This window comes from Impatiens glandulifera, chromosome 9 (genome assembly GCF_907164915.1).
Source record: "Impatiens glandulifera chromosome 9, dImpGla2.1, whole genome shotgun sequence".
NCBI classification, from domain to species: Eukaryota; Viridiplantae; Streptophyta; class Magnoliopsida; order Ericales; family Balsaminaceae; genus Impatiens; species Impatiens glandulifera.
The window spans coordinates 18,735,025-18,807,113 of NC_061870.1; the positions used below are offsets into that span (position 1 = coordinate 18,735,025).

General features: G+C 32.2%; 1 protein-coding gene, 1 long non-coding RNA gene and 1 pseudogene across 3 annotated transcripts; 2 read left to right on the forward strand and 1 right to left on the reverse strand.

The window, feature by feature from the left end:
• The first annotated feature begins 4,564 nt into the window (after positions 1-4,564).
• On the forward strand, positions 4,565-6,223 carry LOC124913969. Its single transcript, XR_007096794.1, has 3 exons — positions 4,565-4,963; positions 5,868-5,939; positions 6,014-6,223. It is a non-coding gene; the product is annotated as an uncharacterized LOC124913969 (long non-coding RNA).
• A 10,631-nt stretch (positions 6,224-16,854) lies between these two features.
• Positions 16,855-25,683, forward strand: LOC124915936 (annotated as a pseudogene).
• Positions 25,684-50,888: 25,205 nt separating this feature from the next.
• On the reverse strand, positions 50,889-63,624 carry LOC124914224 (probable leucine-rich repeat receptor-like serine/threonine-protein kinase At3g14840). 2 transcript variants are annotated; one of them, XM_047454731.1, is made up of 23 exons: positions 63,481-63,624; positions 63,243-63,405; positions 61,291-61,362; positions 61,105-61,176; positions 60,959-61,030; positions 60,800-60,871; positions 60,321-60,392; positions 60,171-60,242; positions 60,018-60,089; positions 59,858-59,929; positions 59,671-59,739; positions 59,504-59,575; positions 55,171-55,236; positions 54,916-54,990; positions 54,786-54,821; positions 54,648-54,688; positions 53,971-54,573; positions 53,750-53,875; positions 52,811-52,929; positions 52,521-52,731; positions 52,170-52,407; positions 51,630-51,780; positions 50,889-51,533 (listed from the first exon to the last, which is right to left on the reverse strand). In XM_047454731.1, exons 1-23 carry the CDS (start codon positions 63,572-63,574, stop codon positions 51,141-51,143), a joined length of 3,033 nt encoding a protein of 1,010 aa, XP_047310687.1. In that variant the 5' UTR covers positions 63,575-63,624; the 3' UTR covers positions 50,889-51,140. The 2 variants fall into 2 exon arrangements, with proteins under 2 accessions (XP_047310687.1, XP_047310688.1); XM_047454732.1 differs by lacking the exons at positions 63,243-63,405; positions 63,481-63,624 and adding an exon at positions 61,942-62,173.
• Positions 63,625-72,089: the final 8,465 nt, after the last annotated feature.

Here is a 72,089-nt window from a genome sequence, read left to right on the forward strand (position 1 = left end):
GCATAAACCATGGCGTTCCATTCTCGAATTCTTCTACCATCCGAGTAGCCTATGACTGTGAAGCACTGTTCCTTAGTGTTGTCTTTCATCTTATAGTGATTACAAACTACCTTATTGTTTTTTTTTATTTTGCATCACCAACATGCTTTTTTTTTTTTAATTTTTTATTTGAATTTTCAACAAACAATGCAGAATGTAGTTCCATATTTTGAAGGTCGATTTGTCTTTCTTTTTCAACATTCTAAAGCATGGTAAAAGTTTTATAGACAGTTGGCAAAGGATCAATCACCAATTCAATGTTTTCAAAAAAGTCATATAGACCTAACATAAAGATGTATAGATTATTCTTTTCATGATCTTCCCTCCTTTTTTCAACCTACATCCAACACATTTTTCATTATTCCTATCGCAATCACATTTTCTGTTTTGTTCTAGATGTAATAGTTCATCCCAATAGAGTTTAGTTTTAGAGTAGTATTTTCCCATATCTAGGTTACATTGTTGTATCATATAGATATTTTTTTGGCCTGATATTCCTTCATAAAGAGCCTTATTTTCATCTCATAGTTCTTGAGCGGTAAGAGTGCTTTGAAAGTGTACTTTGTTTCTTGTGTCGATCGAGAATCATAATCCATGTTTTGAAAGTAGCATCCACCATTCTCTAGAGTGCTTCTTTTGGATCAATATATATCTTTAAAAAATCATCAATGAAATCTTTCTTCATCTTAGCTAGAAGTTCGAGACAGATGCTAGTACTCCACTCGAAGTAATTGATTCTAGTGAGAATCGTAGTGGTCAGAATGATCGAGGATACTTCTCCTCCATACAAATAGGGAGGATCTATACAATCACGCTTCTCTTCATCCATCCTCCATCTGAAGAACAATCGTTGAAGAATCATATAAGTGATTTCTTCTTGGATAAAATTATGGTTTTGATCCACCGATTGTTGAGTAACTTCCCTTATTGAGTGATTGGTAAATGTGAAGTGTGTCAACCATAGGCTCTGATACCATGTAGAAATTGATTATAGAATATCGATTAATCGAGCAACTTAACAAATCTCAATGGATATGTTATAATATAAAACTAATATATTTATGAAATATTATTAAAATATGATAAATTGTGATAATATTAATATTATATTATTATATTATACTAATTTCTTTATAAGTCTAATATAATGTCTATATATTAGACATAACTTATGTAACTCTAAATGTATATTATTTTATACAATCTCCTTTTCCTATATTGTAACATGGTAATAGACTCAAAATTTTGTTCTTGAGCTAGAAAAATTAGTCTTTCGCTGTATCCATCAATAAATACTTTATTTATTGATGGAGAACTCTAATAATGTTCTATTAATTATTATTATTTTACTAATATTTTGTTTTCAAATTATTCTGTTGGTGTTCTTACTTTAATTGACAATCATATTTCATTAATCTTAATCTTAGTAGTCAATGTCTATATTTTTATTAATCTTAATCTAATCATATTTGTCACTTTACTAGTTATTTACTCAACACACTATCATCCTTTCTCTAGGATGTGTTTTTTCATTGTTTCATCCCAAACATTCTATGCCCATGGAATTCTACCTTCTTTGCTAGTTTTATTTTATGCAACACACTGACATTCCATTGTTGGATGAATTTTAGAACTCACGGGTAAGAGTTAATTTAATTGTTGTTTCACCTCAACATTCAATGCCCATGGGATTCTATATACCTCTCAACATTTAACCATCTCGTCTTCAACTTTAAGTTGTTCAAGTTCTTTCCATCTTGAGTTTGAGAAGTAATGTTATAATATAAAGATAGTATATTTATAAGATATTATCACAATATGATAAATTGTGATATAATTAATATTATATTAGTTTTTATAAGTCTAATCTAATGTATAAATATTAGACATAAACTATATAACTCTAAATATAACATTCAATACAATATTTTCCTATATATTCTAACAGGATCGAAGAAGAAAGTAACATCGTGTTATATTATTAATGGCTTAACATCCCATCAATTTATAGTATCTATTAATTGGTTTGTTTGATTAAATACCTAAGAAACATACTTATCTCAATCGAGACTATATAAATTGTCTAAAAACAAAACAAAAAAATTCGATTCCGCTTCTAAGTTAACCGACATCTCTTATCAAACACCTTAGTTAGCACTCCTTATCCGATAATAAAAAAATCTTCCCCAGGTTCAACTCAAATTACCGTGATTGTGAGAAGGCATAGAATTCAGAGGTGACCAGTCGACCTCAGTTGATTTCTTCTTGTTCGGCCCAAGGAAATTGATAAAAAAAAAAAATATGGGAAAGGGCAAATGTCACGATGGGTAAAATTGATTTTTAGGAAGAAGTGGAAAATTTATTTGTTAGTTTCTTTAATCATAATATTTATTCTATAATTTTTTAACCAACCAAGGTAGCCCAGTAGTAATAGTTGGCTTAAAAAACCAAAATATCACGAGTTTGATTCTATCTAAAATCGCGTTTTGAGTTTAAGAGGGGGCCATGATTTTGGGGTGTTATTCTAGTTCTCATTTATTCAAAAAAATAATAATTCTTAATTCTATATTATTATTAAACTTAACTAGCATAAATCATGTGCATTTGCACGGATAAGAATATATATATATATATATATATATATATATATATAATATTATTTATCTATAAATGTTTTAGATAAAATAAATATTATTCAAATCTAATTAATTTAAAATTAGTTTTAATTTGTAAAAAATAAGTGTAATCTTAAACTTAATATTAACACATATTTTATCTCAATGTCACCCACTTAACCTCTCAATTGACCATGACTCACACATTTTCAAATGCATTTTTATCCCCTCGGTAAACCACCGACCAATCTTAGTCGACCTCAATTGATGACACACCTCGCATATCTCGTCAAACTCAACCACTGATCCTCAAATTGAACATTCATCTTATGACTCACACTTTTTTATATGCCTTTTTATCCCTTCGACAAACCACCCATTGAACATAATCTTGTGACTCACACTTTTTCATATGCCTCTATCCCTCAACAAATCACTCACAATTTCTTAGTCAACCTCTCTTTTACTTTCACTTCAATAAATTAACAACCAATCCCAATTGATCACATACCTTTTATTCAACGTCAAACCAACCACTAACCACCACCCAACATCCATCTTGTGACCTCACACTTTCAAATGCTCGTCAAACTAACCATTAATTCCAACCTCACACTCGATAAACCACCCACCATCTGACATACATTTCGTGACCTCATACTTTCAAATGTTTGCCAAACCAACCACAAATTCCAACCTTACACTCGATAAACCACCCACCACCCGACCTCCATCTCGTGATCTCACACTTTTAAATACTCGTCATACCAACCACTAGTTCCGACCTCACACTCGACAAAACACCCACCACCCGACCTCCATCTCGTGACCTCACACTTTCAAATTCTCGTCAAACTAACCATTAATTCCGACCTCACACTCGGCAAATCACCCACCACCCGACCTACATCTCGTGACTTTCAAATGCTCGCCAAATCAACCACTAATTCTGACCTCACACTCGACAAACCACCAACTACCTAACCTCCATCTCGTGGTCTCACACTTTCAAATACTCGTCATACATACCACTAATTCCGACCTCACACTCGAAATACCACTTACCACCCAACATCCATCTTGTGACCTCACACTTTCAAATGTTCGCCAAACCAACCACTAATTTCGACCTCACACTTTCAGATGTCTATCATTTGATTAAAATTTACGCCACCATATATTATAGGGATTTGAACCCTTGTCTTAAGTATGAAATGTGAACACTTAAACCGCTAGACAATTATGATTGTTAAAATAATTTTATTATTTTGTATATGTATATATATTTTGTATTAATATATAATAAATGATTGGGAGAGGGAATTTGAGTGAGGGAATGGAGAGATAATGATGTGTTAAAATAATTTTATTATTTTGTATATGTATATATATTTTGTATTTAATATATGAGAAATGATTGAGAAAGGGAATTTGAGTGAGGGAATGGGGAGATAATGATGTTGCGCAATTTGATTAGCCAAAAAAATAACAAAATTTCTCTCTCTTCTCTCTCGTCACCTTTTATCTTTTTACAACCAGTAGTGACACATCATTCCCTCCACATTCCCTTACCTTTTATCTTTTTACAACCAGTAGTGACACATGATCTTGGATAATTTCCATCTACTAAGTTGCGCACCTCTCATTCTATTGACTTGGTACATTTTTCATCATTGGTTTTCTTATGTGAAGGGATGGATTGTAAATTAAATGAGTTTTTATGCATTTACATTGTGCTATAAACTAATCTTCAATAGATACCTGCAGCTTACTTAAAAGTCTAAATCTAGCGGGCAGTCTCCCAGCCGAAATTGCCAACCTACCCTTCCTTCAGGAGATGTGAGTATCATTCTTTTAATTATTGAATGTTTGTTTGAGATAATAACTTAATGTTTTCAAAAAAAATTAATTTTTCTATATCTTTTCATTGAAGTGACCTTACTCTCAACTATCTTAATGGAACCATCCCAATAGAATGGGGCACCACCCAATTACTTGTAAACATGTAAGTAGCTCTCTCTATATATATACTCCTTCATTGATCAAAATGGAGTGATACTAATGTTAATTGTAATGCAGTTCGTTATATGGAAATCGAATAAGTGGAGGAATCCCAAAAGAATTGGGAAACATTAGCACACTAAAAAATCTGTTTGTATTCATTACCCCATTTTCTCTATGCATATCAAACTCATGGTTCAGTTTTTGTCTTAATGTGGTTTGAGATATGGTTATAGGTGTTTGGAGTTCAACCAGCTATCAGGGATCATCCCTTCAGAACTCGGTAACCTCGCTAGTATAGAAAGCATGTAAGATTTTGTATTTATGCAATATGATATAAATAAGACTAGTTAACAATAAAAAATAATAAGAAAAACATAAGAGCCCAAATTAAGTGTCACGAAACATACCCGAAAAACACAACATGATTAACAAATTGAAAATCAACTTTTTATCAAGTAACATTAATCATTTGGCAAAATGTGAATAATAGTAATATATAGGACCACCATAAAGATGTATCTTCAAACAAAAATAAATCTCTTAATAAATCCTCCCATAAAAACTATGTGAGACTTTTCAAATCTCCACTTAAATTATAAATATCTTGAATTACCTCTTAAACCTTAAAGTCAATGTTCGGTCAGGTTTAGCATGTTTAAAATAAAATAAATAAATTTATTCTTTTTTTTATTAGATATATTTTATGTTGATTAAATATAATTTTATTTATTTATTATTATTAACAAAAATAATCTAATCTAGTAACTAAAAGAATTTTTTTTATAAACTATTATAAACATAAATGGAGTGGCACAGATGAACAATTCATACTTTAAGGAGGCAACACAAGATATTCATATTTGAAAATCAAATTTTAAAGTAAATCTATATATTACTCCACTAATTTGAAATTACATTTTCTATTTCTTAAGTTTAAAGTTTTGTCTTTAATATAATTTTTTAACAAGATAACTTCTAATAGTACTTCATCAATTATCAAGTTATGTTAAATTGTTAATCTAAATTTACTTATTTACTGCAAAAACATACATAAGAACTTGTAGCATATATATATATATATATATATATATATATATATATTGTATGAAGGAGGTTTGTTTTGTCAATCAAACAAAAATTCAGATATTTGTTAATTTTAAATAAACCTAAGGACAAAAAGATTTGACAATGTTTATTTGATTAATTAAGGTACTTCACCTCGAATAATTTATCTGGTCAACTGCCACTAGACCTTGGTAAATTGATCACAATGAAGGACTTGTAAGTATTGAATTTTACATTATTATTTTTTCTTGGTTTATGTCATGTTTATATTAGTCAAATTGTTGATACAGTAGGATTGGTGATAACAATTTCACTGGAAAGATACCCAATTTCATCAAGAACTGGTTGAATCTCACAACACTGTGAGATGCTAAATCTCAAATTTATTCATTTATATTTCTTCCATCTAAGTATGTTTTTGAACAAAAACTAAAAAAATGCAGAGTAATTCAAGGTAGTGGCCTCGAGGGCCCGATCCCTAATGAGGTCTTTGCATTGACAAAGATGACAGACTTGTAATTTCTATGAAGCTCATCAATTATATTCTTATTATAGTGTTGCGACGAATAGTTATTCACGAGTGTTAAATATAATTTGCAGACGAATAAGTGACCTAAATGGAATTGAATCGCCATTTCCATCCATTAGTAAATTGAAAAATCTAGAAACATTGTAAGTTGAATTTTGTATGTCGTATGGTAATTTTTTTCTTTTCTATGTTCAAACCTCATATATTTTTCAATGTTATAGGGTTCTTAGGAGTTGCAATCTTATTGGACTATTACCAGACATCAACACAATGCCGGAGTTGGAAATATTGTTAGTTAATGATGTTAAATTTTTTCTTGATTTTCTTAAATGTTGTGTTTAAATTCCTATATGGAAAATGATACATTCAGATTTATATGTTTCTTGCAGAGATCTTAGCTTCAACAAATTAAGTGGAGAAATTCCGACGAGTTATACTCATCAACCAAAGACAAATTACATGTATGTATCTTCCACTTTGATTACATAAAACATTTTATAGAGGGGAGAATCAAAAGGTAGTCATGACAAACTAGTATCTTTTTTCTTTGAATATAATATGAATATGGTAAGTATAACAATGCAAGAATATAGGGAGACATAAAGGAAAGTGGAGAGACATAATAGATGCAATATCTAAAACCATACATTGTGTTAGAGTTTTAGGTTAAAATATATAGTAAATAAAATAGAAAACAAAAGGTTTGGGCCAAAACAACATAGACCTAAACACATTTATTCAATTTATTCTCACTTTTCCATAAACAATAATGATCATTGAGAGATTGCTCGGAAAAAATTGAAAGCGCCAACGTTTCTATGTAAACATATTATCAATGTGCAAAGACAAAATAAAAAGTAATGATGTCTATGCTTGGTGCACTCATAAAAGACAAGTTACACACAATTTGAATTTTATTCTGATTGTCACAAGATAACAAATTAAGATTACAAAGAGAAACACCCATGTATGTAAGCAACCAAGGCAACCAAAAACAAGTAGTAAATAGTCAAGGTCATAGTAGGATACTTAGTTTATGTCAAATATCGAGACAACATTTTGTTTTATAATTTTTCATTAAATAAACAAGTCACCAAAGATGCAAAATCCAGTAGTCGACTAAGTATGAGTAGGATCCCGCCCAATCAACAACAGAATAAGCCCACACTTCAAGATGATGTGGAAAAAAATAAGAGAATCTTAAACAATGTGCCTCGAATATCCAAAGAGTTCTAGTAGAAGAACTCATAAACTATCTAACCACTTGATCAATAATCCTTGTGTCCATAAGATGTGCACGATGAAGCAAGTGAGTTATATATTTTGAATGTGATTAGAGATAACTTTTAAGTTAAAATGCTACCTCAATATCCAAAAGATAATGTAGTATGTTCAAGTCTTTCATAGTTAAAAACCAAAGAAGTTAAGATTAATATATTCAATTATGTCACGATTATCTGAGTGATAATCATGTTTTTAACATACAAAGATAACATGCTACAATATACACTATGTTTGCAAATAATGAAAATCATCATGGCTAAGTGAGATGATTACCATATGGAGAACTTCTCAAACCAAGTTAGAGGTGTTGTTTAAAACTATAAGGGGGCTTTATGAAGCTTACAAACTTCACCGGGCACGGTGTTGGTGTTGATAAAAAGAACCTAATGCATGAAAAATTAACTTTTGTTATAGTGATATTATTTATAGTCTATCAATATTCATTCAATCCAGAAAACATTGAAAACAACAGAAAAAAGAAACACGAGCTTTAGCATTGAAACCCTTCGACAAGAGTAAAAAACCATGGTACTATAATATTATCGTTTATAATGAGTAATACAAAATTCTTACAAAATAAGGTTTACCATCTAAAAATTTTTTATAAATCTTTAAGAACTAATTAGAGAGAAGAGTTTTTCTTCCTGACATTGATATTTGACTTCATCTCATCCTTACTTTCTACTATAGTATATATATAATAATATAGAATAAATGATAATATATAATATATTATTAAAATATGTAATAATATATAATATATTATAAGTCCAAGTCCAACTCATGCTTGACCACATTGAGGGAGGTGACAATAAACTTCATCATGAATGTCACCGTTCAAGCTCAAGCTGGTATAATTAATATCCATTTGAAATATTTTTTTATTGAATCCATTGGACTTAAAACCATTTTATTAAAATTCCAAAAGTGGAAGGATCAGAAATTAAAGCCAGACAAACTCCAGCTATGATTAAAGATGACAATCAAAATACCCTAAAAAATTGATTAGTATTATTCATACATTTTAAAAATACAGATATTACAAACAGAAAATACTACATTCAAACCTAACCATTCCAGCATGAGATTTTCGCATGCCATCTATCTTCATTAAGAGGTATTCTTTCTCTCCTCTAACGATAAAAGGAGATTGTATTGAACAAAATGATGAGTATTGTTGTTTCTCATTTTGAATTCTCTCCTTGTACGAGCCTGTTCTGATTTGATAGAAATATTGTTTCTGAGAATTTTAGGGCTTTTACCTTTGTTATCTTAAACTTGAATTTCGATATTCTTGTTTTCCTTATCTTCAGCTTCAACTTCAGACTCCACATCGGTTTTGAAATCTTTTTTATCGGCTTTAGAATTCTCTGTTACAACGTTGAAATTTTGGGTGTTTTCATCTTGACTTTCCTCAACAACAACTTGAGGTTCATCTTCCATTTTAGGCCTAATCCTTTGCATTGCCAAAAATTTTCTTTTTCTCTACACCTTAATTCTCTTTACTTTCTTTCTTTCGTTGCTTTCTTTTTTCTCAGAATCCTTCTTGCTTTCTTCTACAAATGTTTGATCTTTGAGTTTAGCCTCCCCTGTTTCCTTCTTTTTCTTTTCTGTTTCCTGACTTTTCTGCTCTTCTTTTTTAGCTTTATCACATTTATTGTGCAGAAAAGTGTTACATAAAGCACACATTTTTGGTTTCCATTCATAAGAGATCTCAAAGACATTGCGCTTTATTTTTCTATCAACATCTGTCATTTTCATTGGCAGGACACTTCTAGGATGCACTTCAATGCTAATTCTAGCAAAGGACAAGTGTTCTCCTCCTTCAGTTATTGGGTCCATATATAATGGTTTCCCAATTGTACCTGCAAAGTGACTAATCGCTTCAACATTGTACATGTGGGATGGAATGTTCCAGAACTTGAACCAAATTTGGGCAGTTTCCTTTGGTCTATTCTGTACATTCATCTCTTTTGACCACTTTTCTAGCAATATGCAATTTGATCATATGTAAGTATGTTCATTCTCCAAGATTTCTTTCAGATTTGAGCTCATTTTGAACTGCAGAAAGTAGATGTCATGTATGTTTGTAGAAACCTTTTCAAGCCCTTTTCTCCCCACTATTTAATTAGAGTCTCTTTCGTAGTTCGGAATGATGCTTTGTTTTTCCCAATGAAGTTTCCAACCACCACAAACTCTCAGTATTCAATAAAATTCTTCTCTACTTTAGAAGGTATTTTAAATTCAAAAGGATAGTTGGGTATCTCTACCTTTGTTTGGATATTCCCCCAAGTAGATTTTTCCTTTGTAGGCATGATCTTCAGATTTCTTTTCTGCTTTATTCTTTCATACCTCGTTGACTTTCCATATTGAATTACTCATGATAGTGTAGGTCTTGGTTTTAGGAGCCTTCATCAACTCATTCATTGCATCAACTGACCATTTAACCATCTCCTCATATTCTGTTTTCTTCAGTAAATTTCAGTCTCATCAAACTTAGTTTTACTCTTATCTACCAGAGCTAATTGTACATTAACCAGGTTACAACGGCACCAAATAACAATAAATTATTTATCCATAACATCTTGATAAAGCGGATCATAAGAAAGACGATGAATAGAGTCTATAGAGACAACACACGAAGTAAAAGAACTAGTGTAAGAAGAATAAGAAAAATATGGGAGTCTAGTGGACATATAAGCACAAGTGTTATAAATTAAAGTAATAATGATAATAAATGTGTCTTTTTGTTATTCAAAAGACTCTTGAATTATCCAAGTCTCTTAGAATTATTTCTAGTTAATGAGACTCTTGAAGTCTCTTATTTTAATGTTTAAATTTTGTTTAACTATATAAGTTGTAATTGTGTTCTTATTTCAATAAGTTCAATAAACAGAATTTCATTCAAGTTTGTTTCATTCTTTAAAGTCTTTATTTACTTTCTAATAAGCTTCTTCACGATTCAATCATCGAAGTCCTGATTGTGACTTTTTTAAATGATATTAGAGCTTTGGTTACATTCGTGAAAAAAGTATCATTGTTATTCGATATGGAAAGTAGTGATCATGTAGCTAGACTCTATTTGGAGTTGTTAAACCAATCAAACTACTATATGAAAGACCTATATGTTGTACCTCGTTGGGGAAGACTTGTGGGACATCGTCGTAGAGAACGATGATGTAGTTCCTAAGGATGTCACTGAAAATGTGGAAGCATCGAAGAAGTAGAAGAAACTCAACGCAAAGGCAGAATTTGTGTTGAAGAGGTCAATCTCCCACAACCAGTTCGAGCACATCATCGACTATGGATCTGCTCGTGAGATTTGGGAAACGCTTGATCGTCTTTTCAACAAGAAGAACGAGGCTCGTCTCCAGATGCTTGAAAACGAGTTGGCAGTTACGAAGCAAATCAGATTTCTCTTGGAGTTCTTTCTTAAGGTAAAGAACATATGCTTACAAATTTCTTTATTAAACCCATATGAGAAAATTTCAGAGGCTCGAACTAAGAGGCATATTGTTCAAGGACTTCGACCCGAATATACGCCATTCATCACATCGATTCATGGTTAGGCTTAAAAACCTTCACTCGAGGAGTTCGAAAATCTCTTGTCATCTCAAGAATTGTTTGTCGCACAAATGGATAGAGAGAGTATAAAGGAGGAGTCAAAAAGTGCGTTATTCGTGAAAAAATTGAGCTGGAAAAAAGGAAAGTTGATGAATGAAGAAACAGGTCAGGATTCTTCAAATATTTCTAAAAGTCCCTTAAGTGTTTCAGGTGCGACAAGAATGGACATTCAAGAAAAAATTTCGAGTAAATTTGGATGGAAATTTTTCTAATTCAAATCTCAAAGAAAAGTCTAATCAGCGTGTTGAGAAGGACTGAGACAAGAGTTTTTATGTCGATGTAATGACTTCGAAGGAAAAGAAAATATAGGCATCTCATGCTAAACATGAGATCGATCAAAGGTGGATCGTTGATTTAGGGTGCAAACATCATATTACTAGAGATGGTTATGTGTTCTCATCAAGTCAAATTCATAATTGGGGAGGTATCATTGTCATGGAAGATAACTCGATTCATGAAGTTAAAAATGAAGGATCGATTGTCATTAATAGTGGAAAGGGTAAACCTATTACTCTGAAGAATGTCTACCACGTTCCAGGAATTTAGAAGAACATTTTCTTGGTCGCAAATACTATAGACGTCGAAAATCTTGTGTTTTTTGGTTCCCTTGATGTGAAGTTATGAAGGAACGTGAAAGAAATCAAGGTGGATGTGGTTCACACTAGAATTCGGGTAAATGATCTCTTTGTCCTTTCAGCTTCAAATTCGTACATCGAAAAGGTGAACGACAAATGCACCTCCTTTTTGTGGTATACAAGGCTTGGTCATCTGAATATGACTAAACTTAGTGTTATGTCTCGAAAGAAATTTGTCAAAGGTTTACAAAAAGATCTAAGGATCGAGGAGGGCAGTGTGTGTGAAGGATGTCAATATGGGAAGGCTCATCGACCTCAATTCGACAACTCTATATCGAAAAGCAAGGCTCATTTAGATCGAGTTCATAGTGACTTGATGGGACCAACTCACACTATCTCGTACTCAAGAAGTAAATATATGTTGTTGTTTGTTGATGAATTTTCTCGGTTCACTTGGGTGTACTTCGTGAAATAGAAGTCTGAAGTGTTCTCTAAATTTCTCGAGTTTATGGAGACGATAGAAGGAGAACAAGATAAGAAAATTCGAATACTGCGGATATAAAATTGTGGGGATTTTTTCTTAAAAGAGTTTGAATTGTTTTGTAGGTAAAATGAAATAAAAAGAGAACTCTCATGTCCAGAGACCCCACAATAGAATGGAATTGCCGAAAGGAAGATTCGACACCTTGTATGGACTTGTAAGTCGTGGTTGCATATGAAGAATATACCAAAGTAGTTATGGGAAGAAAGCATGAGTTGTGCTTCCCATGTCATCAATTGAGTTGCTCTTAGCCCAAATAAGTTCAAATATCCATTCAAGACGTTTTTTGGTGTAAGCCAAGTGTTAAGTATTTTTATATTTTTGGTTATACTTATTATGTCCATATTCCAGACTCGAGAAGGAACAAATTGGATGCGAAGGCAATCAAATGTGTGTTCTTCAGCTATAACGAGAGAAGAAAATGGTGGCGGTGTATGGATCCATCAACTCACAAATGCACTATGTCGAGAGATGTGGTTTTTAAAAAAATCTCTTCGTATTATATCAAGGATATTGAGGAAACTGTTCAGACTAACATTCTTATACCCACGTCTACGGGAAGCTCCCCTAGTAGTGATAATAGTGATAGGGGAATCTCTAACTTAGCTCAAGATACTTCAGTCGATGAAAGAGCTGAAAGTAAAAGTTTAGCAGGCAGTCCACATCAGGAAAAATCTAGTCAATAATAGAATGGAAAATATCGACCAAAAAGGAACATTGTAAGGTTCTGTCGACTTAGGGATGATAATTTTGTAACAACCTTCTTTTGTTTCTTGGAAAACGCAATAGACGATGAGGAACCCGCTTTTTATAATGAAGCAAAGAATGTCAATGAATTAGTGACAGCAATGGAGGAGGAAATGCACACTCTCAAGAAGAATGAGACATGAAACGTCGTTTCGAAGCCTCCTAGTACTCAAGTAGTCACATGTAAGTGGGTGTATCAAATCAAGCGAAATGCTGATGGAAACATAGATCAATACAAAGCTAGATCGGTCGCTCGAGGATTCTCGCAGAAGTATGGAGAAGATTATGAGCATACATTCAGTCTAGTTGCGAAGATGACGTCAATTCGCACTATATTGTCCATATCAGCAAGTTCTCGATGGAAGTTGTGGCAATTGGACGTTAAAAATACATTTCCCTACAGAGAACTTGATCGCCCAATATATATGAAACAACCACCTAGATTAAAGAAAAATGATGGTCACTAGTTGGTTTGTAGACTTAAGAAGGCACTTTATGGATTAAAGCTAGTCCAACGTGCTTGGTATGGAAAGATTGCAGAATGTCTTTAGTTTTGTGAGTACAAAGCTTTAGAATCTGACTCAAGTCTATTTATAAAAAAGCATGAATGACATATAGTGGTGGTACTTCTATATATGGATGACATAATCTTGATGGACAGTAACTATGATGAGGTTGATTGCCTACAAGATGAGCTCTCCCTTTGTTAAATAGACATAATTTCATTCAAATTTGTTTCATTCTCAAAAGTCTTTATTCACTTTCTAATAAGTTTTTTCATGATTCGATCATCGAAGTACTGATTGTGACTTCTTTATAACAAGTGGAATAAAAAAGAAAACAAAGAGTGACATGATAGAGTATATTTAAAATATAGTCAATCGGTATGGCCGCCTTGACAAATAGTTTTGACTTTTCTTACAAGAAGGAGGTAGAGGAAAATGAAGAGTAAAAGAAAAAAAAGGAGAAAGGGAGAGAAAAAAATAATATATATATATATATATATATATATATATATATATATATATATATATATATATTAAATATGACACGAGGGCCCTAAAGTTAATATTTAGATTGTGTTCAAATGTAAATAGAATAGGTCGTGGGATTCTTGAACTGATCATTTCAACTAATCAAATTTATTTTATTAAGGGTCGACAAACTTTTTACGGAATACTTATGGCAAATAATAGAAAATTAATGAATTGAGAAAATTAAAAGGGAATAAGTGTGCCTTTATTAAATTGGATGTTTGAATACATATAATCACGTGAAATGTGAATTTTATTTGATGTGATGGGTTAATAAAATGTGGAATAAGTGGATTAGATGGATAAGATTCTATATTTGGAAAGTCAAGTTCTCTTTGAATTTGAATAGAAGTCCTAAATGTTTTTGAAAACTCAAGGGATATTAGACAAGGTAATTCGTTGTCTTTATTTTTTTGTCATTAACATTAAAGCACTTTCTAGAATATTGGCGTTCCTAGAACAAGTTCATCAAATTGGATGAGTAGATTGTGGGGTAAAGATGTCTCATTTTGTCATTTCTCATATGCGCTTTGCTTACTATAATTGTGCATTATACACGCCACACGCACACACGCATTAATATCAAGCATCTTCGTGATAATTTTTTTATTGTTTAGAGCATGCTCTAGACTGCGGATACTTCTCAGTAAATCTAATGTTTTTTTTTGTAGACTCTGTTTTCGCTAGAAGAAAGATGACTCTAGCAAATATTTTAGGCTTCATGATTTAAACATTTATGACTACTTATCTTGGTATACCTCTAAATGTGAAAGTTGCTCCAAACCTCTTGGGACCCGATTATCTTTAACATAGAGAGAAAATTACATATCTCAAAAAATAATATCATTTCAAAAGGGGACCGCTCGGTCCTCATCAATAATTCAATGATCTTTATTTCCTCTTTTATGATGTCTTTGTTTATTATTTCTAAGAGTACAACCATAAAGATTAAATAATTATGTGCAATTTTTTGTGCGTTCCTCTGAGTCCTCCTTTAGTCATTTGGTTAATTGAGTTAAAGTATAGATATTCGAGGATCAATGGGCTTGAGAATCAAAGATTTTGTTTCATTTAAAAAACACTCTTGTCAAAACGGGGTTGTATATTCTCTTTAGAGCCTACCTTAATATGGGTTGATAAGATCAAATATAAGTCTGGACAATTTTCATAGTAGTTGGTTCACAAATACTATGTTGCAACTCGCTGATTGTAGTATTTGGGGATGAATCTCTACTATGTAGAATTCTTTATGTGGCTAGTGCATGTTTTTGAAGGCGATGAGTCATCGATCATCGATCAGCTTCTGTGACGATATTTGTTGGAGTGTCAGAAGTTTTACCTTGTCATTTATGATCCTCATTTTGGTTGCGATCTGTAAAAATATTTTGATCAAGGACATGTTCGATGAACGTTCAAGTAATTTCACAAGTAGAATCAGATATAAGAGATAACTTAATGTTAGAAAGTCAATCTTACTTAAAAGGGTGTCATTTTTCTTTTCTTGTTTTTGAGAAAAGATTATTGTTTTTAGTGGGGTGCGAGATGGTGATTCCTTGTTAGTGTGATATCAACGCTGCGTTTATTCGTTTGTTATAATTTTTTTATTATGTTCTCATTGTTATTTCTCAAATAGTTAATCTCATTGTGTTTTGAATGTGTTTAGTGGAACTTTAGACACTCGTATCTTTGTATTATTTTTATCGTTAAGCTTAAACTGCGTTCATCTCTATCAACTCTATCATATTTGATGTTATTTTTTTAAAATAAGTCAAAATTAAATGTGCTCTAAAAGGTGTTGAAAAACTTAAATTAAGAAGTTTTATTTTTTGATGTTTGGTATTCTTATAATAATATTAATGGTTTTAAGGATGAGTGGGATAACCAAGAGGGTGGAGTTTGGCCTAGGGTTTTGAGGCCCAATTTGATTAGCCTCAATGTTAGGTACAAAAGGGGGAAGGAAGATATGTGTGATTATTTGTTTGATTATAAAACGCATGAAATCACATAATGATGAAGATGTCAATCAAATCGTATTATTATGGAAATGTCAACTAAATTACCACGAGATCAAATCATGGCGGAGATATAAAAAATATCACATGATCTTTAACCTAATTATGACTTCTAAAAGCCTATATATATAGTGTAAACGAGAAGAGTAGTGTGAGAATAAAACCTAGAACAAACATAGAGAGTTAGAGTTTATAATCCCTATTATAACTTTATTGAATCGAAATTGTTCATCCACTTATGTAATATTCTTGTGTCGTTATTTCATTGTTTCTTACTTTTATGTTATTGTTCCGCATTCTACTACAGTTGTTATTATTCCTCTTTCATTCTTAGGGTGATAGTATTCACCAAAAACTAGTATCAGAGCCAAGTTAGACAAAGGCGGTCGCAGTTCAATTTTTTGGTGAGTTTTTTCCTTCATTCGGCCAATTATTTTGAAGATTTGAGATGAGATCGACTTCTAGGGTATATATCGAGAAGTTAGATGGGGAAAAAGACTTTGGGTTGTGTAAGATGAAGATGAGGGCACACTTAGATAATATGGGAGTTGTTAAAGCACTTGTGGGGAGAATCACAATTACCGGCCTCGATGGACGTAGAGAAAAAAGAGGGAGGTGTTGGAAAGGACCTAAACACCTTGATTCATAGACTTAGTGATAAGGTGATGCGAGAGGTTGGTTGTTTCACGACGATAACATAGGTGTGGCTCCAGTTAGAGTCTTTGTATATGACTAAGACACTTTCGTCTCGTATATACATAAAGTAGAGATTCTTTAAATTTAGAATGGCTGAGGGGAATGACTTGCAGATGTATCTCGATAATTATGTCAAGATTCTCCTTGATTTGAAAAACATCGGGGAGGATAAAAGGATGAGGATAAGGCGTTGATGCTTTTGAATTCTTTACCAAAATCGTATGAGATGTTTGTAGACATACTCGAGCATGGGAGGGAGCAGTTTACACTCGATGATGTGATGAATGCGTTAAAATCGAAGGGACAAAGGAAGAAGAATAAAGAGAGTAATGTAAGTGGAGATGGACTCTTAGTTCGAGGGAGAATTGAGAGGAGAGACAATAAGAGCAAGAAAAAGAGGCGTTCAAAGTCTCTCGGGAAGATATCTACTAAAGTACTACAATTGTGGCAAGGAGGAACTTTAAGCGAAATTTCCATATTTGAGTAATGACGGAAGAAGAGAGGAGAAGTGACCGTTGTTCAAAAGGTCAAGAATGTGTACAAAAGTGCGGACGTTCTTGTTGTCTCCACAAATTAGTCCCACAAGCGTTAGATTATGGATTTTGGGTGTTCATTTCATATGAAACCTAACGAGAGTTAGTTCGAGATATATGAGAAGACTTTAGTGGGTGAGGTTTTGTTAGATAGCAACAAATCTTGCAGGGTGATGGGGATATGTTTAGTGTATTTGAAGACGAATGATGGAATCGAGAGGGTATTAATGGATGTATGACACGTCCCGGACCTTCAGAGGAATTTAATATCTCTCGGCTGATTAGACCAACTTGGTTTTGTATGAAAGGGTGAGAAGAAAGTATTGTGGGTCACAAAGTGGTCACTAGTGGTAATGAAAGGTGTGCGAGAGAAGAGTCTTTATGTTCTACAAGTCATCATCCTATTTGATGATATGGATGTAGTAGCGGAGCCTCGATATGTATCACCTACAAGTCTATGGCATAAGAGATGGCACGTGAGTGAGAGGATTTTGAATGAGTCTAGTAAGAGAGGCTTTTTTGGGAAGGAGAAACTTGATGTGACTCGAGAGACGTTCAGTTATGTTCACTCAGACTTGTGAAGGCCAACGAGAACTGCAACTCCAGGTGAAGGTCGTTACTTTATTACCTTTATTGATGATTGTTCAAGCAAGATTTGGGTATACAATTTAAAGCACAAGAATTAGACATTTGCTTAGTTCAAGGATTGGAAGAATTTGTCCTATGGTTTTGAGGCCCAATTTGGAAAGCCTCAATTTTAGGTATAAAAAGGGGAAGAAAGATATGTGCGATTATTTTTTGGATTAAAAAATGCATGAATCATATAATAGTGAAGATGTCAATCAAATTGTATTATTATAGAAATGTCAACTAAATCGCCACGTGATCATATCATGGTGGAGATGTCAATGATATCACATGATCTTTACCCTAATTATGAATTCTAAAATCCTATATATATACATTGTAAACGAGAAGAGTAGTGTAAGAATAAAACCTAGAACAAACAGAGAGAGTTAGAGTTTGTAATCCCTATTATAACTCTATTGAATCGATTCTATGAAAGCAAGATGTAGGACATTGTTGGTCCGAACATGGGTAAGATTTTGTGTCGTTATTTCATTCTTTCTTACTTTTACGCTATTGTTATGCATTCCACTACTATTTCTAGTATTCCGCTTTCATTCTTAGTGTGATAGTTTCACCATAAAGAGATATGGATTATTTTTGGCATTTGAAGAGGCAAGCATTTGAAGGGGAAATATTTTCCTATAAAAACTTGTAACAATCCATTTGATATGAATAAGAAGAAATAAAGTGAGTTAAAGAGAACATATCACTTCCAACTTTTATAGTTTTTCCCTCTTATTACCATCAAATTGGTATTAGAGTCGTTGAGTGTGAGGTGAGCGTGAGAAAACATGTCATCCTCAAAAGCGAATTGCATGGTATGCGCTGGCCGAGAGAAAAATAGGAGCGATCGAGAGATTTGTGAGTTGTGCGTGTTAAGTGTAAACACTTGAGAAAAATAACAGGTATAACTAATGAAATCCCACTATCCAAGTTGACCAAAGGTGCCAATTGGAAGGTGCAGATGAATACCCTTTTAGACTCCCAAGATAACTGGGATGTGGTCGAGACTATGTATGTGGAACTAGTGAACACATATGGGTATTCAAATGCCCAGTTGAAGGCATTAAAAGCCATTCGAGATAAAGACAATGCGACTTTGTATCGACTATATTGAGTTTTCGACGAATTTGTGTTTGAGAAGATAGCTAACACAAAATCTTCTAAAGTAGCATGGGGTACTTCGAAATTGCAAACAAAAGAGACGAATATGTGAAGCAAGTGTGGCTTCAAACCCTTAGGGGAGACCTGGAAAACATGAGGATGAATGAGTCTGAAATCATATTTGAGTTCATTACTCGAGTGGAGAGTGTGGTGAACAAGCTGAATAGGAATGATGAGAGACTTTCATCAAACCGAGTTGTTAAAAAGATTCTGAGCTGAAAATAGTTCAAGATAAATTTGAAAAGAGGTTGTTTGAAGAATGTGTGATTAGGAAGCAAGCAATGACTTTTTTCCCAAGTAGTTCTGAATACCGAGCAAAGGAGCAACTCAGACTGATCCATATCTATTTGTGTGGGCCGATAACTATAGAATTATTTAGTGGTAAGAGATACTTCATCTCTTTAATTGATGATTTCTCGAGGAAGAAGTGAGTTTATTTTCTGAAGGAGAAGTGAAAAGTGTTTGAAACCTTTAAAAATTCAAAGTGATAGTGGAGAAAGAAACAAACAAAGTCATCAAAGTAGTATGATCTGATAAAGGAGGTGAGTTTCTACTGAGTTCCACAAACATTGTGAGGAATATGGAATTAAGCATTTCTTGAATGCTCCATATTCTTCGTAGTAAAGCGGTGTAGCGGAACGAAAGAATCAAATTATTCTCGATATGGTTTGATCTATGTTGAAAAGAAAAATATGCCGAAAATATTTTGATAGAGGCGGTGCAATGCGTAGTCTATGTGCAAAATAAATGTCCATGTAAAAAGCTATGAGAGAATACGTCTCATGAGATTTGGAGTGGTATGAAGCCGAGTGTATTTAATCTGAAGGTATTCGGTAGCGTGGCCTATGGGCAAGTACCAAGTCAGCACATGATAAAATTATAAGATTGGAGAAAAAGTACATATTTATTGGGAATGATGAAAATTTTAAGGCATATAAATTGTTTGATCATGTTAAAAAGTGTAGTAAGCCGAGATATTCACATGGAGGAATCAAAGGCATAGAACTTGAGTAACTCGATTAAGGAATAAATAAGTTCGGAGGTTATTATGCCTCCGATATCAACAACCATCGAGCTTTCAGAAGATCAATATGAGCCTTAGAAGCCCATAATGAGAAGTCTACGGGATATATGACACTAAAAATGAAGTTCGCGTTATATGTCTCTTGTCTGACTTGAAAGATTTGAATTTTGAGAAAATTGTAGAAGACGCGAAATAAAGATAAACTATGGATGAAGAAATTGGGGCAATTGAACACAACAAAACCTAGGAGTTGACCGACATTCTTAAAGGAGCTCGACCCATTGAAGCACAATGGTGTACAAAAAAAGATGAATGTTGAGGGAGAGGTTGAGTGTGATAAGGCTCGAATTATGGTGAAGAGCTATTTGTTTAAGGGAAATATTTGTTGAAAAACTTAAATTAAAAACTTTATATTTTTATGTTTAGTATTCCTATAATAATATTAATAGTTTTAGGGTGAGTGGAATAACCAAGAGATATAGGTTATTTTGATATTTGAAGAGGAGAGGATTTAAAGAGACAACTATTTCCTATAAAGACTTGTAACAATCCTTTTGATATAACAAGAAGAAATATGGTGAGTTAAAGAAATCGAAACAAGGTCAACTTTTATAGTTTTGTATAGCAGTTGCACTTCAACTTGAGTTGGGCAATTGGGCTGTATTCTCGTGTAGGCACAATAACGACACAATCGGCTTGATTACGGCACACAGCGGTAGATCGGGAACAACCGCATAAACGTTTGATTTATATATAGAGAGAGAAAATCTATAAAAACAATTATATTTAATTTAAAATGTATTAAGATTTTCAGGTTTATGGTATAGTTTAAAATGTATTTAGTAAATATAATTTTTCCAAAATATATAATTTAAAATGAATTTAGCAGTTATATTAAATTATAAGAAGAAAAAACTTCAAAGAAATTTGAAAAAATATATATATCTTTCTTATTGTGGTAAAAGGCAGCGGGGTCTCACATGGCGGGGCAAAACCTCCATGATCATATTTTAAGGTGGCAAGATGGTTAGTATAAAAAGTTGTAAGAGCATCCTTATCCATGACCAACAAAATCTTAATTATTAATTAAAAAATATTATTATTATTTTTAAATTAAAAAAATAATAAATAATTTTTAAATATAATAATAATATTTATTCATAATAATTTAGTATTAATTATGGATAATTATAAACAAAGGAGGATAATTAGTAAAAATGGAGAAAATGATGATTTTTTTGTGCTCTGAAATATAGCAAGAGTGGTCTCTATTTATAGATCTCGAAAAATTATGAATTTATATATATTTTATTTATTTTTTAAAATTATAAATAATACTAAAATCGGGTTTTAAAGATAAGAGATAAAGAAAATTTGGGCAACCAATCAGATGCTCTGACAAATGACATCATTTTATTGGATGAGTTTGGTTGTGATTTTTGTCAAAATTTGACAAAAATCAAGACCCAATGACTTGATTGTGGTTCTGGTCATGGAATGACCAACCATTTGGTCATGATAAATTCACAAAATCAACTATAACCGGCATCATGACCCATTTTTGGGTCATGGATAAGAATGCTCTAAATGTTCACACATGAATAATTCATGTGGTGTCTTATGCGGTTTTAAGATATATACCACTTCTCTTAAGAACTCTTTTTAACCCACTAGTTATTCAATCAAATTGATAAAGAGAAAAATAAGAGGTCTAACATTTTGAAGTTCTTCTATATACTCTTATAACTTATAGACTTGTTAATTGTGTTCTACATTTTGATTTGTAAATTTCATAACATACATTTGACATTGATGTATCCATGCAGATATTTTACGCGAAACTTTTTTAATGGAACCGTGCCGGATTGGATTCTAAATTCCAATAATAAAGTGTAAGTCATCTTCCAAAATTATTATCATATTTTTATATTAGGGTTAAGAGTAATAGTGATAATGTTAATATTGTAGTTTATTGTGACACTTACAATTTTATAATGTATTGAAATACTCCATGGCATAAACCCTATTCTATCTTAATCTCTTCTCCAAATCTTTTTTTTTTCTTCTTTTGAGAAAAAACTGTCTAAATCTCTTCTAATGGCCAATATTTCCTATGCAGTGATCTGTCCTACAATAATTTTAGTTTTAATACCTCCTCCTTGGAATGTCAAGAAAATAACAAGTAAGAAACCTCACTTTTCTTGGCACTATTGGAACAAGTTGGCATAAAAAAATCTAATGAAGTCCTTTCTTTTCTCTTGATTCCTACAGAAACTTGTTTGCAAGCAATTCAGAAAATTTAACTTAGTAAGTTTGAATACATCAACTATATGTCAATCATAACATTGTTCTATTAAGGAATTAGAATCCATTAAAAACACTAAACAACTTATCATGACTTCGTTGTTATAGTGAAACTGCTTCATGCTTGAGAAACCCTGATTGTTCACCAGGTATGTTGGAATGCTCGAAAATCCATTTTTTCACTCTTATGAACCGCAATGATCTTCTGTACTTTCTTCCAGAGTTGGACTCTTTGTATATAAATTGCGGAGGTGATAAAGTAAAAGTTGGAAGCACCGTGTATGAAGGTGATACAGATTCAGCCGGGCCTGCAAATTTCTACCGAGGAAGAAACTGGGCCTTTAGTAGCACCGGACGTTTCCTTGATGATAAACGTCATACTAAGAGTTTTTTGGTTGAAAATACATCTACGCTGTCCCAAAATAGTTCTGAGTTGAGTATGAATGCACGAATCACTCCCATATCATTGACATATTATGGATTCTGTCTGAAGAATGGGAAGTATGATGTAAAGCTTCACTTTGCTGAAATTATATTTACCAATGACAAAACCTTTAGTAGCCTTGGAAGGCGAATATTTGATGTTTACATTCAAGGGAAGAATGTGCTTAAAGAGTTTAACATTGAGAAAGAAGCTGGTGGGGTTGGCATTGAAATTGTGAAAGATTTTCAAGCAGTTGTGACCAATAGGACTTTGGAAATTCGATTCCATTGGTCTGGGAAAGGAACTACCGCTATCCCTACAAGAGGAGTATATGGTCCTCTCATTTCAGCTATTTCTGTGCAACTCCATGGTATTTATTTTTAATAGATGTGATTTGAATCTCCTTTATAACATTTTTAACTATGAAAAATCTCATTCAATTATTTCTCTCAATGCAGGAAAAAGAGGAAACTTTGTTGCTGCTAGAATTTTTGTTGGTGCCATTGTTTTTTCTGTAGTGTTTGTAATAATCCTGGTTCTTGCCATTCTTTGGAGAAAAGGATGTATAGGACATAAAGTCAATATGTATCGAGGTACCTTCTTTCTAAAAATATCTTGTTTAATCGAGCTTACTTATAAATAAAATAAAACTCATTAAAATAACACAAGTGATAAGAGTGGTTCGAGATCAAAGGTCACAAGTTTATTTCATACTTAAATTTAAGTTGAAATGAAAGTCATAATTGTAGAAGTAATGCTAACTTTTTATTTTAAACAACGTAAATAAAATAAAAACATTTATACACATATTGAACTATATATATAATTTGTCTCAAAACAACCATATTGATGTGTCCCTTATGCTATGTGTTATTTTCTTCAAATGTTAATATTTTCCTTTTTTGATTTTTCTTTTCACTTTTGTGATCAACGTAAATGGTTGTATTTATTTTTGTTAAAAAGATTGACAAGGTAAATGTAAGATTTTGAAAGGTTCTATCATTTATCGTGAGAGTTTAGCCTAATGTTGGCCAAACTCCATTATGACTTGCTTTATTTGGAAGATCAACAAAATTGGAATTGGCTGAAATGTTTTTAAATATTTTTCCAGTATGATATGATTTGATATATTTTTTATCCTTAGAACATGTTTCAACATTTGACTTCCAATGTTAGTTTCTTCAATAAAATGATTTTTAATTTTTCTTCTTCATTCCACAGATCTAAAGGAGATGAAACTTCGGACTGGTTCATTCTCCTTGAGGCAAATTAAAGCTGCTACAAACAATTTTGATCCTGCTAACAAGATTGGAGAAGGTGGTTTTGGTCCTGTTTACAAGGTATAAATCAAATATTTTTATGCCATTCTAGTATGGAAGATCTCACTATTTATATTCTAATTTTCAGGGAGTGCTTTCGGACAGAACTACGATTGCGGTCAAGCAGCTCTCTTCCAAGTCGAAGCAAGGGAACCGAGAATTCGTTAACGAAATTGGAATGATCTCAGCTTTACAAAATCCATATCTTGTGAAGCTTTATGGATGTTGCATTGAAGGAAATCAACTATTACTTGTGTATGAGTACATGGAGAATAACAGTCTTGCTCGTGCATTATATGGTAAGTGAAAAGTGCAACATATATTTAAAAATACAATTATCTAACTGTTTTATGTATTTGTTGATCTTATAATATATGTGTAGGTCCTGAAGAATTCCAAATAAAGTTGGATTGGTTCACAAGGTATAAAATCTGCATTGGTATAGCTCGTGGTCTGGCTTATCTCCATGAAGAATCTAGGCTTAAGATAGTTCATCGAGACATTAAAACTACAAATGTGTTACTTGATAAGGATCTTAATCCAAAGATATCTGATTTTGGTCTAGCCAAACTTCATGAAGAAGACAACACTCATATAAGCACAAGAATTGCTGGAACTTAGTGAGTATATTATAGAGCCTTAACATAACCAGCCTAAAGTAATTTCTTGTACAACGTATTCTAATCCTTTTATACGATTCTGTCTAGTGGCTATATGGCTCCAGAATACGCAATGCATGGGTACCTAACTGACAAAGCCGATGTGTTTAGTTTTGGAGTTGTTGCTCTTGAAATTGCTTGTGGGAGAAGTAACACGATATATGGTCCGAAGGAGAATGGTATATGCCTTCTCGATTATGTAAGTCAAGAACACTCAATTTTTGTTCTTTCCATATATATAGAGATGCTTACCCAAAAAAACTAAGGATGTGAATAATGTTGGAGCAATTTTCAGGATTAAATGATAGTAGTAACATTAATTTCTTCTCATATCTCAATATATAGGCTCGTATCTTCAAAAAGAATGGGACTCTTATGAACCTTGTGGATAGGAGGCTAGGCCTAGAGTTCTACCAAGATGAGGCAATGGTGATGATCAATATAGCTTTGGTTTGCACTAATGTCACGGCTGCTGCAAGACCTGCAATGTCTTATGTCGTGAGCATGCTTGAGGACAGGATGGTTCCTGAGGACCAGGTATTGGTCTTGGACTCAAGACTCTCGACTCACGAGGCAAACAATAAACATAGGATGTCTCGAATGCAAGAAGATGTCGGAAACATAAAAACATCTCAAAGCTCAATGTTAGAGAAATGGACAGCTTCTTCAACATCGGCTGGAGATCTTTATCCGATGTCTGAAGTTTCTGAGTTACTTGGCAAAGAGGACAATTAAGGATGAAAGTAGTTGAGATTATTACGGAAACAGAAATACTGAAGTTCACATAACAACATCAAATGTGGCCACTTTATCATGTTTTGTGTTTGTTTATGAATATATATGATCATATTTGGGACTAAATTATATTAAAATAAAATAGAACTAAAACTAAAACTCATAACCATACTTTGTTGTTAGTTTTTAAACTCATGTCTTACTAAGTTTTGTTTCAAAAATATAATTTATATTCGGAAAAAATATTTGACAAAAACAATATTTAAAAGAATATATATTTAATGGTTTCCTTTTCAAATTCAAATCCAAATCAAAAATGTATTTTGTGATAGAATCAATCCAAAAAGATATTAGTTTAACTATATAAATTGAACAACTAGAATCATCATATTAATTTCTGAATAATCCTAACTTTCCTCAATGAATGACAATAACAAATATTGCATTGCACATACCTTTTCACATGTATCTTTCAATGGTGTTAAAAGATATTGAGCTTCAGACCTATATACAGTAGCAATCTACTATATCACCCACATCATGTGCTCCAAATAAAATATAAATGAAAAAATTGAAGAAGAAAAACATAATTCAATTATCCTTATATTTATGGAAGTAAATTTTATTATTAGATATATAGTTATTTATTTATAGATTTATGCATGTAGTTGTAATAATTAAATATTATTATAATATAATTAATGAAATAGATTGATCCATGTAATACATATGTTATGTTTAATACAGACAGACAGCCTTCCTCATTTCTCCAACTGATCCATTTAGCCTTGTTTCACTTTCCCACTTCTTGTTTCATTTTTAAGATACAGAACAAAAACACAGTTAGAAATAGAGATAAAGATGAATGTTTATTTAGAATTTTGATTGGGTAATAAACTGAGATAATTTATAAAAAAAAATTGTATCTATTTATAGTTAAATACATTGTATATATTATTATGTTGATAAAGTGAACTTTTATACTAAATTATTTTGTTATAAAAGAATATTTATTTGAAAATGATTAATAATGTTTTGTTGTTAAGGTGATTTGAAAAATATGATAGGATGATGATGTTGAAATAGTGAAACTGTATTTATTTCTCTTAAAATTAATTTGTACTAGCTTATTTGATAATGATTACATATGCTTTAGTGTTTATATCGGTTATGAGTCAGCGCGGGACATCTAAGTCTCGGTTGATGGTTATGAGTTAGTTTTAGACATTTAAGTCTTGGTTGATAGTTCTAAGTCAGTGCGGGACATTAAGTATCGGTTGATGGTTATGAGTAAGCGCGGAACATCTAAATCTCAGTTGATAATTATGAGGCGCATGACTTCTAAGTCTCGGTTGATGGTTATGAATCAGCGCGAGACATCTAAGTCTCGGTTGATGAATTATGAATTATCATAATAATGAAGGAATTGCACGTATAGAGATTCAAAAAAGAATCGACCTGATACAAGTCATAATTTATATGGGATTCCCAATATTATTATGTAGTCTTTATCGTTATCTATATATATAAAAGATATTATGATATGAGTTGAGTTTAATGATGAAATTAATTTGTTAATTTATATTGTAAAAAATAGTGTATTTTTCAATGGCGAGTTGAACTTATCCCAAATGATTATCATTTTAGATAAAGAACATGTGAAGTCATTAATACCACAATGAAGTAAAAAAGATATAGTAATCGGACGGTATAATTTATATAGATTTTGTTTTACGAATATAGATAGTAGTTGATAATAATAGATGTGTTATATTTGTTTTTGAAAAAAACAATTGTTGCTCTGATTATGTAACCTGTGGAGTTTGGAATTATATGAATAGAACCTTGCTTGTTATGGATTTATATTTAGTTTTAATAAATAGCATGTGGTAACTGCATGTGTCCTTTTAATTACTGGGTTTGGGTGCAGGATGGTAGTTACATAATATTATAAAAATAAATATATTACAATATTTTTACTAGTTTAATATGGTCCAATTGTTATTTGGGTTTTAATTTGGATAGTTTAAAATTGTGATAATTTGAGCATCAACCAAATTTAAAATGAAATAATATTTACAAAAGTTTTGGACGTATTATTTTTAAATTAAATAGTTTTTTGAGATTTACATATTCTAGTTTGTTAAGGTTAAAAAAGGCGGTCACAAACAAAGCGTAGGTCATCCTAAGGTGAGAATCGTAAGGTACCGAGACGATGTAGCTCATGTGGTGGTCAATGTCATAATAGGGCAATATGCAAATTAGTGATTCATGCACCATCTACTACAAGAGCTACAAGAGCATCATCTCAGCCTCCATCATCTCAACCTCCATCATCTCAGCAACCATCATCTCAGTAGTCATCATCTCTGGCTTGAACAAATGTTGGTTTTGTCCTAAGAATATTGTATCAAATATTGTTGGTTTTGTCTTAGAGATCTTGTTTGGTTTACAGAGATGTTGGTTTTGATTACAGATTGTTGGTGTTGACTAAAGATTGTTGGTTTTGAATATCTTTGACATTATAGATGTGCGAGCATTACACGAAGTGCGAGAATTGTGTAATGCTCGTATAATGATGTGCGAGCATTACATATGCTAGAATCATGTAATGCCCGTACATCATTATACGAGCATTACACGATTCTCGCCCTTCGTATATTGCTCGCACATCATTATTACCCGAGCATTAGATTTTTGCATGTTTTTGGATCAATGTCAGCTGGATTCTGTATTTTTGGGATTAAAATTTCAACTTCTTGAATTAAACCTACATTCTCATTTTTTGGTGAGTTTGTTTTTCGGCTTATGACAAGTGCAATGGAGTAACGAATGAATCAAACCTACATTCTCATTTTAGGCATTAAGAAATTTGAACATGTTTTATACAAAAAAAAATAACAATTCATTTACACATACAACTTGTTTTGGGCTATCACATATACAACAACTCAAAAGAACTCAAAAGACTTGTTTTACAACAACTCTAAATGACTATCACATACCACATACAATTCATGGCTCTAGAATTTGGTTGTACAACTTGACTCCCACTTTTGTCTAAAAAATTTCATGTTCTTTGTTACCACATCTTCTAAACCTAGTTTAGCAGACATGTACTCTATATACATTAATACAAACATATCAAAAAATAACCATTCATTTACACATACAACTTGTTTTGGGCTATCACATATACAACTCAAAAGAACTCAAAAGACCTGTTTTACAACAACTCTAAAAGACTATCACATACCACATACATCTCATGGCTCTAGAATTTGGTTGTACAACCTGACTGCCCACTTTTGTCTAAAAAAATTTCATGTTCTCTGTTACGACATCTTCTAAACCTAGTTTAGTATACATGTACTATATATACATTAATACAAACATATCACAATCCCCGCTCGTAGTTGTTTTTGTGACTTCTGGGTGGGGGATTCTACGAAATGTTAACATGTCTAAGGTAAAATTAGGATATCTGGCAATTTCCACCTCAGACATTGGAAATTTTACAAAGTACGGAATCATTAAACACATGGGTATCATGAATTCTGAAAAATCGTGGTCATTGTAAATTGTATGATCACAATCATACACATCAATTCTCCATTCTTTTAGTCGTGGAACACATAGTACCTAGTGCTTACTCTCGATGTTGAAGGGTATATAAACATCATCAACCTTGCTCCCTGTAAGTATAAATCTAGCCTCCAAACCCCAGTGGTACTCCATATAGACATAATCAAATTTAAAGTGTTTTGGATCAGTTAGAAATCGTTCATAGTCTGCTGCAAACATAGGAGTTAGAAAAACATCCGCGATTGTGAAATTTTTTGTGTAAGTCTTCGGGTAAGTGAGTGCTTTTTTTCTTAGTAGAAAATATGCGGCATTAATCTCCTGCACAATATGCGAGAATTGTACATAAACAAAGTGGAGAATTATACATAATAAAGGTGGAGAATTATACATAAATAAAGTGGAGAATTATTCATGAACAAGGTGGAGAATTATAAGTGAAGAATACCTCATCAGTGAGCCATCTACATGGCCGAAGCAGGTTTTCGAAGAAATCAAAGTATGCAGAGCCAGTATTTACATACACTGATTCAAAGGTTTCTTGTTCTTCATCAGTTTCAACAAGTGTTTCAACAATTCCTCGTTAATTTTCACCATTGGATTGACAGTGATTGGATCTTTGAGCTTCATATGTTTTCCTTCAGGGTCAGTGTAAGAAGAGTAGTTTCTTTGACCTCATACTTCTCTTATATTCGACACCCGTATTCTTGACTTCCACCACATCCTCGTCCACCTTCTTTTGCAAATTTACCTTATTCTCCACCTTCTGCTTCTGCACATTTTTCTTATTGTCATCGACAAACACATCATCTTCCTCCTCCTTGTCCACTTTTGGCTTCTGCACATTTACCTTCTTCTCCATCTTCGGCTTTTGCACATTCTTCTTCTTGTCCTCCACAAACACATCATCTTCTTCCTCCTTGTCCACCTTCTTCACATTGGGCTTATGCACATTTACCTTCTTCTCCACCTTCTGCTTCTGCACATTTTTCTTATTGTCATCGACAAACACATCATCTTCCTCCTCCTTGTCAATCACCACTCCATCCACCTTCTCAATCACAAAATCTACATTATCCACATTTTCATCCCCCTTCTCAACCAACACATTTTCATCCCCCTTCTCCACCTCCATATTCTGATCCTCAATTTGGCCCTGCACATTGGAAAACATTATACAAAAAATGATATTATAGAACATGCGAGAATTAGACATAAATAAAGTGGAGAAATATAAACATTCACCTTCTCAATCACCAAATCTTCACCATTCTTCTCAAGCAGATCATCCACCACCTTCCCCACCTCCATATTTTCATCCCCAACCTCAATCTAGTCCACATTGTTCATATCAACCACCTTCTCATCGACAATATGGCCCTGCACATTGGAAAACATTAAACAAAAATGATATTATGGAACATGCGAGAATTGGACATGAACAAGGTGGAGAAATACATACATCCACCTTCTCAATCACCAAATCTTCATCATTCCTCAAGAAGATCATCCACCACCTTCTCCACCTCCATATTTTCATCCCCAACCCCAATCTTGTCCACATTGTTCATATCAACCACCTTCTCATCGACAATCTGGCCCTGTACATTGAAAAACATTAAACAAAAAATAATATTATAGAACATGCGAGAATTATACATAAACAAAGTGGAGAAATACATACCTCCACCTTCTCCATCAACAAATCTTCCTCATTCTTCTCAAACAGATCATCCACCACCTTCTCCACCTCCATATTTTCATCCCCAACCCCAATATCGTCCATGTTGTCCATATTCACCACCTTCTCATCCTCAATCTGGCCCTGCACATTGAAAAAATTAAACAAAAAATAATATTATAGAACATGCGAGAATTATACATAAACAAAGTGGAGAAATATATACTTCCACCTTCTCCATCAGCAAATCTTCCTCGTTCTTCTCAAACAGATCATGCACCACCTTCTTTACCTCCATATTTTCACCCCAAACCCCAATCTCGTCCACGTTGTCCACATTCACCACATTTCTCATCCTCAATCTGACCCTGCACATTGGAAAATATTATACAAAAAATGACATTATTATAGAACATGCGAGAATTATAATATACCTCATCCTTGTAAACATCATAACTCTTCTCAAATAAATCCTCAATACACACATTCACCATCTCCAAATCGTGATCATTCACAATATCTTCAACCTTCTCATACTTCTCCTTCTTCTGCTTCTTCTTCATTATTCTCCTTCTCAATTTCTCCTTTAGTATGCCTGATATTCTCCAGCTCTCCTTCCTCTTTTTCTTCTTCTTCCTTCTCAATTCCCTCTTTAGTATGTCAATCTCTTCTTATAGTTGGCGTTGATTCTCTATAAGGAGCTTTATTTTAGTTTTTTGTTTATTTACCTCTTTCATCAATTGATCTAATCTACATCCATCATCATCTGCCATTGCTGGAGTCATTTGAGGGTCATCATCATCTGTCATTGTACCGGGGGAGCTCTCCACAGAATCAGAGGTGCTGGGGCCTGAAGGAGCTCTCGACATTTGTCTTGTCTTCCTCATGGCGGGTTAGGGCGGAGCTACATATTCAATCTCTTCATGTTTTCTCTTTCTGGAATCTAGTTCATATAATAAATCATACAAATTACCTCCCATATCTTCAAAATCCTCCCCACTATACAATATCTTCTCCTCTTCAGACACTTCCATCTTTTTAACAACCTTGCCTTGCAGAGCATCATGAATATCAGAGGCGGTGGTCTTCCTGCTGGATTTGTACTGTATTATACTTGGTTAGACAGGCTCATGCACTTGCAACATCCTCTTGGCAAGTTTGAGGACAAACATTTGCATCACCTCATAGGTCTACACTTGGAAGACTAGTGCGAACCCACATACGGTATAAGAAACATCCAACTTCTTGTCTTCCTTCTTCTTCCTCATGGCTTTCTTCTTCTCTAGATATATCGACCTAAAGTATTCCAGGTTCCTGTTCAAACCCTTGAGAGTTGCTCTAAAGGACAACTTTTCCCATGGAAATTGGAGGAAAGTGTCGATGTCCTCGACCATGTGGAAGAGTTTGATATTTATTATCCTCCTTCAGTCAAGGGACAACAGATAATGGAAAATAAAGAATACCAGGCCCAACTTCAATGTATCTTCTTTATTAGAGTAAGAGACAAATTTTGAGTAAAGGTCTGTTGTTTTAACAATCATATTACCTTTTAAATATTTTATCATCAAAGGTGGATATTCTTCAACTTCATTAAAGATGGTTTCCAACGCAGGGAATCTCCCAAATTTGAGGCATGTGACAAGGGCAAACTCCTTCATCCCAAATCACAACTCCTCTCCATTCACGAGAAACTCCATCTCCTTAGAATTTGAGCTGCTTTTCCTCAGGAGCATTTGATGGATTATAGTTCCTGAGAACCGTAGTGGCGGGGCTCCTTTGAATATAAATTGGAATTGGGTTTTCTCTAACCTTTCCATGAGATCCATTTTTGCAAACTTGGTCACAATGTTGGACAGATTGGATTTCCATGATATCAAACTAGTATACTCTGCAATTATGGTTGACGTCATCTAAAAAAAAGGAACAAGAAGTAAGTAAAAAATAAACAACATTGTATAAGCTAAGAAAAATCAGAATATAAATTATTGGTATTGTAAATTTCGAGAGTTGAAGTGACGGAGGGGTATTGTAAATTTTGAGAGTTGAAGTGACGAAGAGGTATTGTAAATTTTGAGAGTTGATGACAGAGGAGTATTGTAAATTTTGAGAGTTGATGACATGGTGGTATTGTAAATTTTGAGAGTTGATGACGGAGGGGTATTGTAAATTTCGAGAGTTGAAGACAAAACCAACATTATAACATACAAGTCAAAGAATATAAGGTCAATCATCTTAATCATCAAAGCATCAAGATTCATTCCAAAATTGACATCAATTTCATACACTCAAGAAAATCAAACACCTTCATCATAAATATATGTCACTCATCACATCATAGCATGCATTCATGTTCATCGTCTCATCAACATCATTGCATCATAGTAAGCAAATTCATTTCAATACATCTACTCATTTGAGTTTCACTAAGGCTCAAATCAATTCAATTCCAAAAGAAAACCAAGGATAATACAGTACAAATCCAACATTTTTCAAGATAACAATACATCATTGCATCATAGTAAGCAAATTCATCTCAATACATCTACTCATTAACTCCTAAGGCATTCTTCAAGATAACATTCAAAATATTGAAGGAGACTTAAGACATTCCTCAAAAGTTAAACATTATTCTAGGTTCTCCAAGTATATCTATGTCAAGAATCAAACCGAGCTAAGAATTATGGAAAACAAACTTACAAGACTTAGAAGATCAAACAAGATCTAAAGCTCCAAAATCCTTTATCCACTGCTCTTGTTGTTCGCAACAAACTTCCACTACTCCTGCTGCTTTAGGCCGGTGTTTATCAAACGTGGGCCTCTTTTCGAATTTGACCTATTATTAGGATGATTTGATCAATTTCATAAAACCAACTAAATAGGAAACCGACTAAATAAGAATATTACACATAAAATCAAACTCAAAACCTAAGTTGACTTGTATTGGAACGACGTCACAGACGAAAGGGCGTGCGGACGGTTGATGATGAAACGAGACGGACAAACGGACGGACGATCCTCGGTTAAAGCGATGCGGGTTGAGACGTTGGAGAGTGGAGAAATCGAATTTGAAACGTTTTTAAAATGAGGGTAAAATCGGAATTAGAATATATATACTTGGATGTGCGAGCATTACACGAAGTGCGAGAATCGTGTAATGCTCGTATGATGATGTGCGAGCATTACATATGTAAGAATCGTGTAATGCTCGCATGATGATGTGCAAGCATTACAAGATTCTTGCATATGTAATGATCACACATCAGCGATAAATTCGTTATCGGGGGCATGAGAGTCATTTCATAGGGCAAAAATGCCCATTTTGCAAACTTTATCAAACACGGGCCTTTTTTGGAATTATGCCTCTTATGAGGGCCATTTAATAAAATTTCCTGTTTAAATGACTCTTACTTATATCATTTTTTAAGAATCATTAAAAAAAACTTTAAAAAACATAACATTAACATTGTGTACGGTCTACCAATTTAAACGTATTTGTGTTTTAAATATAATAGTTTTTCGAGACATAAAAATTTCACATTGTCAAATATGATTTGAATACCTTAAAAAATTGTGTTTGGAATAGTTAGAAAAGTTGAAAACATATAAATTTTTATTTTTATAAATATGATAAATTCATTAAGAAAATGAAAATATTAGGTTAAAAGTATAAAGAATAACGTTGGTTCATTTGAGAGAAAGTCTTAAATATTAAAATTGTAATAGTTTGAGTCTCATATGATTCCATTCAAAATTTGTGTGAAAATATGATTTATGTCCCAGTCTTAAAATGTCCAATTTAATATTATTAAAACTTTATTATCTATTTTATTTTTCAATTCTCTTCTCATTATATATATGTTTTTATTGTCAATGTTCATGACAACTATAGCTTATAGTCACCGGAAGATGACAATAGTATAATATCATTCTAGATTTTGATTTTCCTATTAGAACTGAAGTTAAGAAAAATAGTGCAAATCTTGTTCTTCACTAAAATTATTGCGACATTGTTGTAACTCTTCAATTAATCTTCATCTTATCATCACAAATACCATGATTTAAATTACCTTATTATGAAAAAAGAGAATCCTAACTAAGCTCATAATTTATTAGAAGATGATGTTACGGATTCTTCGAATCGTCACATCACAAAATGTTAACACATTCATCTCAATTAATTCAGTTTTTAATTTGAATTTCAATTAGACCTTCCAAATTTATTTTAAAAACTAAAAATCAATGAAATCAAATGACCTGAAAGAATTCATCTAGTTTGATTCAGAAGACCAACTTATCAAGGTTCATCTCATTTCAAAAACAAAACTAAACAAGAACAACCAAATTTCTTAAATTTAGAAAGAAAAAAATATAAAATTTCAGATTTTTGTCCAATTTTATGTTTCATTTATTCTTCAAATTCTCCTTTAACAAGTGACCTTTAAATTTTTATCATTGATATTTGACTTATCATATGTCATTTTATAAACTTCAAATGACAAAGGATTGTATGGTTTTTGAGTTTTGCAAAACATGACAGTAGGCAACCTTATTATTTAGGAGCAACACATGATGATCATCATCATGAAACATCCTAATATCAATATAAAACAATTTGAATCAAACTTATAACACCAAATGATGGATAGAATCAAATCCTTTCATCTTCATTCATCAAATATAAAATCATTGTAAGTTCTTTTGCATCATCATCAATACACAATTACACTTGAATTAATTACATCGCATACGAATAGCTAAGTACTTGGATTGGAGATGAGATTTGGATGTTATGATCAAAGTGAAATTGAGACTATAGTTGAGCTCTCGGCTACTCCTACCTCAAGCTTTGGTTGAATTCCTTTGAAGCTCGGGTTGAAGACCAAAACACCCTCTCTATTCCTTTCCATCCCCTTTCTCTATTTCTATCTTATTGAATTACTCCCTAAACTGAAGTGTGTTTTCTCCTTTTATCCTCATTTTTTTGGAAATTCGAATTGAAGCTGACATTTGAAATGAATCCGTGTAAGTCAAGATCAATTCCTAAAACTCTCAGTTCATTGTATCCATACGATCTCAAGTTTTTTCATTCATGAAGACAACAAACTATTTAAAACCTTGTTAGATTTTGAGCAGCAAAAAAAGAAAAATACTCGTCTTAGTTTGGAATCCAATATTATTTATTTCCTTGATGAGATTGACATTTAAAAATATGTAATGTTAATTTTACTTAATTGTGTAGTATCTTGCTAGCAAAATGACTTACTATGCACAAAATGTCAATCTAATCATGAAACAACTAAACATTCTTTATAGAATGCACGCAATTCTACATACCACGAATCTTGACATAGTTAATTTTAAATTTCAGAATTTGATTCGTCACAACTTCAAAAGAGGTGACGAGCGGAATGAACATATTGTTAATCTTTGTAGGCAAATTTGAAAAATAATGAATAACTTTATTTTCATAAGACAAACAACGAGCGTAGACAGAATTTTGAACCTAGTTGTACAATAAAACACCACCTAGTTATTGGAGGGTTGTTTGCTCTATTGACACTCTTGTGTATCAGATATCACATAGTGTTTTATGATGTAAAGTCTTAATAGATGACTGTGGATGATTATTTGGTTTTGTATTGAAACATTTGATGAATGATTTTTTATCTTTTTATAATAAAAAAAGGTCTATAGCGATTGGTAAAATAATGAGCATCACCGATTATCACTAACCAATCGTCATAGCCTTCGTCAGGGTAGTATTGATTAGTTATTTAACCAATCGCCATATGTCTATAACGATTGGTCATCTACCAATCGTCGTTTCCAATTATGGCAATAGCTAGAAGACTTTTGCCGATTGAGAGCGATTGGTATATGACCAATCGCTATAGACCTATAACGATCGGTTTGAAGGTTAATAGCAGTTGGTTTACAAATCGCTATAGGGTATTTTTTTTACTAGTGTCTCTAAACTATCCACAACAGCAAAACTTCTAACAAAAGTTAAAATTCAGGTCGATAATAACACATTAATTGCACATACAAGTCAATGATGCAAACACAAGTCATATTGCAGTCATTATTAGCACAAACAAATGGGAATTATTTGTTAGCAAGACAAAACAATTAATGAAAGAAACGTTATTATTGCTAAAAAGGAAACAATCAACTTGCTATCATCGCCGCCAAAGGCCTATGACTCAATGACATTCAAATTCTTTCATGAAGTTGATTAATGATATAAATTATATGAACAATTTCTCAAACCGATCCATCATAACATACATCAATCTCTTCAACAAAATCAGGAATACATAATCGAATTGATTAATAGAATCATAAATCTAAATACACATTGAATCACAAAAAGACACAAAGAGAAAAATATGTCAGAAGTGTGGATCGAACAAGATATATTTAAATTTTTACTTTTTAAGACCTTCAGACGATCTAAAGAACCGGTGAAAGAATAGAACAAAACGAGCAAACATATCTAAGTCTGAACACATATAGTAGTCGACGAAACGGTGAAGAAATTAAACAATGAGAAATAAATTGAGAGAAGGCTCACCGAAAATAAGTCATCAATGAAATCCACGCTCAAAGTAGTTTTTTAAAACTTTTAAATTTGACTTAAATTAAGTGTATTTAATTTCTTGTATGCTGGTCCACTTTACCGACTAAGTTATATTTATAAACGCTATAAAATATATACAACTTTGACCCCAAAAAATTGTCTAGTATCTTAAATAATTGATTATTAGTGTTACAACGTCATAATGAATTAATACAATATCATTTATTGAGCTAGTGTAAATATGTATATAATTGTTTTTCAACTAAGAATTTTAAAAATTATAAATGAGAAGGTTAAAATACATGTTTACAATAGTAATAGATTGTTAATGCTTCCTAGCTAAGATGTGTGCATAATTCGGAACAAAAAAAAGTTAAAGAAGATCTTGAACGCTCACTAGTAAAAAAAGACCTTATAGCGATTGGTAAACTAATCGCTATTAAACTCCAAACCAATCTTTATAGGCCTATAATAATTGGTTATAAACCAATCACCTTCAATTGGCAAAAGTCTTCTCGTTGTTGCCTTAATTGGCAACAACGATTGGTGGATGACCAATCGTTATAGGCTTATAGCGATTGGTTATTAAACCAATCGCATTTCCATGTAGTCTATGGCGATTGGTTGTTTAACCAATTGCAATTTCTTAATGAGTCTATAGTGATGGTTGTTGGACCAGTCGTAGTTTTCTAATGAGTCTATAGTGATTGGTATAACAACCAATCGCCATAGACTCATTAGGAAAATGCGATTGGTCCAATAACCAATCGCTATATGCTTATATAAATAAAAATATTAAATTTAATAATATTACAATACCTATAAAACCGAAAATTTAACTATAATAATAATTAAACCATAAACACCAAATACTCAATTGAACCAAAATCATCATAACTAATATTATTAAACAAACACACAACTAAAATATTACCATGATCATAATAAAAGAAGTTCTTAACACAAACACCAACATTTGAAATCAAAGTATTATTACACAAACATTTGAAATCTAACCAAAAATATAACAAAAGTTCTTACTTAATTTGCGTCTTCCCTAGAATCGTCATTGTCTTGTTGTTGGGGCTGCACGAGTGGAATTGTTATTGATGACCCTTGACACGATGATTTCCGCCAATATTAGTAAATTGGGCAAATAATGTTGGGTCTATCGATGCACCGTCGGGCATAAATTGTTAACAAAAAACGCATCATCTCGGTTCTCTCCATCCTCAACCTCTCTTCCATTTTAGCTTTCATATTAGCTTCCATTTGAGCATTCTCCATCATCACCCTCTCTTCCATTTTATCTTCCATTTGAGTCTTAACCATGTTTTCTATATCATCGAGTCTTCTTTGCATTGTAACAGCCTCTCGACGTAGTTCTTTTTTGGACATTGCAGGCCCTCTAATTTAGGAAGTTAAAACTAATCTCATTCCTATAATCTTTCCCTTGTCTTGAGGATCAAAAACTCCTTCAGCCAAATCGACATCAAACATATCGGGACGTTCAGCTCGCAAATATCTTCATTCATCCTACAACAACATATGTCAATACTAATAATAAAATAACAGTTTTATCCTTTTTTATCCTAGTTACCAAAAGAAAAATCTTCATAGGTTGGAACTGATCCTTCTTGAACTTCCTAAGAATGTAAGTTAAATTTTAATTCATTTGAAAACAAAGTTAAAAAATAAGTCTTACCATTTCTTGTTGCAGCTGTGTAAAAGATTTGCTACTAGAATGATGTGCATATTTTGATTTTTTTTGTTTTCTATGCTGGTAGCACTTCATTTCAGCAATTAATATATAATGTCAGATTCAAAATGTTATATTAAGTACAAAATATGAAAGAAGAACCTGAAATTTATCGGTAAAGTAATGGTTTTCAAGAAGCCACTCCCAATCTTGTTGGATCATTTCATCAGGCTTATCTGCTCTAATTGCTTCCACATTTCCTTCGTGCTTCCTTATCCTAGTGAGATCTATGTCATACCTCCAATCCTCCCACCTCATCTTAATGTGTTTTAAGGCATCGTCTCGATAACTCTCGATATCATCTGAATCAAACTTATCCGGAAATAAAATATTTTATAAGAAAAAAATGATTAATTTCAAACAGAAATGTATTAAAAACGATTAACTTACGATAACGGATTACCATAGAGTATCTAAGGTGGTGGGGGTGAGGTGGCGCCAATAGACCGTGCAATGTGGAATAATATTATTCTCTCGAACAATAGACCTCAAATGTCGACTCCACATGCCCCTATTTATGCAGCACGACTTTCTTTCATTTGGGCTAAATATGACATGCACATTTTCTCCATTAGCCGTCAATTTGGTCAATTCAAAGTTTTTGTTTCTACCTCGCATTCTCTAGGATCTTAAAGACTTTGTATTTGTTCTTTCATGCGTCAATTGTGTGGGTTTATCTAGATTTTGCACATCATCATCAGTGGATGGTCGTGTGGGCTCTACAAGATTTTGCTCCTCAGGGATATCCTTTACTCAAGTATGCGACGAAGACTCACCTAAATTCCTTTTTTCTTTCTAAGGGAATTGAGTTGTGATTGAAAAAATCTAGGTTGAAAACTCTTTGGAGGTGCCATTTATACTTGAAAGAAATATTTAACATCAACATCTAAACCATAACAAATAATAATGAAGAAAAGTGAACAATACTAGTATCATACATCTGACTGTTTAGAAATTTTCTTTGTTACAATATCCCAACCTGGTTTATTACCAATGTCTTTGGCATAAAATATTTGTTTTTCTTGGGTTGCCAATATAAACGGCTCATTTTAATATTGAGACTTCCGTTGACAATTTAGACTAACAAATCCGTATTTATCAATTTGGAGTCGTGTAGCTTCAGAATGCACATCATACCAAATACGCTTAAATACAACAATTCGTTTACCACTAAGGTATTGTATTTCAATTATATCTGTAAGTACACCATAATAATTTCGTGTTTCCATGCCATGACAATTAATCACGAGTATTCCATTATTCTGAGTCTTCAATCTAAGGTCATGTCTTCTAGTGGTCAATTTATATCCATTTACTTTACACCAAATAAAATTTGACGCATATTATGTGGGACCAATTCCTAACATTTGTAGCTAAAAACTTCTTTCATTTTTGTCAAAAAATTGTTGAACTCTATTTTTGAACCATGTGTTATATTCTTCATCGCATCGACCACTTGAGCATTCTTGGATATACTCGCTGCATATAAAACACATAATCAATTTTTTGATAAAATTCATACATATAAAAAACTTGAGAACATTCATACCGATAAAATGGCTTCGCTTCTTCACAATTTTTTAACACATATGAATGAGTCAATACTTGTTCATCTAATTCATAAATATATGTTCTCTCTAATGATAATTTCTCAACAAATGAAAATATGGAAAGAGAACTCGGTGGTTGGGGTGACATGTGCACCGAGGAATCTTGAAAATACGTAGCACACAAGCTGATACTTTCATTTACCAGATAACTCTCACTAATTGATTCTTCAGGATGATATTTATTTCGAATATATCCTTTAAAGTTCTCATATATTATCCTATCGGATACATCCATCTATATTGAACCAACCCTCCAATCAAAGCCTCCATTGCTAAATGAACAAGGAAATGTATCATAATGTCAAAAACATCCAAGCAAAAATATTTTTCTAACTTGCACAGTGTTACAACAATATCATTCTGAAGTTGTACTAAGTCGGCTTTCAATAGTTATTTTGAACACAACTTCTGAAAGATTTTTGAAAGGCCCACAATAGCTTCATATACCTCATCCTCAAGTAAACCACGTGTCGTAAACGGAATAAGATACTCTAGTAAAATATGGCAATCGTGACTTTTTAATCCGAAAATCTTTAAATCTTTGACATTTATATATCCTCCAATGTTCGAGCAAAACCCTTCTGGAATTCTTATGTCTTTTAAAAATTGACACACTTTCAATTTTTTTCATTAGACAATGTATAAGGACCGGCTAGATATTGAAGAACACCCCTCGCATCAACTGTTGCATGTAAATGATGATGTATATTCATGAGCTCCAAATCTTAAAGTACTTTTAAATTATCTTTAGTCTTTCCTTTTAGATCCATGATAGTTCCAAGAACATTATCACATATATTTTTTTCAATATGAATCACGTAGAAATTATGTCTCAGCAATAAATCTTTTCAATAAGGTAATTTAAAGTAAATATTCATCTTATTCCAATTGTCACCCCGATTTTGATGATTCACAATATCCTTTCTAGTGGGATCTCGAGTGTGAGCTCGACCTTTCAAATCGCGTACTTGTCTAAGAATCTCACTTCTCGATAATAATTGAAGCGCACCTCTCGATTCGATAGTTTCATCGAACAATTCCTTTTGTCTACAAAATTTATGATTTGGTGGAAGAAATCGTCGATGACACATGTAACACTCTTTATTACTATTTGGCAATCTCATGGAGTAAGTGTTCTTATTACAAGATGGGCATACCAATTTTCCCTTCGTACTCCATCTAGATAGATTTGCATAAGCAGGAAAGTCGTTTATTGTCCACCTTAAACTAGCACGCAATTTAAAGTTCGGAGAAGTTGAGACGTTATAAGTTTCTACGATGGTACTCCACAACTCACTTAATTCGTCAATTAATGGCAGTAAAAATACATCAATTGCATCACTTGGACTCTCTAGACCCGGAATTAACATGGATAGTATAAAATTGGAAGAGTTCATGCAAAGTATCGAAGGAACGTTATAAGGAATGAGGATCACTGACCAAATGATATACGATCACTAACCAAATGATATACGATGTCTTTCCATTTACAAATGGTTGAAATCCATCACTTGTGAGACCAAGTATTACATTACGAGGCTCAATTGCAAATTTTGAATAATCATCATCGAATGATTTCCATGCTAAAGAATCAGTGGGATATCACAAAACTTCATCATCAACTCTTGTATCTTTGTGCCAAGTCATTAAAGGAGAAGTTTTAGAACACATATATAATCTTTGCAATCACGATATTTGTGGGAAGTAACGTAACACCTTATTGGGAATAGTTTGTCCATTCGTTTTCTTCTTAGATTCTCCACTTGATTCTTTAGTTTTCCACCGAGAAACTCCACACACTTTATAAGAATTCAAAATCTTGTAATCTTTTCGATACAACATACAACTGTTTTTACAAGCATCTATCTTCTCATAAGAAAGACCGGCATCTGTAATAAACTTCTTACAATGATAATAAGAATCGGGAAGATTAGAATTCACCTTCAATATTTCTTCCTTTAACAATTTCAACAATGTGTTAAATGAAGAATTTGTCCATTGTCCAACATTCTTGAGGTGGAGTAATTTAATAATGTTGACGCCTTTGAAATTCGGGAAACTTCATACAATGTTTCATTTAATTCGTTTAAGAGTCTGTAGAATTTTTTAGCATCCTCATTTTCCCCTTCCTCATTTGTCCCTTCCTCCTCATTTGTCCCTTCCTCATTTTCCCCATCCTCATTTGCCCCTTCCTCATTTGCCCCTTCCTCATTTGATGCATCAAAACCACATGGATATAAATCGTTTATTATATTTCTCATACAAACATCCTCATCAAAATCTTACGCTCCAAGTTTACATCCACTGTAGCATCGATATAAAGTTTTCCCAAATTATCTTCTTCAATTGTACATTAAAACTACTATCAATCTGTACAGCAATCATATCATTGCGTCGTCATTTTTCCCCATGACAACTCCAAAATGTGTAGCTCTTCCTTAGTCTATACAAAATCAAATGTTTCATTACGTCTTGTTTGTCTAAATATACTTTATTATCACATTTAACGCATGGACATGAGATATTGGACATGGAATGTATTATGGAAGATGTCGATCTTTTTCCGTATACATCATCCATTTTTTATCAGGGATATCCATATCTATATCGCTATTATGTTTGAGTTATATTATTATAACCTTGTGGTCATGGTTTCTAACCACATGGTGGGCGTTAATTTAAATATATTTTTTTTACCATTTCCAATAAAACTTTATAAAAATCAATTTTTGTGATGATGTTGAAAAACAAAATTAGTAACAATTTTCTATGGAATAAACTTTTAGGTAAATCTTTGGCAAAATAAATAATGTTGAAAAAACCTCATTATAATAATAAGTAATAATTTGGGTAACTCAAATAACAAATTTAGGAGAATTTATTTTTTAAATAATAATTTTAAATGTGAATTATTAAAAAAATGATAAAAATACAATAAAAACAAGACAACCCTAAAATGAAACCACAATAATTAACCCAAATTGATGGGTTTAAATGCTATTATCAATGATAAAACCAAACCACAATGATTAACACAAATTAATGGGTCTATATGTTATTATTATAAAGGATATATATCTTATATCTTCCCAATCAATGAGTTAGGGAAATAATCTATTTTTTACCAAGTCAGTCTCAAATTCATTTAGTATTATTAGTATTTATAAGTATATCAATGTCAACAGAAACTCTTTTAAGGCAATTCCTTTTTCATTTCAATATTTCTAAACAATTACTTGTTCTCAATTGGTCATAATTATTATATCAAGATTAAAACGATTGGTGTATGTTTTAATCGCTAATATGCTAAAGGAATAGCGATTGGTCACTTATCCAATCGCCACTAAGAAAATAATAGTGATTGGTTCATTTTCCAATCGCTACTAACTCTTCAAAAACATGGAAAAACATGGCGCCATTTTTTCGCGGTTTTTAACTAGGTTTGTAGCGATTGATTTTGTAACCAATCGTCGTTTTGTCAAGGTAGTTTTAGACCAATCGCTACTTTGATAATGGTGATTGATCTTTAGACCAATCGCTATGTTTGCTCGTTATAGGGCCTATAATTTATTAGTGGCTTTAACGTAAGAAATATTTTAAACTAGAATCTTTATCAGTAGAGTAGTTCATCAGTAGAACTGTTCAACAGCTGAGTTCAATATCAATAGAGTAGCTCATTAGTAGAGTTGATCATCAACTGAGTTCGTTATCAGCAGAGTAGCTCATCAGTAGAGCTGATCATCAGTAGAGCTCGCTATCAGCTGAGTTCCACATCACCTGAATGCCTATCAGCTAAGTCAAGTAGTTGAGCACTCATAAATTACAATACGACAAAAATTTACAACCAACTCTCTACTCTGACATGGAAAACGATAAACGAATATTTCATTCTCCACGCACTAAGACCCTGTACGCTAGGCATACGACAAACGTATTGATGCCACATATCAACATAATGGATTCGACCGTTGCCATGCTTGAAAGATAAAAATACATCAGAGAACAACGGTGAACCTCTCTCGTTCTCTCTCGTTCGTTCTCGGTTCTCTCTTTCTAGTTCTTTTCGAGTTTTTTTGCAAATGACTACGTTACGCATAAGATAATCTTTGTATTATTTGATAATCATCTTACTTGTGTAAGTTGAACAGATAGTCGTATGTCTAACAAGATAGTGTGAGAGCTAGGAATTCAGACAGGCAAGTGTTAAGACCTGTGATCTAAGTAGGATTGTGTATCGACTATTCAAATCAAAGTCTTCTAGTGGAACTCTTCTGGTAAAAATAGAAGAAGGGATGACGTATGAGTTTTATCTCCGAATATCCATAAAATCTTGCGTTGTCTTTCATTGCTTCATTCATTCTTATATATGCCGCTTCAAATCCTGCAAAAAAATTCCGCACTTGAAACCATTCAAGAACTTGCTACGATTTGTCGAAGAACAGAAACAGATTTTTAATCCTTAACATGATTAAAATCGCATTTAAATGAAAAATAGAACAACGGTATTCAACCTCCTTCTATTGTTGTCTTCGATCCTAACAAGTGATGAAGTCTTTTGATTTCATATTTATTTTTCATTTTGATGCATTAAATTATGGGGATCACTTATTTGCTTAGTCGTGAATTGCAAAGAAAATATAATGAAATATTAAATGTAATGAATTTGGTCTCTATGACTAAAACACTATTTTTTTACATTTAGAAATGATGGGTTTGACATTCTTTTTTCGTATGTCATAACATTTTGCACAAGATTAGATGTTGATGTACCAGAGATGAATGTTCGTTATAAAAATTGTAGGCGTTCATGTCGACAAAAGGATATCATTACATATTAAAAGTTAGCATCACTTTCATTATGATATATTCAATACTGGAATAGATTTTCAGTTGGAAGAGTTAAACTTTAGATTCAGTGATGAGACAGTGGAACTTTTTTTGTTTAGTTCTACTTTGGACCCAAATGATAAATTTAAAAAGTTAGCATTGACAAAATTTTGACTCTCGTCGAGATGTATTATCTTGAAGATTTCACCGAATAGGAAATGCATCATTTGAGGTGTCAACTACACCATTTTGAGTTTAATGTAGTTTATCATAAAAAATTTCAGAATATGTCCACTATCTCAAAATTGTGTCGAGGTTTATTTGAAACAAAAAGTTGGAACAGTGTCATTTGATTGACAGATTAATCCGTTTAGTTTTAACTCTACATATTTTAACGACAACTACAAAACGTGCATTTTTTGCTATGAAACGTGTTTAAAATGTTTTTCATAATAAAATGAGAGTAGACTTACTAACCGATTACGTGATCATCTATATCGAGAGAGAATTTCAAGTATAGACTCTGATTCAATTATTAATGAATATTATACTTTAAAAATTGCATATCCCGGCTTCAATAGTAAATATATGCATACTCAACTTTTATAATTGTGGAATCGGTTTAAGAATTCATCGACCTTCTTAAAATCTTTGTACACGTTAACTTTTTTTGTAACTTTAACTAAGATCTTTATTTTTTTTATGTCATGTTTTGTTTTGTTGTGTTTAAACTATTCTTATTTTTTAATATTTTATGGACTATTTACAAATATATATATTATACTATATTGGTTTTTGTAAAAAATAATTTAGTTCGGGAAGATATTAAATATTGCTCACTGTAATACTAGTTGGAATAGTAGACGTGTTCTTTAGGGACGTTTGAAACCGTTGTGTTCCAGGTTCCACTTCCTCTTCATTGCTGCTTTCAATTGGGAAACGATGGTTTAGTATTAGTTGATAGATTTTGAATTGAGGGTTTTTCTACCGGATGAGCCAAATAAACTTTTTGAACTTTTAGCATTGTTCGGACCAATTTTACGTGTCACCGATTGTGACAACTTTATTGGTTGTCAGTTGCCAAAATTATTGAAAACTACATCAACTTGAGGTACAAAGACCTTTCAACAAAGTGTGCAAATTACACAAGTCCTTATATAGGCAGAAAGAGTCACAAAATGAATGGATCTATAAATTTGCCACATCTGTAGTCAAACATGGTTACATCAATGTCAAGAAGACCAAATAGTGTTTGTAAGATTCTTTTAAGAAAAAATCAATAAATTCATAATTTATGTAAATTGTGAAACTACAATGCACCTGTAAAAGGAATTAAAAATCAAAGAGCTCGACAATCCAAAATTCTTTATTGACATGGTATTGGTGAGATCAAAATAATGTAATTTTCTATCTCAAAGTAAACAAGGAAACATAAATGTTATGTTGCAAACTAGTTGTGATCGATTTTTTTAAAAACATTTTTTTTATCGACTAGTTTGAAAATTCGGGGACGCTCTTTAAATAAATTTTAGAAAACGTGAAGGGAATTAATTTTAATGTTTGAAAAATTGAAGTTTTAAAAAACGAGGCTTTATAAACAACTTCATATCTTACCTTCACGTCGAATCTGGGAGAGATTGAGAGTTTTTTAATGAGAAGTATGTCATAGGCCTACTTTAACTTTTTTTCAATATTAATCCTCACAACTAGAGAGTCGCCGCATAATTTTAACAATTAGGAAATTAAGAGATTTGAGTTCGGTGTTTGGTTATGTGTGGGAAAATGTTTTTTAGACTCTATGTTCCACAACGCCCCTAAGGTTTCTACTAATTAATTTTAGCCTTTCTTTTAAAAATTCTTACGCTTTACATTTTAGAATTTTTCATTTTAAACATTTAGAGGGTTTGCATGAGATAAAAAAAAAGGAATAAACAGAGACAAAAGAAAACTAAAACAAATAATCCACATATAAAGTTATCCTAAAAATCAAAACTATGCAAGTTATTAATCAAAAATTAATTGGCCTAAGTCTAGATTAATTTTCAAGAACTTTAGTGAATTATTTAAAGGGTCTAAAATTTTATTATTTTTTGAGTTTTTATTTTAAAAATTTTCAAAAAATGTCCTAAGTCTAAGGAAAATCCTAAGTCTAAGCTTGGGCTAGGTTCAATTTTAGTTAGGATTTAATTTTAAATTTTTTTCTAACCTAAGATCAAATAAGCCACAAACTCTTAACTAAGCAAAATAAAAAATATCAAACAAACAAACCCTAAGACTAAAGAAAACAGAAAATTAAAAAAAATAATGCAGTTCGGTCCTCGGTCTTCTGGTGCTCGATCCTCGGTCCTGGATCCTCGGTCCTGGGTCAGCTTCAGGCGCAGGAGGTCCTAAACGTCGCTAAAGCTGACATATTGTCTTTCTTCAACATAACCTTATTCTAACTTACTTATGGTGATCCAAATATATCCCAAATTGCATAAAAAAAATCCAAAAACTTTAATAACATATAAGTACACATTTATATATGCAAAATACTTAAATCTAATCATTCAAAAAATATAAAATAAATAAAATAAAACTATATAAAAAAAATTGTTATTTTTTTTTTTTTAAAGAGTAAGAAAGTTTTTGCTTTATATACTTGCTGTTTTTTTTTTTTTTTTTATGTTTTAGAGTCTTTTTAAATGACCAATTCAATGGTCAATTTTAGTTTTTAAAATGAAAAATTCTTCTCTTTTTGGTCAAGAACCTTTTATTTACATTGAACTTTTTATTTTTTAGTTATGTTTTATTATATTTTGTCTTAATTTTGTTATATTACATATATACATACAAAATAAAGAAAGTTTTACACGCCTATCAAAATAGTAAACTTAAAATGAATCATGCATGGGATTTGAGTGCAAAGATAAAAAATAAAATTTAAATTCAAATTATAAAGTGTGTGCAAAGGGCTGCTCCTTTTCTTTTGGAACCAAAACATAAATCTCCTAAGCAAAACTTATGACACAACCCAAGAATGGTTGGTGTTTGCTTAGGGTTTCGGTTATGAAGACAATTTGGTAGCCTAAAGGCATTGGAGAATGAAAAAGTCAGGTTTTGAAAAAAGAAGAAGGTCCCTTACAAGGTGTTAAGAAGGGGTATTTATAGGGAATTTACTAGGGACTTTGGAAAGATTTTTCCATTTTTAAAATGAGGAGTAATAGGGGAAGGAAATTTGGGAGAGGGAATGGGGAGGAAATAATGTGTAATTTATCACTTGTTGGAAAAAGAATAAAGTGTGAGGAGAGAGAAGAGAGAGAGAAATTTTGTTATTTTTTGGACCAATCGGAATGTCCCAAGTCATTCTTTTAAAATTCTCTCTCCCAATCATTTCTCTTTTAAAATATGTCAAAATATTATGATATCTAATGGGATTTAAGCTTTAATTAATAAATGATGTAATATTTTGTTATTTTAATTTTTAAATTAAAAAATAAAATAAAAAAGGCAAAGTATTCAATCTCTTCTTCAATACAACTGAATTTTTTTTTTCTTGTGAATAAAAAAGCCACTTTAACTTTCTCTTTTTTTAGCAACCTCTTTTTTTTTTTCCTTCTTTGACCGCTTCTCATGACGATTGTGTAACACCATTATCTTTTTATTTTTGCATCATTATCCCATCTTTATACACTCCTCCATCCTACAAAAAAAAATGTTAAAAATACAAATAAATAATTTTATTTTTAATTATTCTATTTTTATTGGTAAGGAACAATTCTAATTAATAAAAAAATGTTAACTAATTCAAAAATAAAATAACAAAACTAATTTAACAACTAATCTAATAAATTAAGAAAACTAATTTAATTAAAATAAAATATAACTTAAGCACTTTATATAAAAACGTTAATATATGTGTTAATTTTTTTTTATAAATACTCAAGATAATTAAATAAATAAAACCTGGAATATTTGAAGTATAATAATTTACAAATTACTCCCTTAACTTATCTTATTAAGAATCCAAATTCAATTATTTTCAAAAACTAAGTTGTTCAATAAAAAATAATCACCTTTAAAATAAATTGTGCATTGAGCCCGTGAATGAATTCGAAAAATTTGTATAAACTCGAATTTTTAAAAAACATAAACTATAAAATTAGGATAAAAAATGAGTATCTACACTAGGGGACACCATACAAATTGCAGGAAGAATCATAAACGTCTCTCCAGCAATATTGGGGTTGTAAAGTCGAGCCTCGTATGTATTTAGTTGGGCTGGCGAGCTATAACCGTTAGCTGTTTCTTGTTCTGTTGGTGAATCCATGGTGTATAAGCAGAACGCAGATGATCATTCTATAGAAATGTAAATTGGGTTGATTTCCTGATTGGTTAAAGTTTCAGAGAATGAATGGGTTCTCTCAAGAATCATTGATGGAGATTCTCGATTCTGTTTCGAACCTTCTGCATACTGATCATCTTTCTGCCGAGTCTAATTTTCCTAATGAAGAGTCTCCATTAAAGTTGTATGATGGCTGAAGGGACCATTAATTATTATTATTCAAACCTCAAGTGAATGAGAAGATGTGAAAGAATAAATATAAATCAAGAACTAATGTTGGAAACTTATCTGTTCCAGTAATCCATGAATTTCAGGACAACATTTTTGAAATTGTCAAATTAGGGAAGAAGAAGTACAGACCTATATAAAATCTTCTTCTTGAATCATTGCCTGAATAAGAATAAGAATGAATATATACAGGAATCAAGATGATTTTTCAATAGTTTAATGTCTGAATTTAGGCCTGAATCTACCCTTGGGATCTCTCATCATAATATACAAATCAATGTTAGGTTTATTATAATTGTCTGGTTTGGCCTATGCAATTAGGTCCCAATTGAATAGTCTAAAAGCTTAAGTTTGGCTCGTTTAAATTTTCAAATGAGCTCAAACTCGTTAAGACTGACGAATGAGATGAGATCCGAATAGCTGTCGAGAAAGGAGGCATAAAAGCTTTACCAATAAGAATAGCAACTCAATTCATTTATGTCCCTAACCACTATACACAAAAATAGGTTTCTCTCATCTATCTCAATCATCAGAAAGGAAGCATAAAAGCTTGCCAACAAGGAGAGACATCCTTTCTTGCATAAAAAGCAGTATACAAAGGTCTCTCCAGCAGTATATACACATAGTTTTCTCTCTTCTATCTCAATCATCATCACACATAACATTTTCATCACTTGGTATCAGTTGTGTTAATATCTCTATATCCCAAAGCTACAAATAGTCTCCAAAACTACAAATAACAAACAAAGCATGAAAATAAATCTTATTTAATTGGTAAAAGTAAAATAGCTTTGAATCTTTAATAATTGAAGTGAACTAAATAAACAAAAAAGATTACAATAAAATTCACACAAACAAAAAATTGTACACACAGAAATCCAAAACTGAGTCAAGCTTCCAAACAACATATATAAATTACAGAACATATAGCGAATTCGGCGTTTTGCAGTCTCTAAATTTGTTGAAGAGAATAATTTATTAACCTTTTCATCTCACACTTTGTCTCTATTAGCCAAGTAACTGGAGTTTACCGTGATGGGGTAAAGATCTCCAGCCGAAGTGGAAGAAGCAGACCACGGTCCAGACATTGAGCTGCGAGTTTGCGTCATGTTTGGGTCTGTTTGTTCGAGATCGCTCATCATCTGTTTCATCTTCTCCTTGTGGCTCAATACGCTAGAGTCCGAATCCAATAACAAATTCTCAGGAACATTCCTGTCCTCAAGCATGCTCACGACAGATGACATGTTTGGCCTGGAAGAAGAAGTTACATTGGTGCAAATCAAAGCTATATTGATCATTGTCATTGCCTCATCTTCTTTGAACTCCAAGCCTAGTCGTCGATCCACAATGTCCATAAGAGTTCCATTCTCTTTTAAGATATGCGCCTATATTGAGATTTCAGAATAAACGTCAGTGTTAAATATTGGAATTGAATGGAAATAAAGTAAAAGAAAAAATAGTTTACAAGTTATTTCACTTACATAATCTAGGAGGTAGAGGCTCTCCTCCTTTGGTCTATGGGTTGTATTAGTTTTCCCACTAACGATTTCGAGAGCAACAATTCCAAAACTATAAACATCGGCTTTATCTGTTAGATAGCCACGCATAGCGTATTCTGGAGCCATATAGCCACTGCATCAAATCATATAAAACGGGTTAGTATATTTATGTTCTAACCAAAATCAGTGTCTTCTCCTTTTAATCAGGTTTTTTTTATCTAGAGAACGCTAAGCCTAGCACAACAAACACTAACATGACCTCAAAGTATTTCAAGTGGGAATAGAACTTAACTTTCCCTGGATCTAACAAAATTCAGCTTAAGAGTGGATGATGAAACCAAACAAGCTCATAGACCTAAAAACGGGCTTGTTTGATGTGGGTTCCAACATTCCATCACTTCATTTCTTCCATCATTACTCAAATAACTCGTTTTTTCATCAAACAAGATTTTTTTTTTAAATCTCATATTATTTCGAAATAACTCTAGATCAAAGAAGGCATAATAGGGTAACGTGACTCACTAAGTTCCGGCAACTCTTGTGCTTATATGAGTGTTCTCTTCTTCATCAAGTTTGGCCAAACCAAAGTCAGATATCTTAGGGTTAAGATCCTTATCAAGCAACACGTTTGTAGCCTTGATGTCTCTGTGGACAATCTTCAGTCTTGATTCTTCATGAAGATAAGCTAGGCCCCGAGCTATGCCAATACAGATCTTATACCTTATAGACCAATCCAAGTGGATCTGGGATTCTTCAGGACCTTTGCAATTTTTTAGAACAACAAGTGCATTAGAGGAAATTAGCTCATATAAAACATATATGTTTAGCTTTATACTAAAGAGAAGTAACAGTTGATAGGACACTTTGGCTTACCAAATAATGCACGTGCTAGACTGTTATTTTCCAAGTACTCGTACACAAGCAATAGTTGATTGTCTTCAATACAACATCCATACAGCTTCACAAGATAAGGGTGTTGCAAAGCTGAAATCATTCCTATTTCAGTCACAAATTCACGGTTTCCTTGCTTCGACTTGGAAGAGAGCTGTTTTACTGCTATTGCAGTTCCGTCAGAAAGAACTCCCTGAAAATCATAATATACGTAGTGAGACCTTCGATACTAGTATGATTTAAAAAAAAAAATTGAATCGTTCAATTTATACCTTGTAAACAGGACCAAAACCACCTTCTCCAATCTTGTTAGCAGGATCAAAATTGTTTGTTGCAGTTTTAATTTGTCTCAAGGAGAATGAACCAGTCTGAAGTTGCATCTCCTTTAGATCTGTGGAAGGAAGAAGAAAAAATTAAGAACCATTCCTATCAAAGAAACTAATAGGAATAAATAAAATAAATATGAAATCATAACACACTAAGGTAGTTCAAGTGACAAGAGTGGTTCCTAAGAGACCAAAAGTCACGGGTTCAATTTCCACTTAAAACGCCTTAAGTTGAGGTGGGTGTCATGGCTGGCTGTGGGGTTTCATACAAAAATAAAAATAAAAATAAGATTTGAAAAAAGTTTACAAAATTTAAGCCAAGTCCAATTTTTTGTCCTTCCAAATAAAGCAGGTTGTCAAGCATTGTCAGATGATCGCTCAAACATTCCATCCCCACAACATTAGGCTCAAAATTCTCGATGTAAATGATACAACCTTTCAAAATCTTACATTTACCTTACTAATCTTTTTTATTAAACAAATTCATAATCAAAAGGTAAAATCTGTAGTAAAAACAGGTCACATCTACCACAGCAATAAATACAACCATTTACAGTTCAGGTCTCTACAAATGAGATCTCAAAATCAAAGCAAAAGGGAGAAAAGGAAAATACTAACGATAAAACAAAAACCCTTGCCCCTAAAGTCGCCATACAACAACGACGACAAATACAGACCATAATCAAAAGGTGAAATCCTTCAAGCACAATTGGAAAGCCTTTCTTAATATGGTAATCTTGCAGACTGATTAAGATAATCGTAATTAATATGAGAACTCAATTGATCCATCAATATTATTGTTTTGAGTTTATAGTTCAATATGGTAATGTGCAATTTCTACATAAGTAAGCTTGACTAAACAAGAGATTGTTAGAGAAAAGGTACCTTGATACATACTGCCTTTATGTCCTATGCATCCTTTTCTCCAAAGAATGCCAAGAATTAAGATTATTAGAAACACTACAGAAAAAACAATGCCGACAATAGCACCAACTGAGATTCCTTTTTTTCCTGTATTGAGAGAAAAATTGAATGAGATTTTTCTTAGTTAAAAATGTTATATAGGATATTCAAATCACATCTATCTATTGGAAAGAAATATATACCCCCATGGCGTTGCACAGAAATAGCTGAAATAAGAGGACCATATACTCCTCTAGTAGGGATCCCAGTAGTTCCTTTCCCAGACCATTGGAATCGAATTTCCAAAGTCCTGTTGGTCACAACTTCTTCAAAATGTTTCACAATTTCAATGCCAACCCCACCAGCTTCTTTCTCAATGTTAAACTCTTTAAGCACATTCTTCCCTTGAATGTAAACATCAAATATTCGCCTTCCAAGGCTACTAAAGGTTTTGTCATTGGTAAATATAATTTCAGCAAAGTGAAGATTTACATCATACTTCCCATTCTTCAGACAGAATCCATAATATGTCAATGATATGGGAGTGATTCGTGCATTCATGCTCAACTCAGAACTACTTTCGGAGAGCTTAGATGTATTTACAGCCAGGAAACTACCGAAACTATTTTTAGAGAGGTTAGCCGACCTAGGACGGTTATCCTCCAGGAAATGGCCGGTGCTACTATAGGCCCAGTTATTTCCTTCAAATGAATTTGCTGGCCCGGCTGGATTCGTATCACCTTCATACCTGGTACTTCCAACTATTATGTCATCTCCTCCACAATTTATATGCAAAGAGTCCAAATCTGGAAGAAAATGACAGAAGATCATCGCGGTTCATAAGAATGAAAAAAATGGATTCTCCAGCATTCCAACATACCTCGTGGACACACAGGGTTTTTCAAGCATAAAGCAGTCTCACTATAACAAAAAAGTCAAATGATAAATTGTTTAATGAATTTAGTTCCTTAATAGAACAATGTTATGATTGGTATATAGTTGAAATATTGAAACTTACGATATTAAATTTTCTGAATTGCTTGCAAACAAGTTTCTGTAGAAAAAAAAGAGACAGAGAGACTTCATCAGATCTCTTTTTGCGAAGTTAATGGTGTTTCAATAGTCCTAAGTAAAATTAGGTTTCTTACATGGTATTTATTTGACATGACTCGGAGGTGGAGGTGGAGGTGGAGGTAGTACTAAAATTATTGTACGTGAGATCACTGCATAAAAAATGAAGTCCATTAGTTATAGTTACAGGAAAAGGATTTAAGCAATGCATGGAGTACTTCAATAGATTATATAATTCCTAAGTGTCAAAAGACACTACAATATTAACTTTATCACTATTACCTTTAACCCTTATATATAATAGGTGGTAATAATTTTGGAAGAAGACTTACACATTTTTCTTATCACTTAGAATCCAATCAGGTACAGTTCCATTAAGAAAGTTTCGCGTAAGATATCTGCATAACATCAACGATAAATGTATGTTATGTATTTTACAAGTCAAAATGTCAAACAAAAATTCAGAAGTCTAGTAGTTATAAGAGTACACAGAAACTCAATGAAACTTATGTAACATTACTGCCCCTTCAAGACTTGCTTGTCTACAAGGTGTAAAATTTCCCAACACATCATCTTATAGAGCAACATTTGAGTCCAGGTCATATTCTTTGAGACTTGTTAAGTTCACCATGTAAGAAAGACGTATCTTCTCTGGAGAACTCTTTTAACAATTGGTTGCATAATTAATGGTTTCTATTGAGAAGCAGTGACCGTCATGCTAAAGTCATGAAGTCATAAAATATGATCCACTAATAATTTATTTTCTTTGCTAGAATCAAGCTTTGATATCAATGTAACATTTTTGTTTTGTCATAGAAGTTATATAATATCAGGATCATTAAATAAGCCAAGATCAAACAACCTCTTATTTTCTTTTCTTTAAGTCTTGTTTGGATTTAGCAACATTTGAGGACCAAACAAATTTCAGCAACAAAAGGAGGAGAGGAGAGACTTTCTGGGTTAAGGTAGTGATTGTTTCAAGAAAAAAAGAAGTGATATTTGATTGTTGTTAGTGCAAGCTTATATGTCAATGGTTATTCCAGTTTGGCCGAAGATTATCCCCTATTTTGTTGGTTTTGATTAGGGTGGGAAATTATCGATATTTTTGGTATATAGAAAATATCATAAAATATCGAATTTTTCAGTTTACCAAAAAAATCGGTACAGTATCGGTATGAGTTTTTCAAAATTCCGTTATATCCTAAAATAACGAAATAATATTTATAAATTAAAATCGGTTTATCGAACAACTTTTAGGACGATGTTTGGTGCAGTGTCAGAAGTCTTGTCTTGTCATTTTCAACAATCGCTTCAGTCAAGATCTGTAGAAATGCTTCGATCAAGGATATGTTCCATCAACGTTCGAATTATTTCGTGAGTAGAATCAGATATAGGAAAATACTTAATGATAGAGGGTAATCTTACCTGAAAGCTTGTTGTTCTTAGTAGAGCACAAGGTAGTGATTCCTTTTTCACGTGATAATTTACGTTGTCAAAATATGGATTCCTTTAAAGTTGGTCATTGTTAAATATTATTTACGGAGATTGCTCCATATGACATCATATGGTAGAAGTTGTGAGATTCTAAATTTCTTTCAAAAATCTCGTTTTGGATAGAGTGTCATGCATTGAGGGATCTTAATGAATGATAGATGAATAAAAAAATTGTGAATTATGGTTAGTCGCTATAGAACGTGTTGTGAAAAGGCAGAGACGGGACCTCACTTGTTTTTGCATTGCAAAGGAGTGGTTGTGATTTGAAACCTACTTTGAAACATGATTGGCATTTAGTGGGTGATCATGAGTCGATCGTCGGTTTTGAATGTTTGAATAGAAACCGCAAGTTCGGTTAGATTGAATTAATGGGTCTCTATCCCGATTATTTTCTAGTGGACTATTTGGCTCGAAAGAACCGTAGGACATTTAGTGATCGCGGTCGACTGATGCGTTTACTGCACAACGCTATTATTATAACGATAGGTGAGATCTCTTCAGGAAAACCGGTGGAGGCGGGCAGGGAACTGATTGATTTTTTTGAGAACCTAACACTAGATTTTATGTTATGTTTATTCATTTACGAGCATTTTTTGCTTATATTTTATTGTTACATTCCAAATGATTAATTTTGTTGAGTTTCGAGTGTGTTTGGTGACAAGGTGAATTCGTGTTTGTGTAATATTTTTGTTGTTATGCTCAAACTACTCTCAATTATTACATGGACTTTTTTAAAATATATTGATATATATGTATAAATTAAAAATATAATAAATAACTAATCGAATTATAAATAACTAAGTCTTAAGCCTTAACTCCATAATAAGATGGAGGTCATTAACGAATCAAACAACATTAGCAGATTCATTTCTTTCTCCAAACAGATTTGATGATCTCTTAATGTATTTATTCTATCTAAACTTTTAGCAGATTCATTTCTTTCTCCAAACAAATTTATTAGTTACAAAAATCCTAGTTTTTTAAAAATCAAATTTTTTTTTTTACTCTGTCATTTAATAAATGTCATCCTTATACATTTTGTTTTACGAGACGTAAAACTAATTTTATTTCACTATAAAGTATTTGGTTTATTTTCAAAATGGACTCAATCAAGTCTAATATGCTCTCAAGTTCATCACAAACACAAAAGACAACCTCATTTGATTTCAAAAGGGACTCAACGAAGTCTAATATGCTCTAATAACATTCAATAAATGCAATCTTTAAATATTTTGTTTTACGATATGTGAAACTAGTTTGATTTCATTATAAAGTATTTGGTTTTTATCAAAATGGACTCAATGAAGTCTAATATGCTCTCAAATTGATCCTAAACACAAAACACAATGAAATCTAAAACACAGAAGTTCACGTTTCGAAAGAGTAAAAAAGGTTTTAAAACCAAAACTCGGTATTAACAGTATAATACCGATATCGTACTAAAATCTCGGTATATCACAAATATTCAGTATGTTATTTGTATCATACTGAGATTTAGGTATGCCGAAATTTCGGTACGGTAATGGTATAATTTTTTTTATACCGAAAATTTCAGTACAGTATGAATACAAAATTTTGGTATATCGTACCATCCCTAATTTCGGCTAAAGTTGGTCTACTATAAGTTGCTCTCTGCATTTGTTGTTTAGATTTTGTTAAGCGTCAAATCATAAGAATGGCTTACTCTAATCCATTAGGGTAAGAATGGCTCACTCTAATTGATTAGAGTACAACTGAGTGAAAAAACAATTTATTGCCTCATTGTTAGATAAAGATCTTTAATAACCATCACGATTTATTGGGTCCAACTCATGTGATGGGCTTGGACAACAAGGGCTGAAAACTCAAAGTAAAATAAATTTTTTATTAAACAACTCTCTTTGCTTGGAGGAGAGGACATCAACAAAATATATAGAAAGAACAAAATGATGTAGAGGGAGAAAATATAGTTGTGTATTTAGAGTTTCGATGAGATGATCAAGCAGTCGAATAATATCGATTTTAGTTCAAATCACAAGTGGTGAATCATCATGATGTCCTCTACAATACGACCAATCTAGATTTTTGTTTTGACTTCTCTGAGATAGTGGTTTGAGTATTTCACAAAATCTATTTTTATTCTTATAATCTATCATTAACGGTGAAGATTTTGTATTTGTGAACTTATAAATACTTGATATAACTCACTACAATATATTTACAATATATTGTAGTGAACGTGTTTTTAAGAGGTCTACGGTCCCGTGCTTTATTATCGAATTTAGATTTTTCACGCTAAAATCATTGTCTCTGTGTCCTTGATTTTATTGATTTTTATTTGATTTGTTTTGTTGATTATCTCAGGTTGGTTTTTTCTTAACAAGTGTATCAAATATACCAATATATAGCGTATTAATGTTGGGAGATTGGTTTACTTTACCATGTCTCGTCCAAATATTTCTCATGTGGTTAACCAGAGTTCCTACAAAACTTTGTTTACTAAATTTTGTTAGGGGTGTTGTTCTCATTATTCTCGTATCTCCAAAGAGTGACTCAGTTTCAGAGTCTTTTGGGGACTGGTATCTTATGGATTGTAAGTCGACTTCTAGATTTTGCATCTTTGGTGACTCACTTATTTGGTGGAAGACTACTTGTGAAATCATTTAGTTGCATGGATTCCATCCAGATGTGTGTTTATAATCCTAATCTATTTTTGTGATATTCAGAATGCGATTCAGATTGAGATGTCACCATTTATAGCTCGGTGCCATCACTTGTTTGTTTAATCCTTCGCCCACACATTGCTAATATGTTAACGAAGACACTCTGCTTCGCACTTCTTTTTTCTTTCGTATAACCTCTATCGTTTCATCGTGAGTTTGCGGGATGTTAGAACAAGTTGAATAATATGTGTTTAGGCCTATGTTGTTTGGCCCAAACTTTTTGTTTTTTTATTTTGTTTACTATCTCTTCGTTAACCTAAAACTCTTGCACAATCCTTGGTTTGATATTTTGCATCTAATCCTTGGTTTGATCGATAGAGTGACTATGTCTCTCCATTTCTTTTGTTTCTCCCAAGATTTTTGTATGCTTACCCTTATCAAGGCAAAAGGATACCAATATGTCATTGACTACCTTGTGATTCTTCCCTGTACAAATTTTTTATAATAAAAGTAAGTGCAAGATCCATACAGGTAAGTTGGCTTTGACTGAGGAGTATAATTTGTTGGAATTTCTCCAATTAATTTGTTGAAGCTAAGATCTCTGCAAGAAACATAGAATATGATTGCAACAATTTCCACCATGAATTTTATACACAACATTTGAAAGATCAAGAAAAAAGAGGCACATTTACTAACAATGTTTGTAAATTCTTCAGTGTGCTGATGTCTGGTAATGATCCAACGAGATTACAACTCCTCAGAATCCTATAACATTTGGAAAATATGTGACGTTGAATTTAGAAAAGAGAATCCTATGATATTTGGAAAATATGTCAGGTTTTAATTTAGAAAAGAAGAGATTGTTATATAACATTCAACTTACAGTACATTCAGGTTTGTCAAATTACGAATAATTGGAAATGGCGAGTCAGTTCCATTTATGTCACTTATTCTTCTGCAGATCATATTAAGCTAAATCAAGAATAATGATTTGACACAACACTATAATAAGAGTATAAATTGATGAGCATCGAAGAAATTACAAGTCAATCATATTTGTCAATGCAAAGATCCCATTAGGTATCGGACCCTCCAAGCCGCTACCCTGAATTCCTCTGCATTTTTCAAGTTTTTGTTTCAAAACTTACCGGAATGAAAGAAATATGAATGGATAAATTTGAGATTTAGTATCTCACAATCTAGTGAGATTCAACCAATTCTGGATGAAATCAGGTATCTTTCCCATGAAATTGTTATCACCAATCCGACTGTATCAATAATTTGACGAATGTCAATATCACATGAACCAAGAAGAAAAAACAAATAATGTGAAATTCAATACTTACAAGTCTGTCATCATGATCAACTTTCCAAGTTCTGGTGGCAGTTCACCAGATAAATTATTCGAGGTCAAGTACCTTAATAATCAAATAAACATTGTCAAATCTTTTTTCCCTTAGGTTTATTTCAAATGAATAAATTCTAAATTTCTAGTTGATTGAATAAACAGCCTTCCTTCATGCACAATATTTACTACAAGTTCTCATGTTTCTGGAGAAAACAAGTCATTTTAGATTAACACATTTGACATAACTTGATGATTGATGAACATTATTTGTATTATTAGAATTTATAGCAACGAAAAATTTATTTATACAAACTTTAAAATTTAATAAAAGGAAAGGAAATAAAAAGAGTAATTCTAAATTAGTAGATATTTGTTTAAAAACAATCATTATGGTGTTTCAGTATATTATTATTGTTCATATTTTGTTTGAAGATGATTAATGTTATTTGATAAAAATAAAAATAAAATATATCTTACATGCTGTCTATACTGGTGAGGTTTCCAAGCTCTGGAGGGATGACCCCTGATAGTTGGTTGAACTCCAAAACACTATAAACATATCTCAAACCAACATAAACATTAAAGCTAAACCATGAATTTGATATGCAAAGACAAAATGGAGTAATGAATACATACAGCCTTGTAAGAGTGCTAATATTTCCCAATTCTTTTGGTATTTCTCCACTTATTCGATTTCCTAGTAACGAGCTGCATTACAAATAACATTAATATAATCACCCCCATTTTGAACCATGAGGCAGTCAAGAAAGAGAACTACGCACATCATTTGGAGTTGGGTACTGGTGCCCCATTCTCGAGGGATGGTTCCGTTAAGATAGTTGAGAGTAAGGTCACTGCAAAAATATACCAAAATGAAATTGCTGAAATGTTAAGTTTCTATCTAATAACATAATGTACATTCAATAATTAAAGAAGGTTTTTTTAGCTTTATCAATATGAATACTCACATCTCCTGAAGGAAGGGTAGGTTGGCAATTTCGGCTGGGAGACTGCCCGCTAGATTTAGTCGTTTAAGGAATCTGCACTTATCAATTGAAGATTAGTTTGTAGCACAATGTATAGAAACTAATTTAATTTACAATCCATCCCCACACAAGAAAAACAGTGATGGAAAATATACTAAGTCAATAGAATCGAGAGAGCAATATGAAACATGAAATAAATAAGCCAAGATCATGCCCACCAAGAGATGGAGCTTGAAATTTTTTGATTAGTTACAAGGAATTGAGTAGTTGTGAAAATGAGAAAGAGAGTTAGGTATATCAATTTCATGTATTCAATATGAAACTATCAAAATCTGTCAATACATCTAATGCCACTAAATCAACATAGCTTTTGTCATTTGGGTTTTGTCACTTTTTGCATTATTCACTATACCATTCATCACTTATGTATTTAAACACTTGTTGTACCATTTGTAATACACAGATATATACTACAAAAATACATTTGCTCTGTTCTGCTCTTTCTTTCAGAGCAGATTATTTGGACAACTCTAGTGCTCGATCCTTCCTAATGGCTGCAGAAACCAAATATGTTCCTAACCTAATAAAATTCTTACAATCAATCTCTGTAATTGGATCATAGAAATTTTGTACCATACTGGAAGAGAATGGTTTCTTTCAATTCGTCTCGCACACCCACCCTGCGTCCCTGCCCCAAGTGAGACAGTTGCAGCCACCAACGAATAGGGAAGACCCACCATCGTTGTGAATCATACCTTAGAGACCGGGTAAAAACAGAAAACCCAACTTTCTGGCAAAGCTACAAGAAAACCTCTCGGGTTTTGTGAATCCCGCCTTTGCTCCTCCAAGTCTCCCTAATCTGCAAGCCTTCAACCGCTGTCGTCCTCCGGCCGGCAGCAGAAAGCCCGCCGGAGAAGACGAACGAGGTAAGCTTTAATGCTTTATGCTTCATTTTGTTTTATTTTGCCCCTATATTTGATTTTGTTTTTAAGTTATGCCCTAATGTCTTTGTTCATCTATATTTTACCTCAATCAATTCTACCTCAAATTTTCTAATATCTTTCAACTTAACACTGAATTTTCATTTCTATTCTATTTCAACCCCTAGTTTATATAAGAAATATTTAGTTAAATGCAAGAAAAAGTTTGTGGTTACAAAGGAAGGATTTTTTCTTAAACAATAAGATAAGTTCGATAATTTTAAGATGTGTGTTAAAAATGGTTAATTCATTCATTTATTTGGTGTGCACTCAAATCTGACTCATTTATCTAACTAGATAAGGAGTCGAACAAAGATGTAGACATGCCCTATACCCATGCTAAAGAGCATAACATGTTTCAAATTCCGGACACCCTACCGAGATAATCCATGAAATTTATTTATCATAAATAATTCATTATGAGATTATTAAAAAATTTCATATTAATACTCTAGTGCTTATTGAATTCGTGAGATAAATTGGTTGTGGATATAAATTTAAACAAGGATGAGGAAGTTTTACCACGTATAATCGTTATACAAACTTGAGTAGTATAAGTGGAGTAGTTCTCAATCGATGCTCCTCGTATTTTTAAAGAGGTTAATCTAAATTTAGTAAAATGGAGAAGCTAGAATAAGGGAGGTGGAATTCAACTAATGTTCTACGAGAATAAATCGTATCAATGAAATTTGTGACTGAGATAGAATAGGGTTTTCGAATTCAAATAAAATCCATAAAAATGAAAATATATATAAAAACTACTCAAAACAAGTTTTTTAACACTAATCTCTTTTTTTTTCAAATAACACTTCATCACACAAGTTCTAATCTTGCAAAATTGGGGACAACCCAAGTTTAGAAAGAACACCAATTTGTTGGTCAAACTATCAATAATCAATTAACTCTACTAAAAAAAATGAAAGAAAGAAAGAAGATAAAAGATGAGGAAATTACATTCTCACAACATGACAGGTGGTATTGCTGGAGAATGAACAATTACATATTACTGCATTATCTGTTATTGACACATTCCAACCCGATTCTCCACTACACGGGTCCACACTGAAATTCCAATTATCGTTTCCTAATGTCCTTCCAATTTGCTTAAGAGTCTCCACTATAAAATAATTCAAACCCACAATTAAAATCACTAACTATTTCAAAAGAGAAATAGAAATATGATCATGAATACCTTCACTAGCAGGCAAAACAGCAGTTCCATTGACATGAGTAAAGAAGAAACATATGGCCAGTGTTAAAACATAGATTCTCATCATCAACTTCATTTGGATCTCAAAAAATTTCTTATGAAAAGAAATTTGTGGGCACTGTTAATGGAACTGATTGCAGGGAGAGAGAACATGAGGGTTCTTATATTCATTTGTTAATAATTACTAATACAATAATCTCTTAAATAATATATTAATTATTCAACAAAGACTTTATTACATTTATATCTATTAAGAAATTAAGTCAGTCGTCGGATCGGGCCCAGCCGGGCTGCTAAGGATGGAAATGGTCAGCCTAAGTTAGCTTAGTTAGCTGTAATTTTTGGAAATTAATATAGGGGCTGCTATATAAGGAATGGTAAATATATTTTCATTTGAATCACATTATTCAAACGCATAAAAGAAATAGTTTAAAATTTTATCTATTAGTTAAAAACAATTAGACAATTCAATCAAAACAAATTATATAATACTTTGCTAGAACAAATGAACCACTATTGATCATTACAGGATTATTCCACAGTTTTATCCGTAATAAATCTTGATAATGTTTACCATATTATAGAGATACACAGGAGAAGAAATTTTTAAAGAGAATAACGTGGCACAATTTGATTTGACAAAAAATAATAATAAAAAATTTCTCTTTTCTCTTTTCTCCCATTTTATCATTTTTTCAATAGTGATATGACAATTATTCATTCTTTCGTCTTATTTTCCAAATTATCTCCTCTATCACTATTCTTTGAATAATGAATAAAAAGAGAATCACAAAACAGTGGACACATTGAGATTCAAATAAGACTGTCCGCGATTGGAAGAAGACCAAGGGCTATTTTTAGTTATGGAGAATTATTTTTTCTCTTCAATGAGAACACTTATTACTGAAAAAAAAAATTACCCTAAAACTCTTACATCAAAAGTATGGGTCAAGACAATGTAAATCATAGTCGAGAAAAATAAAAGTTAACCGTGTCAAATATTTAATGGATTAATGTATTATGTAGTGGTAGGTGGAACTAACAGTACAATATCATGGAAAAAAATTGTGTAGTTTTGTAAAGACCAATAATAGAAATTGAAAATATGATAAAATTATTAATGAATTGAAAATTTGAAAATTCTTTTTATTTTTTTTTTTCATTTTGACACGTTATTTTCATATATATTTTTTTGTCATTATTTTTTCGCTTTATATTATTTTTCTTTTGCAAAATACACACGTAATTGCGTTCTAAGGGTGTTATTTTTATTTATTATTATTTTTTGAATGAATAAATTTAAAAAACGCCGTTTTTAATGAGATAAACGCAATTTAAATTTGTTTGTAATTCCGATAATTGTTTGTAATTCATTTGTTTTTAGATCGTAACGAACTTAATTTTTCTAAGTTTGTCTAGAAAAATACAGAAACTCTTATGATTTTTTTTCGTTTTTTAAATTTTTTAATTAATTAACGTTAAGTCATTTTTAAAAAAAAAAAATATTTAATAAAATTAAAAAATTTAAATTTAAATACTTAATTTTAATTATTAAATGATATGAAAAATGAATTAATCAAATAAAAATATTTAAAATTTAAGTTAATTTTATAATATCTAAAATTAATACATCAAAATATATCAAGACTATTATATTATTATATATTAATTATATTAGTTAAATAAATTCAATATATTAAAATATCCTTAAAACCTCTTCAAAAATAACACAAAACTGTTTTTAACAAATAATATATATATATAACCAAGACCATTTAAATTATAATAAATTTGAATCTCCAATCATTTGGACAATCAAACTAAAACAATTCCTGAAAATTAACTCCAAATATTTGTCATCCAATATAGTAGCAGTTAGCTTTAAAATAGAATAACTAAATGTGACTAATTCTTAGAACCATGATTGAATTCCTTGCAATCATAATCTGCATATAAAGTTTTTAATATGCATTAGTTAGGAATATTATATAGATTATAACTTTAAATGATAAAATTATACCACATTTCTATATAACTTTAAATGATAAAATTATATCACATCCACATCTAGAGATGGCAATGAGTATATGTATACCCGTAGTTTCAGATGGTTAGGGTTGGGATGAGAATGATAAAAGATTACTCGATATGTTCGACATCGGAAATGAAAAATGTGTCAAACTCGAAACCCGACTATATTAATATTAATATATATATATATATATATTATTATATTGGTTAAAAAGTGACTTTTCAAATTCATATATACTTTGCTCGCCTACTCTCCTTAGGGAACTGGTTGACTGCAAGAAGTTCATCCGAAACCCTCCTAGTTAAGGAGCAAAAGTCTATCGGCGGCACTTCCTTCATGTAAACCAAAATATTTATTTTTCATTATTATTTATCTTTATATATTTTAATAACAAAATGTTATTTCTATCTTCTCATTCTTAATCTTCAACATTATTCTCTCTTCAAAATGTTATTTCTTTCCTCTCATTCTTAATCTTCAACATCATTCTCTCTACAAAATGTTATTTCCCTCTCTTCATCCTTTATCTTTAACATCATTTTCTCTAATTTTTCAATATTATTTTCTTTAATTTTTTCTTCTAACATTATTCTTCTAGTTCTTTATTTAATTATAAGAACAATAATGTTCTTATATTTTTCGACCGCCACAACATAAGTATGTATGAGTAAGTAATGTTTTTTTATATCATTAATATTAAAGTTATACTTTTTATTTTTTAATATTTAAAATCTTATAAATATTTAATCGGGTAATGACCCGTCGGAGATCGGGCACCCGCTAAATTGGGGATGATGACACAAATAGAGATACCCTTCGGGTATGGAGTTGAGGACGGATAGTATAATAAAAATAGGGTTCGGGAATGAGTACCTCACTACCCCGCAGATAGATACCCATAGCTATCCACATCCACATCCACATCCACATCCACATCCACATCCACATCCACATCCACATCCACATCCACATCCACATCCACATCCACATCCACATCCACATCCACAATAATCTTTCCAATCAAGATTAGTCATGGTTCAAGCAACTACTCTCATTCATTTGAATTGTATAAACATATAATTTTTTTAATATTATTTTATAAATTTTTATCACGTTGTAGGGTCTTGTTCTCATTTAATTTAAGTCTTATCAAAATAGTAACATTTATCCTTATAAACTCAACTAAATTTGTAAATAGATAAATTTAAACAGCAAAAATTGTATATTAAATACACTACTAGCTCTTTTGAGGAATTATTTGAGTTTTTCTCCCAAAAACCCATGTTTTGATCAAATAAATAAAAAACTCTTATCAAATTATTATGATCAAATTATCCTAAATCAAATATGTTTATCATCACCACCCAGTTCTCCCTCTCTTTCAATTGAAACCGTCTCCACCGTCGCAGATCAGTATCGCATCAAACCGGAATTCATTTGATGTTATTGTTGTTGATTTTGAACTGATTACGAGGAAACTGAATATCTAAATCAACAAATTGAACAACTCTTTCAGCTTCAGATCTCATACCAGCAGCTAAAAATCACAAACCTGAGATCCTTCTCAACTCTCCAATATTGGGTCTCAATCTTCTTTTCAAATAAAACAATACTCACCGAGAAATAAGAGGATCTCAGGTGGGTGACATAGGAGGAGAGAGAAAGAAAAACAAATATTAATATAAAATAAAATATTTAAAAATAAAGTAATTTTATTATTTAAATCGATAAAATAATTGATATAATTTATTGGATTCAGTGATATAAACTTGAAAATATCACAATAATCAAAGATCAACCAAGCTATACGAGTCCACTAATTGGCTAATTTTTACATGAGTGACAAAATCAAAGTTTAAAATAGGAAAATATAGCTGTTGAATCTTTAAAAAATAAGGTTACTAATGATTAAGCAAGCTGCTCTCAATTCATGATTGTTTGTCTAATTATTATATATTTTTTCCTTTATGTCCTTGTTTTCTGAAGTAGTGATTCAATACCAATGAGTCAATTAAAGAAATCAACAACCCAATAACTTAGTTTGCCTTATGCTTGCCTCATTTCATTTTTTGTTTTGTTTATTTTTGTTTGTCTATGTTTGTGTGATTGAGTAGTTTTTGGCTCAATCATTATGGGCTGACTCACTATTTTGATTATATTAGTAAAAAGTTCATTTATTTAAATAAATGGCTTAATCATTGCTGAGTTTTTCCGATAAAAAATGGTGCTAAAAAATCAAATATCACAAGTTCGATTTTTATTTAAAACACGTTATATTATACTAGGGTCATGACGGCGGGATTGTGCTTTTAAAAAATTTCACATGCTAAGGCACAATAAATAACGATCTTACTAGTCATGCCCAAAGTTTGAGGGTGTCTTAGACGAAAAACATCTTGTTCAAATTTGAATATAATCAACATGTTTTTTTTATGAATATATGAATATAAATTATTCAATTTTTTTTTTATTAAGTTTGAAAATCAAACGTTAAGTTAAAAATCAAATAGAAAGATAATATTGTAAATTGATTTAATCTACATTAAGTCTTTTTTTATTAAAAATAGAGTACAACTTTATACACTACAATAAAACGAATAGAGAGTAGGGTAGAAACGCGAAATTTAGAATGGAGAAAAAAAAGCATTTGCTGAGATTCGTGTGGGAACATGCATTTTTCTATGTCAATTAAAAGGACGAGATAAAAGGGTATTACAAAATTTTATCAATATGCACATATCGGCGACATTATTGTCGCTGTGATTAGAGAAGCAGTGCCAAATATACCCCTAGAAAGATCAGAAGTGGGTCGATTATTTGGGGCGTTTTGTCATTGTCGTGGGTCCTCCACTTTCATTACATCGATGTGAATTGCACGCAAAATTCAAAAAGCTGTATGCTTTGGAAGAAGCTTGTACAGTTTGAGAAGGAGTTTTGATTGATAAAAAAGAAGAATCTACTTCAATCGATATGCTGCATCTTCAGAATTGTAACTTTCCCATGGCATATAAGTTACTAATAATTTTTCCATAATTTTTTTTTTATCTAACTGGTTATATTTTATAATTTAAATATATATATATTAATATTATAATTAACAAAAAGTAATATATTCAAATTAGTTAAACTAGCATGAATCTGGATAAGAATATATTTAAAATATTATTTATTTATAAACATTTTAGATAAAATTAATATTAATCAAATCTAATTAATTTAAAATTGGTTTTAGATTGTAAAAAAATTAAGATTAATCTTAAACTTAATGTTAACATATATTTTATCCCCTTGGCACCCCACTTAACCCTTCAATTGACCATCATCTTGTGACTCACACTTGTTCATATGTCATTTTATCCCTCGAGGAACAACTCATCCATCTTAGTCGACCTCAATTGATGACACATCTCTTATCTCTCGTCAAACTCAACCACCAATCTTAATTTAGACCTCACACTCGACAAACCACTCACCACCCACCTGACCTCCATCTCGTGACCTCACACTTTCAAATGCTCGCCAAACTAACCACTAATTCCGAACTCACACTCGACCACTCACCCACCACCCACTTGACCTCCATCTCGTGACCTCATAATTTTAAATGCTCACCAAATCAACCACTAATTCCAAACTCACACTCGACAATCCATCCACCACCCGACCTCTATCTCATGACCTCACACTTTCAAATGCTCGCCAAACCAACCATTAATTCCGACCTCACACTCGACAAACCACCCACCACCCGACCTCCATCTCGTGACTTCACACTTTCAAATGCTCGCCAAACCACCCACCACCCGACTTCCACCTCATGGCCTCACACTTTCAAATGCTATCCAAACCATTAACTAATTCTGATCTCACACTCGACAAACCACCCACCACCCGACATACATCTTGTGACCTCACACTTTCAAATGCTCGCTAAACCAACAACTAATTCTGACCTCACACTCGACAAACCACCCATCACTTGACCTCCATCTCGTGACCTCACACTTTCAAATGTTCGCCAAACTAACAACTAATTCTGACCTCACGCTTGACAAACCACCCATCACCCGACCTCCTTCTCGTGACTTCACACTTTTAAATGCTCGCCAAACCAATCACTAATTTCGACCTCACACTCGACAGACCACCCACCACCCGACCTACATCTTGTGACTTCACACTTTCAAATGCTCGCCAAACCAACCACTAATTCTGACCTCACACGCGACAAATCACCCACCACCCGACCTTTATCTCGTGACCTCACACTTTCAAATGCTTTCCAAACCAACCAATAAAACCAACCCACCTAACCTCCATCTCGTGACCTCACACTTTCAAATGCTCGCCAAACTAACCACTAATTCCAACCTCACACTCGATAAACCACCCACTACCCGACCTCCATCTCGTGACCTCACACTTTTAAATGCTCGCCAAACCAACCACTAATTCCGACCTCACACTTGACAAATCAGCCACCACCCAACCGCTATCTCGTGACCTCACACTTTTAAATGCTCACCAAACCAACCAATAATTTCAACCTCACACTCGACAAATCACCCACCACCCGACCTTCATCTCGTGACCTCACACTTTAAAATGTTTGTCAAACCAACCACTAATTTCGACCTCACACTTTCAGATGTCTTATATTATTTGTTTAAAAGTTGTGTCACTCACTATATTTTATATTTAATAATGCATTCTTGAATATCTAAATTTGCATATTTTGGGATTCAAACCCTAGTCTTATGCATTAAATGTTTCACTTTAACAAGTAGCTAGACCATTATAGATTGTTAAAATAATTTTATTATTTTGTGTATACATATATATTTTGTATTTAATATTTATTACCAATTAGTTAATTTTTATATTAACCAAAAAATTATTTATGCTAATAAAGACAATATTATATATATAATTAATTATATGATGAGGGAAAAAATTTATAATAAAAGACAAAATGTATTTATATAAAATTAATAATGAAAAATAATATAATATATATATATATATATATAAAAGATAACTACATTTAATATATATATATATATATATATATATATATATATATATATATATATATTATATATATATAAATTATTAATAAAAAATATATATTTTATGATTAGTGAGAATATTAAGAAAGAAAAATATATAAGAAAATATATTTATAATTTTTAAAATTTAAAATTTAATTAAAAAATAGAGAGTAGAGAGTAGAGAGTAGAGAGTAGAGAGTAGAGAGTAGAGAGTAGAGAGAGTAGAGAGAGGAGAGAGGAGAGAGGAGAGAGGAGAGAGAAGAAAGGAGAAAGAAAATACTTGCATTATACTATACTTGATAACATTATACCTTTATATATATATATATGTTACACTAATATTAGTTATGATAGATTTAAATCTGGAGTTTTTTTTTTTTTTTAAATGATTTCCGGTGGAGGCACTAGGTGCCTAGCTTGCCTCACCTAGGGAAGACCCTGCCTTTACTACATGTGAAAGTCAATCTTTCTTCTGTGTGATTGTGTTAACTAATGTACTCATTAATTCTTTTGATTGATTGCAGATAAAATAGTATATTGTAAAACAACCATTCATACCCACCTGACAAGGTGAATGATAATTTATCCTTAATGACTGATGAGGAGCGGCTTATTGGTAATGCTGAAGTGATGCAGGACTTGTGTCCAAACAATGTAGGAAATGATGATGTTGTGAAGCACTAGTGAATGATGGTGGGTAGAATATTAATGTTACATAGTCTTCTGGTTTGGAGAATGTTGGAGTAAGGCAGCGAAGCAAGGATGATGATATTACTCTGGGTAATCTTCAGGATAAGCATGTGGTTGAGCTTCATTATGGAAGTGTAGGATAAGCATGTGGTTGAGCTTCATTATGGAAGTGTTGGTTCTAAGGAAATGAGGACTGGAATTAATGGTTTGAATCCAATGAAGAAATCCAAGTTCTTAATCATTCATCATTTAGTGAGACTATACATTCACCAATTATTATAAGGGGCCAATGGGAATCAAATAAGGGGCGAATGGGAATCAAAGGGCTCTATGCACGTTAAACCTTCAAATGTTTTCCATTTTGAGGATTCAAAGTCTAATATTCTGTACAATTGAGCTTCTAGAAAGACTAGGAAGAAGGGAAGAAATTGAGGAAATGTATGACTGAAAGTGATGGAGGAAAAAGCATGGCATGATGGCATGACATTAGAGGGTTGAATGAGTTGGCCCAGGTACAAAAATCCACAACAACTTGGGGAAATTTTATATGAGATCTTCAAAATACAATATGAATTACTCTCTATTTATACGAATAAGAAAAAACTTTTAATCTACTAATTTAATCAAACTTATTGTCGACCTTTCATTTCCTTCATTAATGCAGACATTCCATTTTCCACATTGCAGACCTTTCATTTCTTTGTAGCAGCCAGGAGTAATGCAACATTCTCCCCTTAGTCTTGGTGTGGTTCGAGATCACAGACACCGAGCAAGTGTCGCATCATCACCAGTCTTGATGCTGGCAAAGCCTTCGTAAG

Bases quoted from the DNA above. Each gene is read 5' to 3' on its own strand.
- LOC124914224 (XM_047454731.1), bottom strand. From the start codon at position 63,574: ATGAAGTTGATGATGAGAATCTATGTTTTAACACTGGCCATATGTTTC. The intron at 61,363-63,242 runs GTAATTTCCTCA...TGATAAGTGCAG, and splicing joins ACCTGTCATGTTGTGAGAAT to ATTCCTTAAACGACTAAATC. The intron at 59,930-60,017 runs GTAATTTCTTCG...TATGATCTGCAG, and splicing joins TTGACAAATATGATTGACTT to AAGAATAAGTGACATAAATG.